Source organism: Neolamprologus brichardi, chromosome 5, assembly GCF_056152115.1.
Source record: "Neolamprologus brichardi isolate AB-2024 chromosome 5, ASM5615211v1, whole genome shotgun sequence".
NCBI classification, from domain to species: Eukaryota; Metazoa; Chordata; class Actinopteri; order Cichliformes; family Cichlidae; genus Neolamprologus; species Neolamprologus brichardi.
The window spans coordinates 1,981,987-2,049,736 of NC_142108.1; the positions used below are offsets into that span (position 1 = coordinate 1,981,987).

Below are 67,750 nucleotides of genomic sequence, written 5' to 3' on the forward strand. Positions count from 1 at the left end.
TCAGATTGTTTTTACATGTATTTAGAGAGCTCAGAAACCAGAGGTAGGAGTGATGAAAACTCACAAAAGCATCTGCTGTCAGAGCTGAAGACGTACAAGCTGTGTGTGTACTCATGACAGCGCAGACACTGCGGGCTCTGACAGGCTCGGCAAGCTGAGCCTCCAGACCATTTCGGGAGAGTGGAGCGTGAGATGTTAGCATGGATAGACAAACAAAGGCAGTGAACTGGAAAAGGAAATGGAGATGCTTTTCCACAAGGCAGCACAAGCAATCATGGGAGATTTGAGATCAGCTGTAGCTGGTCATGTGGTCGGTGGCGCTGTGAAAAGAACTGAGCGAGGCTGCGCACGCTGCAGAGCATACGAAAGTGCAGGTGTGCGTTTGTCTGCTGCGGCTCTCGTGATTGTCTGTGTGATCTGACAGCCTTCTCTCTTGCAGGGGTCCATCATTAGCAGTCCTCACATGCGGCGGAGAGCCCCCTCCAGCCGAGACTGCCCATCCCGTCACAGCGCCCAGTCCCTGCCCAACTCTTCCTCGTTGCTCGGATCGTTGTTCGGCACCAGGCGCGTGAAGTCGCCCAGCCCCACCCCTCAGCCCCAGCTGCACCCTACTCTCATCTCCCACACCCCGCACCCAGCCAACCTGCACCACACAGCCCGCGTGGAGACGGAAGGACCGGTGCCCATGCACCCGCACCACGCCCAGTTCTGCCACATGACCCAGAACCCACCCCCTTATCACCACCATCACCACTACCACCCGCCGGCCCACTTGCAGCACCCACCGCACCAGTACCACCCTCCCCCGTCTCACAGCCAGCAGCAGCCGTACCCGGCTCATCCTCACGGGCCCCATGGGCACGGGAGCCACCCACCGCACTCCTCCACCCACCCCACTCACGGCCCTCCCCACCACCACGGCGCGCCGCCACCATCCTCCCAGGGACCCAGCAGCACCAAGCCCAAGCACAGCGGCATCAGCACAGTGGTGTGAGGGGCAGGGCGTCCTCTCTGGACCCTGCAGCTGAACCTTTTCCTCCCGGGCTGACATGATGGTGGCACTGTGCATCGCCGGTCTGGGGCTACGAAGCCAGACGAGATCCCGTTGTGCCTCCTTCAGATTTTCTTCCTTTCTTTTAGAGCCGCTTCTGTCATTTTGTTTCAGGACATAAGACACGTCTACCCGCTTCAGGAGCAGCAGACAAGAGCATGCACAAAGACCACAACTACTGTTTGTTTCTCAGTAAACTACCGGAACTCGCTTACTAGTATTTTACACAAGAAGTACATGTTAATCTTCACACAGTAACTTTAAACGTTGTCAAGACGGTTTGGCTGAACAGACACGAAGACGACAGCTCAGCCGTGGCTGTGCAAGTATTTAATGTAGCAGTAGCTCACAGTGCACTGTGATATCTCTGTTAGCAGTGATAAATGTGCCAATTATTAAAGCATTTACTAATTTAGTCACACAGATTGCTTTATGTATATTGTGCATAGTATTTTGTAAAATAATAATATCAAATGTTATTATTATAGTTATTACTACAGAACAAACAGCATCGATGAAAACTCTCAGTATTATACTTGCACATAGATGGCGTAGTTTCACTGTTAAGAAACCAATCGAAGCTTTTCTTAGTTAGGCAGTCGGACGCGAGAGTACTGCTGTGAATGGTTGCCTTTGAGCTAGAAGTTAGATTGTTGAGGGCTGCTGCACTCCAGCCCGCCTACAGTCTCATCCACTGCACGTGTCTCCGGGCCGGAGCTCTCTCTCTCTCCTGCTCTGGAAAGCAAAGGAAGCCAGCGGCGCTCGCTGCTTGCCTGCCCTCCTTTTATTTTTTTAACTATTTTTTTAGAATCCAATGAACAATACGAATATATAAAGGCTGTCCTGCAGCCTGGTGGGACTCTGCAAGTCTGTCCTGCAGGGGGAGGAGGAGGATGCTGGATGTTTTTCATGTGGAAACTTAAAGGAGAAACTGTGCAGCAGGGAAACACGTCCCACTGTGGAAGCTCTCAGCTGGCTGAGCGTGCCCTCTTCGGTTTCCCCGTGCGTCTGCTGGGACGGCGAGCGTGCCGTAACTGACTGTTTTGTTTTGTCTTGAGGTTTTTTCCCTGGGATGGACGCCACAGAGCAAAAATCAATAATTATCATTCTGTGATGGTGACAGCGCCCTTGTGCTTGACTCGTTACAGAGAGCGGTTTTATATCAATCATCTTTCTGACATATTATGGGATGGCTGGTTGTACCTCCCGGTCATCCCGTGCACAGTATCTGTGGTGTGTGTGTGGAGCGGAGGCAGGGGGGGCTGCTGTCCTGGAGCATATTTTCTGTTTCTGAAAGCGGCAGATGCAGCGCTCATTCGACATCAGCTGATATCAATGGCAGGAGTTAGTCTGTATCTGCTTAAAGACTGTGAGATGCATTTTTTTAAACTAGTGCAATATGTATTTACTGTTTTTTGTTGTTGTTGTTTGTTTTTGTCGAAGAACAAGTTCAATCTGTTGGTCGTTCTGTTAGTTTCGCCCTTTACTTTCTCCCTCCGGCGTCCTCTGGCATTTCTTTCTCAGTGTTTCAGTGAAGTGCAAGTATCCACATGGATTTGGAGGAACTGGACCTTTCACACTGATGCAGAGTGTCACAGAAAAGAACTGCATGTAACCTTATATCTTGAGGCTATTTTCAAACTGTGTACTCCCAAACTATATCAGTGTTACAGTTGACAGTTGTTTAAAAAAAAAAAAGGTAGAATAGTTTTGACTTCTTCAAATACAGCTAACCGAAGTCAGCGATGTGTTCATGTCACTCCAGACGATAAGTAACCAAATCTGTATTTTAACCCGATCCACATGCAGTACAGTAGTTAAACTGGATCGTTAGTGTTCAACTGTAGTTAAAGCAGGACCTGATCAAAGCTGTAACGGGGAAAGCTCTGTGTATTCTGTCATTTGAAAATCAGAGTGATAATCGATTATTTAAAAAGGAAACTTTTATCTTCACATTTTCTCTCTGTCCGTCAGCGGCGCACACGTTACCGTTTTCACGTGGTGTCCAGTAGATCAGTATTCTTAAATATATATGCCCTCAATTAAAGCCACACTTTATACTTGCTTCATAATGTTTGATTGATTAATACGCTTAGAAATGCTCTTTGTATTCATTATAAGACAACTTTTGGGTTGCCAAGTTCTGGAAAGTGTCTTGTGGCCTAATGTTTACCCAGTTATACAGGAAATTACACATTTTTATGATATACTATAAATTTTTAAGGTTTCTCTCTAACAGTCTAGTAGTTTACACATTCACCCAACAAGCCAAACGTCCCCTCTTCAATCCAGAGAAGAGACACAGATCCCTTGGTGTTTGTGTAAGGACGGGCATCAAACGTGAGGCGCTAACTGCTTTGGCAAAGAGCAGCCAAAAGTAGCTTTTTTCCCCAGGAATCTGTAGTCTGCAGCTGACTGATTATTATAAATGGTATTTGTTACACTGTTTTTTTAGCTCTCTGCTTTTATTGCAGTAGCTTTGCATGCTTTTCACTGTTCAGAATAATCCATGTTTACATACTCAGTTTAGCGCTGTCTGAAACAAGCAGTTACAGCTCTGTTCTCCTTCTTTTTAAGCCATTTAGTTTCTGATTGGCTGCACAATGTTATCAGTATATAGATTTTCAAATGTAATTTTTTCAAAGCTGTCCCACAGGCTAAAGGTACTCTGTTGAGTTTCCAAACATTAGTAGGTTTAATAAGCAATTTTATATGATCCCACTCTGGTTTGGAAAGCATATATAAACAAGTAAAACCTCCCACGTGTGCAAGCAGAATTTAGAGTTTGTGCAAAGTCCAAAGGGCAGTTTCAAGTGATATTCGTTGATATACAAAGCAGGTTCCACACTTGGCACAGTTTCCCCTCTACATGTGCTAACTCTCACATAAAACAGTATAACCTGCCTCTTATTGAGGTGATACTCTAAGCAAATAAGATACAAAAACTATAAGAACTCCATCAATATTTCCTGGAAATGTTCAGTGAGGATATAGATTTGCCAAGACCTTACAACCTGGCAACCCAAAGCTTGTGCTTCTTAAAGTTTTATTACTGATTTTGTAAAGCATTTAGTAATGTTTAAAAAAAACCAATTAGATTCTTTATCTTTTTTTTATTTTAGAAAAAGTAAAATTTTATTTAAAGGTACGTATTTAAAATCCACGCTATTAGAATAAAAAAACTTCTGAAATGAACTGAAGCCATCAAATAATGTGGGGAAAAAAACAAATACTATGACTTTATCGACGTCATCTCTGTATTAACCCCAAAAAGCCTGAACCAAGAAATAACTGCCAGAAAATTCAAATGTTTTGAGAGTGTTTATTCAACCGTACTTTTCATTTTTTACAAAAAAGAAGTGAAATATCAATTTGCATATACGAGTTATAATTTATTGCTACAACTGGCATTTTTATGCAATTTATTGCTTAAATTTTTATTGTGCAGTTTATTCCGGTTTTTCAGGAAAAAATAAATCACACTGATAATGTAAAGGTCTAAAAAGCTCATGTATCAATTATGATATACTTGGCATTACAGGGTTAAGTTAAAATAAGGTCCAGCCGTACTTTCACGCAATGCACATTTGTTCCACAAGATGGTGCTGAAATAAATGTAACTTTATAACTTGTAAATCAGGTCAATCATTACGAAAACATTCCTATTTGCAATGGTAGCCTGCAAAAGGCAACACAATAAAAAACATAAAAAATGAAAAGAACGACACCTCCGTAAACATTTCAACTCACCACTGCCTCCTGGTGGTGAAACAATTTGCAATATGTCCTTACAAAAAGTACCTTTAAAATAGATTGTGTTGTGTCCGTGCACTGTAGGCTCCTGTAACGTTCACACCTTATAGTTGGCTGCAGTTTCTGTGCTACAGAATCAGGAAAGTGCCAATATTGCGTTGTTGAAATCAGTTTAACATGAAATCTACTGGGGGCTGTATTTAAAACCCAACGCTGTACCCGACCAATCACAAAGTTTGTCTTCAGACCAGGATTTGAACACCAACAGGCTATTAGAGAGTAATGGTACAGGCAGATACCAAAAAAGGACCCGAGTTACTTTTCTTACCCTACAACCTTCCAGTTCCTTCAGAGCACTGATCTATTGTGAAACCTGTCCAGATTCCATGTGAGGTGCTTTGCTGCATGCCATTGATGCCTACTGTTTCTTTCTTCTGCTCTCCTTCTTTGGTTTCGTTTGTTTTTGTTTTTTCAACCGTTGCTCTGTCAAGCGGCGTGCTTGACTACAACTTAACCTTCCAGCATAGCTACGACTTCCCTGACTTGTGCTTGTTTACATCTAGACGAGTTTTGGCCTGCTAGTGTGTTTTTTTGTTTGTGCATCATTCTCCTCCGGCATGCATTTCACCCATATTTCCACTGTAGAGTATAAAGACCTGGCAGCGTACTGCTGAGTGTAAATATGGAATCTAATGTGACTTGAAGTAAAAGTAAAGAGGGCTGGACATGGAGGAAATATTTTAATGGCAAGTTGGTAATAAAGAATGAGTTACATATGTAAATAGTCTGTAAATTATTGTTATTAATTATTCTTATTATTACTATTCAGTGTCTACAGTTACATTGAAGGTGCATTCCTGCTCCCTTGTGATCTTTACATAATCAAACTGCTTCTCTCTGCCTCCGACAGGACTGAATTATCATAGGATCTAGAGATGAACAGCCAATTGTTACACGGTTAACACCGTTTCTGTCGTCTTTCCTGAGATGCTTCTGTTTTCTCACACTCACAGCCAGACTTCTGAAGTCAAAGGGAAGAGAGGAGTGCTCTTATTTTATTATGCATTCTGTTTCTAAGTAGAAAAATACCCATTGATGTAAAACTAGTACTGTGACAATGTTGAGAACGCAAAATAAAATGATATACAGTCAAATCGGAGCAGTTGTCTGCCTGTTTGCATCCTGCTTGGTATTTCTTGGTGTCAGATGAATGACTGGGAAGATCAAGGAGCTACACTTTTGTAGGCTGAATTCAGATCCCTAAATGAGTGAATGCGTGAAAGCAGATGGAGAGGAGGAAGTAAATATGGCTGTGCTGTAGGCTCCTCTGTACCCTGACCTGAAGGCTGCATTCCTGCTTTGCTGTACAGCTTTATTGTCCTTTTTTTGTAATGCAAAAGTGTCTGCATTCCAGATCTGAACTGGCATAGTCTTCCAGATCAGTATCACCTGCAAACATTTCCCAGGTCAGGTCAGTCTTGCAGTCTTGCAGGTTACTGTTTTGACTGCAGGTCTTTCACTGCAGATCTGTGGTGTATACATTAGAACCAGAGTCAGGCAGATATGATCTAATAGCCTCAGCTGTGCAGATAGATGTGCCTTATGAGCTCTCTGTATATTTGCTTTACCACTCCCTTTAATGTCCGTACTCATTCTGTAATGAAATATGAATTCTCACCTGTTACTGTGTCTTAAGCTGGTTTGAACAACCGACAAAGAGCAGACGCTGGCAGGCTTAGATGTTTATTGAAGTGCAGCAAGATGGATACTGGTAAGAGTGAGAGTTTTCAAGTGTCTTACTCAGAACTCAGGAGGTATACTTGGTTAGCTAGTTGCTGAGAGGGGATGGGTGGAGAGCTGGCAAGCAGGTGGAGAGGAGGTTAGTCCTTTGAGGGTGACTGCGCTGGCATGCCAGAGCTGAGAAAAGTGGCTAATGGTGCTCACAGTCTTCAGGAATGTGTGACTTGCAGGCAGCATGTTTCTCTTGTTCACAGAGAAAGAGCGTTACACAGGCACAGGAGATTACAGACAACCACAGCCAGGACAATCACCACCCATCAACAAAATTATTAATTAATTACACCATTAGGAACAGGCGTGGGAAGAACTGTCCAGACAGGAAAACCTGAGACTTAATACCAGTCCAACAACTCCACCTCAGACTGAGAGCAAAAGGTTACCAAAAAAGGAGGAAAATATAAGAAACTAAAGCGCATCCAGACAAAACATGTCAAAGTGGCCACTTTGGACTCTATCAGGTGCCAACAATTGAAAATAAATACACCAGGCTTTTCTACTTCAAAGGGTTCTGTGCCGGGAATTGAGCAGGTTTTTCCTAACCTCAAACGTGGTGTGGTGGCTGAGGATCTGGGAACTCTATATGAGTCCAAAACATCTTAGGACAGCATCTCTGTGACCAGACTTCCTCAAGACTTCTTCCTTGGCACCTTTAGAGAACCAGCCTTGTTTTAGAGTTTTAGAACCAAACACTGTCATGGAAGCTGCAGTGACTCCAATGGGAAAGGAAATCTTAGCACAGTGGATCAGCAATCACCCGTGAATTTCTTCTGATTGCCACTGATCTTTGGGGTGCAAATTTAAGACCAGCACGTGGTGCTTTTCTGTAGCAGTGTGGTCTTTAAAGCGTTTAAAGATTTCTATTTTAGCCACTGCATCAGTGGAAAAGATGTACCAGAGCTCCAGAACCTCTGGCTGCTTTCATTCTTCTTAAAGGTGTCAGTATTACATTTCTGAGAGAAGTCATAGAATATTCTCAAGAGTGCTTTAAAGGCTTCTCTACCCAATGATGGTCCCACAGCTGTAGAAACTAGGGCTGTTTTTTAATATGTATATGTGATATATTCAGTCTTTATAGCCTGTTCTTCTTAAAAGTTGCCTAGTGTCCCTTATGTAGATTTTACTGAATTAAAATAGACTGCATAGTTGTGGAACCAGACTTTTTTTTTGGCTTTTGTATACTCAGCCTACAGCCAGTGTGACAGTACACAGTCTACTCTAGCAGGATAAAGTGCTTTGAAATATCTAGCACTGCCAGTGTTTACACTTTGGGGATCAACGTCTTGCTCAAGAGCAGGGTGGGCGGGGGTTAGAACTATTAACCCTGTTAGTTAACCACTGGCTCCTGAAACAGAGTGTGCAAGGACAGGACTATCTACAGTAACTGAGACTAGATTAGCTCAGAATTGGTCTTCTTAGAGTGTTTCCATTATTAGATTTAGTGCACACTGTGCATGTATTCATGCATTTATCTTGTATTGGTCATGAACTTTCATGCAAACCTGAAACTCCACATCCTCACTTTGACCTGACAACATCATCTAGATTTTATTTTCAGCTTTAAATTCAGCAGCACAGAAAACATTGTACAAGTACTCCAACAGGGCGAGTACTACCTTGTGACGAATAAAATGACCTTTATGTGTGAATTTAGTGGAACTCCCCCTTTAAAGTCCCTACATTTCATGAAACAATAGTGAGGATATGATATCCACTGTCCTCGGCTGCAGCTATACTGTCCTGCCCATGACTGATACATATGTGTTTCTATTTTCCTCCCCTTCACGTAGCTCCAACAATACAGAGGTCACCAGGGACGCTGAGATATTTCTATCAACCTTAACAAAATTCTCAGGAAGTCGAAGCCTCTGATGAAGGTCACAACTGCAGTACTCTTGTTCTTTTTTTCAGTCTCGCACAGCCAGCATGCCTTGGCTACTTGCCTAACTGTGGCAGGTGGTCTGAGTGACAGTTTGCCCTGTTTGTCTGTCTGGCCCTTGAGGCTGGATCTAAAAATAGATTCCAGCAATGAGGGCCACATCCGTAGTGTCAGCAGGACAACGTCATCATGCGGCCGGGAGGGACCAAGTACAGGGCTTCATTTCCTCTGCCAGCAAAGAACAGCATGTATTAGACAAGTACACATTCAATGATACAGAAGCAAACCAGCTCCAGGGTTTTATTTCTGTCAGTAGGGTGTGTGCATATTTTTCTTTTATTTCTTTTATTTATACAGCTTTTAAATATCTTAGTTGGTGGTGAAAATTATTCTACACACACGTGGATAAAGAAAAGAAAAAAGTTATTGTCCATCATTTAGGTCCAGTTTCCAGCACAAGTCAGAAGCAGAGCCCTCTCTACTCTAGGGCTGAGTGGTTTCTTTGCATAATACGTCATCTAGTGGAGTCCTGCAGGTATTGCTATGATATGTTCAAGTACCGTCGGAAATTTCGAAAAACCAATGGCGTAGTATTCATGGCGTACACGAAATTTAATTTCTTTAAAGGTCTTGTGCTTTCCAACTTTAAATTCGAGGGCTTATAGTCAGCGAGACGGAGGATCATGGAGTCACGTATGGGTTTGTTTTTGTTTTTTCCTGGGATTGCTCTACTTGAAAGCCACAAATACGAATCGCATATTTTTAGTAATAAAACATGAGTGAACATATGCATTATATACAGATAACATGGTAAATAAAATAAAATAAAATTCAACAAACACTTTTTAAAAGTCACCGCGGTCTTCTGTAAAGAACACGTGAAAAATAAAAATCAAAGTTGGTAAGAGAGTTATTTTTTACAAAGATATTGATTTCGATTTTTTTTTGTAAAGATAAACAAAACGAAACATAATTTTTTACAGGGGCGATTCTAGGATCAGAGCTTTGGGGGTGCTGAGCACCCAGAGAGCTGCCCAGCCAGGCAAGATAAACCTGTCTCTGTCAGTCCCTGCATCCTTAAATGTTGTCCCGAGTTCTCTCTGACTGTCACTTTGGTGCATTTAAACCCCTGTTCCTCCCTGTCCTCATCGTCTGTTGTCTTCATCTCCATTATCAGTCATCATAATTTTACCATCTCTGTGCAAGTTTGCAAATTTCTTTATTAAATCATAAGATTCTTAAATTCATCAAGTCTCTCTGTCCCTGGGTCCTCGTCACAAAACATGACATCACTGTTTTGTACATCTTAACACAATTTAATCCCACATTTGTGAAAGAAAAGCAAAACACGTTTTTTGAAAAGTCTGTAACAAAACCATCAAATCTGATCAAGGTTATTTAAATGCTGCTAAAGAACAATGGATAGAATAAAAAAAGTACATATGCTAACCTTAATTACTGGGGAGAATAATGAGTGATGCTCATAGTGAGTAAGAAGTAAACTGACTGCATTTTTTGGACAGAGATTCACTTTTAATGTGTATGTATAATATAATACAGAAACAAAACACTCCCAAAACAGAATAAATTATTACAAATAAATTATTACAAAATATTAAAAAAAGAATATAAAAATGGAGGCAACTTTGCCTTTGGTAGAATGTATACCATGCATGAAAAAATCTTTACTGCATATACTAATTTTGTGTTGTAAGATTTATGACTTTCATGCTTTCATAGTGGTCCTTGGGAGAGCTTGACATTTTATCAGGTGGTCCACACTGTAAAACGTTTGAGAAACACTGATAAGTGTATGTGTGCTTTTGGAAAACATTTAAAGCTGCTGTACAGAATCTTTGAAACAAGCTTAAAACATTTTTAGAATATAAACAGAGCACTCTGCTTCTCTTTACAACTCCTCACTCCACCAGGGCCGTTTGGCACTTTCTGATGCGCAAATGTGGTGCACACAGATAACTGGACGGTCCAAAAGTTGGCCTACCTATTACTGGCTGAGGTTTTAGTAGAGTTGTGGCTGAACCACATAAAAATATGTCATTAATTTTAATCTCCCCAATCAATTATAATGTTATGTTGGAATGTTGTTAAAGAGGGTCAAAAATGCTTAAACCCAGTTTGTTTTGCAGATTCTGTATAGCAGCTTTAATATAGGGAGGACACAACTTCCAGATTGTATGAGTAAAATCAGGTTTTTCCTCTTTGTCAGTTGAACAGTTTCTGTTGTGCCTGTCACTGTTCCCTGTCTGTTTTCTTACCTGGTTCTTCCTGACCATGTACTTTCTCCTCATGTTCCCCTCTTTCCTCTCTCCCTCTTTGGACTGACAATCATACACAAATAGATTGTCTTCAATTAGATGAAAAATTACATTAATATGAAATAAATTCTATTAAGATCACTAACAAAGAGTCCTCTCTCAGTGTACTTTCAACCAAAAGGCAAATAACCAAACCACATGAACATCTAATAAAAGATATAAATATTGAAACACTGATCCAACATTATTCTTGATTGACGGATCATTTGATTTTACACTTTTACCTGAATGTGGCTCCTTTTTTTGAAAAAACTTCCTTATATCCATTATAAACCTGGCTGTCTCTCTGTACACAAACAAACACACACACACACACACACACACACACACACACCAGGAGTTATAAGGTTAATGGGCATTCAGTCAGTTAGTATCCATTTCAAACAGGACAGTGGTAACCAACAGTAGGCTGCGGACAATTTAAAGTTTTAGATTTTAAACAGGCTGTATACATTTCAATGGGAGCAACAGGACGGTCAAATGTCGCTGAATTTACTACAGAGCAGGACGGATTGTAGAGTAGCAAACATTGTCGGAAAACACGTTTTCAACACTGCAGGTTACCTGGTGTAATGTTTTTCAGTTAAAAAGAAACATGGTCCGACTCCTACCTAACTATATAAAGAGTAACTGAAGGTTAAATGCAGCTAATATGTCCTGTTTTAAGCCAGATGCTCACACCTCCGCTCTGCTGCGTCTCAGCCACCATCGCTCTGGCAGCAAGAGCGCTAGAGCCAGAGCAGGGGAGAGGCGAGCTGGAACAAACCATTTTGGGAGGAGGAGAGGGGGTTTTCTATACCCTTGTTGTTAAAATGTTACGTCTCAAACAAGTACAGTACTGTATGCTTTTTATATTTTTTAGCAGTGTGTCACACAAACAGCAAATATTGTAAAAAAAAAAAAAAAAAAAAAAAAAAAAAAAAAAAGTAGGAAATCTTTGGGGGTGCTTTGATTCATTTTGGGGGTGCTGAAGCACCCCCAAAAATGGGCTAAAATCGCCCCTGATTTTTTAAACTACCAGTAAGCTCGGTATGTATGTGTTAGAGGACCGCTCACATTTGTAAGTCTATAGTTTACATGAGTCAGAGAACGCCTCTCGAACATATCTGTTACGTCATCAGCATGGGACAGAAACGGGTGAAAGGTACTTTGCTGCTTGGGTTCGGGAGCAGACCGACGGCTATATGAAGTAGAGATTGTTGCTAATAGAATGATGAACATGAACAGATTAATCGTCTCTCGAACCTTTCGAATCGGACAGCGGCTGCTTGGCTGTCACACGAGGCGTGCTGGGCAAGAAGAGCTGAGACTACAGCAGCGGAGGAGCATTAAAACTCACTGCAGACACCTGGCGTATGCGAAGGATCTGTTCCTCGGTCAAGTAAACAAGGTAAAGGAAAAGAGCTGCCAGAAAGCCTCACCAAAGTTAGTGACGGGCGGAGGAAGTCGTCTCAGAAAAGACTTTGTACTTTAGATGATAACTATATTCAAAGCTAACAATCACCAGCGTTCTAGCTTTGAAAGAAGTATCGTTTAAGAAACAAAGGGCTTTAGACGCAACACCAGAAAAATAAGACACATAAAATGCAGGGAAGCTTGAAAAAACCGAGGCTGAGGCACTGTCACACCTGTTTGGAGTAAATGGTGAAAGATACTTTAAATATCTACCCAAAGTAAAACCAGCTACCGTGAAGGAAGGTCGGTTTATCTCACACAGTGGAAACGTCTTCCTTTAGATTCCTCCATGTTGACATGAATCATCACACCGTTCCTGCAGCATGTTCACGCTTTCAGTTTCCCTCTGTAACACATGCCAAGGCCTCTCTGCAGGGTTTGTTTCTGGAGTCTGGAAAAGGCCATTAAAAGAGGGGAAATCATGGCGATAAAGGGATGCACATGGTTACCAACAACCCTTACAGTGCTGTGATTGCTTAAGGATCTCAGAGTGTGGACAGAAAAGATTCCCTACACAGCAACATCAATCTTTACTTTTGGCACAAGGCAGGTCAGCACAGGGGAATCATGCTCTTGATTCTCCAGTCACAACAGGGATTCACCACACCAGCTTTTACTTTTCAGTCACGTTTCTGCTGCCTGCAGTCTTATAGTTCTGTACCTGCCACTCACTGCGTGGTTTCTGCACCATTCTGAGTAAACCCTGGAGACTGATGGGCAGGTGAGCTGGTTCAGAATCATTTAAAACCAGCCCAGGGCACAGTCAGAATTACGGACATGACCTTTTTCTCCTTTCTCATAGTCAGTGTTGGGAAGGTTACTTTTAAAATGTATTCCATTACAGATTACAGAATACATGCCCCAAATGTATTCTGTAACGTATTCCGGCCAGTGTTGGGGAGTAACGGAATACATGCACCGCCGTTACGTATTTAAAATACAAAATATGAGTAACTGTATTCCGTTACAGTTACCGTTTAAAAAGGTGGTATTTAGAATACAGTTACTTTGTTGAAATAAATGGATTACACGGCGGTACATGTATTCCGTTACTCCCCAACACTGCTCATAGTTAATATGAACATCAGCTTTATCTGCAGGATTTCATGCTTCACACTGTCACCACATGATGGATTAGAAGCATATAACTATATAACACAAAAATATGACTTAGACGTTAACATAGATGCATAACCCTGTTACGATCTCTAAAAAGGCCTGTTTTGTTCTCCAGGCTGAGGTCTTCCCTTATCCAGAAATTGGAAATGATGAGGTGGAGGAGATAAAGCAGCTTGTTGCACCGGTAGAGAAGTTCTTCAGTGATGATGGTAAGGTGGGAACTGAGTACATGCACGTGATTAATGACTTTCAGATATGATTTATCAGAGGAATTACATGACTGACACTGGAATTGCTGGATTTTGTTTGTTTTTGTTTTGGGGTTTCTTTGCCAGTTGACTCAGCAAAAATTGACAGAGAGGCCACAATTCCCCTGGAGACTCTGCAGGGGTTGAAGGATCTCGGGCTGTTTGGAATCATGATTCCTGAAGAATACGGTGAGCTGATTTTAACAAAGCCCTTCTAAAAGCCAGTCTCGACTCTCGGGATCCATCTTAAAATATGAGTGAAAATTGATTTCAAAGCATTTTTGAGATGAACTTTAACTCCACCCGACTTTGCCCCAAAGTGAAGTTAGAAGTTAAGAGCAATGTTCTGGACGTTATGCTAATACTTTGATCTGTGATCTGTGTGTTGTTACTTATTTTTACATTCTCTTATTTAGGGTATTTTTTTAAGGACGACACCTCCCTCATATAATTTGTGTGACTATGTAGCTTTTATACACAACTCTTCTAAGGCTACTAGTTAGTTTCAACATTGCACTATACATAACAGATGGATGCAGCTCCTTCTTTCTGAAAAGCAAAGCCGGTGAAGCAGTGCCTAAAAACTTGCACTCTTTTCCTTGGCCAGCAGAGGGCAACTTCCTCCTGTGGTTGCAGAAAAGAAGTCTGATTGTGTGGACACCCCTAGTGGCATTTATTTCAACTCACTTTTATTTATTTATATATTTATACAGCACCAAATGACAAGAACAGTCACCTCAAGGTATTTTATATTGGCAGACCCTACAATAATACATACAGAGAAAAACCCAACAATCATGACTCCCTATGAGCAAGCACTTTGGCGACAGTGGGAAGGAAAAACTCCCTTTTAACAGGAAGAAACCTCCGGCAGAACCAGGCTCAGGGAGGGGCGGCCATCTGCTGTGATTGGTTGGGGAGAGAGAAGGAAGACAGGATAAAGACATGCTGTGGAAGAGAGACAGAGGTTAATAACAGATATGATTCAATGCAGAGAAGTCTATTAACACATAGTGAGTGAGAAAGGTGACTGAAGATGAAAAACTCAATGCATCAGCCTACGTCTATTGCAGCATAATTAATGAAGGAGTCAGGGTCACCTGGTCCAGCCCTAACTATATGCTTTAGCAAAGAGGAAGGTTTGAAGCCTAATCTTGAAAGTAGAGATAGTGTCTTTCTCCTGAATCCAAACTGGAAGCTGGTTCCACAGAAGAGGGTGATATGGTACTACAAGGTTATTAAGATAAGATGGGGCCTGATTATTTAAGACCTTGTATGTGAGGAGCAGGATTTTGAATTCAATTCTGGATTTAACAGGAAGCCAATGAAGGGAAGCCAAAACAGGAGAAATCTGCTCTCTCTTTCTAGTCCCTGTCAGTACTCTTGCTGCAGCATTTTGGATTAGCTGAAGGCTTTTCAGGGAGTTTTTAGGACTTCCTGATAATAATGAATTGCAGTAGTCCAGCCTGTAAGTAATAAATGCATGAACTAGTTTTTCAGCGTCACTCTGAGACAGGATATTTCTAATTTTAGAGATGTTGCACAAATGGAAGAAAGCAGTCTTACATATTTGTTTAATATGTGCGTTGAAGGACATATCCTGGTCAAAAATGACTCCAAGGTTCCTCACAGTGTTACTGGAGGCCAAGGTAATGCCATCCAGAGTAAGAATCTGGTTAGATACCATATTTCTAAGATTTTCAGGGCCGAGTACAATAACCTCAGTTTGATCTGAATTAAGAAGCAGAAAGTTAGCGGCCATCCAAGTCTTTATGTCTTTAAGACATTCCTGCAGTTTAACTAATTGGTGTGTGTTATCTGGCTTCATGGACAGATAGAGCTGGGTGTCATCTGCATAGCAGTGAAAATGTATGCGATGCCTTCTGATGATACTTCCTAATGGAAGCATGTATAATGTAAACAGAATTGGTCCTATCTCTGAATCCTGTGGAACTACATAATTAAACTTGGTGTGTAATTGGATATGATACAAACCACAACCACCAACAGTATCGAACGCTGCACTGAGGTCTAGCAGGACAAGCACAGAGATGAGACCACTGTCAGAGGCCATAAGAAGATCATTTGTAACCTTCACTAAAGCTGTTTCTGTGCTGTGATGAACTCTGAAACCTGACTGAAACTCTTCAAATAAACCATTCCTCTGCAGATGATCTGTTAGCTGTTTGACAACTACTCTTTCAAGGATTTTTGATATGAAAGGAAGGGCTCTGATTATCTTCATGCCCTGTTGCTATTTGATCTTAGCAAATCTCCTCATGATAGTATTTAATGTTAGTTCTAGTCTTATTGAACACAGCATAAAAAGAAGAAATGATGCTTTCCTTCCAGTCAAAATGGTTGGTATAATCCATGATACCCAGCCTAGCGGTTGATGGACAGGTCATTATGGAGTGCAGTTACCTTTGGTTTCTCAGTCAGACCCACATTTAGCTCATAACAGCTGGTTTCAGAAAACCAAGATGGCAACATTCAAAGTACTGAGCATGACGTCACAGTGGCTGGATCCATATTTTCTATATAATCTATGGTTTCAAGCTAGTGATTTACACTAATGTGCTGGAGCTGTCCTTCATTTCTTAACGTTCTGCTCAGAAAATGGGAAATACACAGAGAGATTTATTGAAATATGTAAACATAACAAACACAGTTTGTACAATTCCAATAATGTTGGAACTCCATATTCGTATGACCGTCTTTATTCTTGAACAGTCTGAACTATCTCAGGCAGCTTTGTTTAAGTATTCTTCAGGAATACCTCTCCAGGCTGTTTGGATGATATTCAAAGCTCTTGTTTGGATGTCGGCTGCCTTTTGTTCTGTGCTGTGTTGATGATCTCGATAATGTTGGGGTCTGGGCTCTGGGGAGGCCACACCGATAGTGTGCACTGCGTGTTTGTCTATCCAGGTATGGCTTTACTGCGCTGCTACTGTGTTTGGATTCATTACCATGGTAAAAAATGAGGCAGTTGTCAATCAGATGCTTTCCAGATGGTATTACATGTGGTCATAAGCCCAGCCTCGGGAGGTTGCAAGCTAGTGTACACTTAGTGCCAGCCAAGACTGGATAATGGAAGGGTTGCATCAGGAACTACATCTGGCATCATATCTGTGCCAAATCAAACATGTAGCTGCACCCACTGCAGGGATTTAACTTCCCAGAACATTTTTTTTAATGTATGTCAGTTTAAAACAAAGCATTCATCTTGTGGCACTGCTGATGACAACTGTATGGTATTAGAGAGAAGCCCAGCAATCCCCTGTAATCAAGCACTTTGCAACTGTGGGGAGGAAGAACTCTGTTTTAATTGGCATATTCAGGCTCAGTGATGGCAGCCATCTGCTATGGCAGGTCTGGTGTTGAGGATAAACAGAAGAAGATCACAGACTCTACAAACAGCTTTGTTTTACACATGGAGACATGAGTCCCAGAGCGCAGTTTAAAATACTGTTTGAATGGACTTTAAACATTTAACGTCATTACTTTATGAGTTACTTATTAGTATGTTATCTGCTGTTAATCAGCAGCGTTTCAAGTATCAGGTCAGTATATTTGGGTGTATTTTATGGCACAAGAGGTTCAATTAAGCTCTCACACTTGACATCTAAATGGTACTCTGTCTGAGTTCAGCACATAAATGCTTTAATGAACAGGTGGCATGCTGTTAGATTTAGATATGGTTCCTGCCTCAGTGCGGCTTCTACACGTACAGATTCAAGTCAAAGCTACATATCGACCGTAGTGGGGTTTCCCTGAAACATCACTACGATCCTGACTTCATCATGGCTGCACAGCTGTCTCTCTGACACATCCATGCTAGATGGAAATGCAGAAACTGCCCCACTGCGAGACACAGTGGGGCAGTTTCTGTTTTTATTGTTTATCATTTGTTTTTCAATCCCAGGGGGTCTTGGATTATCCCACACCATTTATGCACGACTGAATGAGATCATCGCCTTAGACGGCTCCATCGCCGTCACACTGGCTGCTCATCAAGCCATTGGACTGAAGGTAAAAATACAATACTCTTACGGAGTTGTGTCTGCAATGTGGACAATCTGGAGGATTTGCTAACACATTTGTGGGCTCTCAGGGGATCCTGATAGCAGGCAATGAAGCCCAGAAGAAAAAGTATCTGCCCAAGCTGTCCTCAGGGGAGCACATCGCAGCTTTCTGCCTGACAGAGCCCGGAAGGTAAAGAACACCATGCACATGTCATCCGTTCTCCTCTGTGGCTCCAACTCTGCTCATACAGCAGTGAAGCACAGCCACAAATAGCAGGTTATCTCTACACCCACTGGCCACTTCATTAGGTACACCTGTTGAACTACTTATTAGAACAAATATCTGATCGTCCAATCACAAGGCAGCAACTCAATATCCGTCATTTAGGCATATAAGCTCGTTCAAACCCAGCATCAGAGTGGGGAAGAAGGGTGGTTTTAGTGGCTTTGAATGTGGCCTGGTTCTTGTATCTCAGAAACTACTAGGATTGTCTCATACAGCCATCTGTAGGGTTTAGTCAGAAAAAGAGAAACTATCCAGTGAGTGACAGCTGTCTGCGGAGAGTCGCCAAACTGCTGTGAGCTAAAAGGAAGGCAACAGTAACTCAAACAAACACTCACTATGCAGAAGAACATAGCTCTACGAACCCTCTATGAACACACAACATTTTGAACCTTGAAGCAGATGTGGTACAGCAGCAGAAAACCAGTGCGTCCCTCCTGTGAGCTAAGAAACAGAAAGCTGAAGCTACATTTCACACAGGTTTAACAAAGCTGGACAGAACAAGACTGGTAAAACATCTGAGGTAGGCGATGTGGCCCCTCTAATTTTTGATAACCTGAGAACGAGGTGACGTAGGTACAGCTACTGAAAATCTCAGACAAGCAGTGATCCTGGTGATCTGGACCTCAAAATCAGATGTCAGCTTTCCTAAAAATCACATTTATTCTACATTTGCATCTACTAGGGGGCTGTGGGGTAGCCTGGCAACTGCCAGTAGTCTCCCAGTATGAAAACAGTCAGTGTGCGTCAGGCTCCATCCAGGTAACTGGCTGCAGTTTCCATTTTAAACCCAGCAACCTGAAAATAAGCGTCTCAGCTGATTGTATCTGCAGGTTCATTCTCAGTCACTGCTCAGCGTTAACGCCCACAGGGCGCCAAACGGTGGTTAAAGATGACAGTTACAGGATACAGGACACTGAATCCTGTAACCATGATTACAGCCTAAATCTTAATCAGGATATTATTTAATCAAGATAAAGACTGATGTCACAGATGTTGCATCACTATAGAAATACTATGTATTTATAGAGACCATTAGCTGTTTGGATTGGACTCCACAGAAACACCCACAGAACCCGTGTTCCCACTTTTCCTTCCTCTGGTTAGTACTTGGTGATAAAGGCTCATTGTGTTGTTTGCTTGAAGTGAACTAAACAGTGAGGTTGTTTTCAAATCACTGCGAGCCAAAGTCATCATTGAAAACCCAATTAGATGCATCAGCCAGCGTTAACATCTACGCCATGTGCCTGAGCGTGTAGCTGTCTTTGCTCCACTGACACTCAGCCCGTCCGTTACAGTGGCAGTGACGCAGCCTCCATTCAGACCCGTGCAACCCTGTCTGAAGATAGAAAACATTACCTGATCAACGGCTCCAAGGTGAGAGGAACCGTATCCACCAAGTTTTAATCCAGACTTCAACTCAGCCTCTGACTGAAGCTCCTGACTTGAATCATGTTGTCAGATCTGGATTTCAAACGGAGGCATGGCGGACATCATGACCGTGTTCGCCAGGACTGAGGTGGAAGTAGATGGTGTAAAGAAAGACAAGATATCTGCATTCATCGTGGAGAGGGCTTTTGGAGGGATCGCCAGCGGCAAGCCTGAGGACAAACTGGGCATCAGGGGATCCAACAGTAAGCCTTTCATCAACACTTAAAGGCAGTTTGATAGACGCCGAGCCATTTTCATGTCATTTATGTTTCAACGCTGTAACCTTTCAGCCTGTGAGCTGTCCTTCGATAATGTCCCAGTACCAGTAGAGAACGTGATCGGAGAAATTGGAGGTGGATTTAAGGTAAGCTCTAAAGCCAGCTTCATCTGTCTACACAACGGAGATTCTGTAATATTTGTAAACATGTGCTGCGTGTCGGACAGATCGCCATGAACATCCTGAACTCGGGGAGGTTCAGTATGGGCAGCTCCTGTGCTGGAATGATTAAAAAGCTGATCGGTGAGCACTCAGCTGTTGTTTTAACTGGGTAGCAGTTGTGAGTGTTTTAAGTTTATTAAGTCTGGCTTCTCTGTCTGGCCTTCTGTAGAGCTGACATCTGAGTATGCCGCTACCAGGAAGCAGTTTAACAAAAGCCTGAGTGAGTTTGGTATGATCCAGGTATGCTCTCCCCTCACTTGGAAGCTTGTGACACCTTCCTGTCTGATCAGAAGTGACTAAATATTGTGATTTCTATGCTTTCTGTAGGAGAAGTTTGCAATGATGGCCCTCAATGCCTTCGTGATGGAGAGCATGGCATACCTGACAGCAGGGATGATGGACAGACCGGGCGTTCCAGACTGTTCTCTGGAGGCAGCCATGGTCAAGGTACCACTTGCTGTCTTTGTTCAGGTGAAACTTTTATGAAACTACTCACGGTGTGTGTTCCTCATCTTCGGTACAGGTGTTCAGCTCGGAGGGAGGCTGGATTTGTGTGAGTGAGGCTCTTCAGGTGCTCGGAGGTCTGGGTTATACCAAGAACTATCCCTTTGAGCGCTTCGTCAGGGACTGCCGCATCCTGCCCATCTTTGAGGTACTCATAAGTGTTTAAACTCTGAGGGCTAGATATAGTCTTGGTTTGTGTTAGAGTGAAACCGTATGCATTTGTTTCCTTTTCAAAAAAACGAATCTTGCCTGCCCTTCAGCTTTTTGCCCAGCCATAGTTAGGATGAACTCTGTGCCCCCCTCACCTCTCCATGACACACATCAAAAAACTGTTAACAGTTCATTTGTTAAACCTTGTCTTCCAAACTGTAATGCTGCCGCTACACTGTATCAGATCCCAGTATTTTTCTGGTCTTTGGGAATTTGAATCTTCTGCTTAACCTTGTCAGGGTCGCTGGAGCCGATCCCAGCTGAGGCAGGGTACACCCTGGACAGGTCACCAGTCTGTTACAGGGCTAACAACATAGAGACAAACAAACATTCACACCTATTATCCTAACCCCACTAACTGCATGTCTTTGGACCGTGGGAGTACCTGAAGAGAACCCATACAAATATGGGAAGAACATGCAAACTCTACACAGAAAGGCCCCAGAACTGGAATTGAACTCAGGACGTCCTTGCTGTGAGGCAACAGTGCCAACCACCGTGCTGCCAAATTTAAAATCCTTGTGTGAAAGATACTGGACTGTTGAGATGGTTCATTATGTCAGCAACCACCAGGTGGCATATTTTACTGTTGAAACAAAGCTCTTAATAGATGAAATTGAAGTAAACAGTTAATTTTGAGGTGAAGCTCCAGACCCATCATTATCAAAGCCCCTCACTGTGTCAGTCAGTCACACTCACTGTTTCTGATAGAAAGTTTAAAATTTGAAAACACAATGTAGCAAAATTCCCTGCTTTCCTACAGCAGACAATCCCACACACTCATACACGCACACCTGCGGGGTACAGTGCGAGGGAAGTTCAACGCAGCCATCCGCTCTTCGTTAGTCAGAGATAACAGGTTTCACTTTGGTGGTTATTGACTGTGCAGCTGAGGTCGGCTTGGTTTGTGTGTTCTGTGATTAGAATCAAGTGTATAAACATTTTCTGCATCACCAAATCAGTACATGTAACTTTACAGCTGGGCTTCATTTGTGATGCGAGTATGGTACAGCCTGCATGAATAAAACACGCTCCCCCAGCAGACAATCAGCATTTCACTTAAGACATGCAGTAAATAAAAGAAATTGTTAAACCGTCACGTTTCCAGCTGATTTTGAAAGCGAAACATTGCCTGCTCACAATAGAGTTCTCTGTTCAACCATCAGAGAGCCACTTCCGTGACACAGAAAACTCTTAACTTAAGTCCAATTCCACTGTTTGCTCACAGGGTACCAATGAAATCCTGAGGATGTACATCGCTCTCACTGGAATGCAGTACGCTGGCAAAATCCTCACAGGGAAAATAAAGTAAGAATCTGAAGGTGTTGTTGAGGTTTGAAGGTTTTTGCTTTTAAGTCCTACATCGCCCCTTCTGTTAGTTGTGTTGTGTTCACACTTCCTAAGAAAACTATGGAGCTGTTTGCCTGTGCTTAGAGGCACGTGGTTGTTTGTGCCTTCAGGGAGATGAAGAAAGGAAATATAGGTCTTGCGTTAGGCATGGTCAGCAAGAAACTGAGGACCTCGCTTGGAGCTTCAGTAGACCTCGGGCTGACGGGGAAAGATGGAGTGGTGCATCCCAGCTTGGAAGTAAGAGAATTGTGGTGTTAGATGAGTGAAGTGTTTTTTGTCGAGGCTCTTCAATCTTCTGTTTCCGTTTGCAGGACAGTGCAAAGAAGCTGGAGCAGAACATCAGCCTGTTTGGGTCGACTGTGGAGAGCCTGCTCTACAGATATGGAAAGGTAGCGTTTGATTCTGGAAAAGCAGCTGTGGGGCTTTCCAGTTTCTATGAGCAAATTTCCCATTCATCATGTAAATGTAAAAGTTCATAATGAGCGGTGGTGTTTGTCTGTTACACAGCTGCTTCAAGTTGTGTTTTGCGACTGTGCTTTTGTAATCACAGCTTTACCCAAAGAAGCTATAAACCTTTTGGTAGCCGGATAGTTTCCCAGATTCTCAGTTCCTGTATCCTTTGACTGGTTTAGATCCAGCACGCACAATCTTTCCTCAGAGGACTTAAATGTTGCCAAGAGTTTGAATATCGAGGTTCAGGCTGCTTACATGGAAGAAAATAAGCAGTGAAAAGTTTAAAGGCTAACAGCACATGCAAATCATTTCTTCTTCTCTTTAATGATATTTTCAGGAAATTGAACAAAGCTATTAAAGAAGATGGTCTCATTGGAGGCAGGGTGGAGGAACTGATGCATTTAAGTAGAAAATTGTTGCTATGGCTCAAAGCCTTGACTAAATGAAAGGAGTGATTGAGTAACAAACCGTGCTCTAACAGCTCATGCTGTAATTGTACAGTAATGCTGAGTCAGTGTCATTACAGGACTGATTATCTGTAGTGTTACAATGCAGGGAAAACTCATTCCTTAACTGCCCATCAGCCCCAAGCTGCTATTTCACTCTGAAATCTAGATGGAAACTATGTCAGTTTATTCATTTCATTAGTTTTACTCACATGTTTTACCCATGGCAACAGGACAACAATAAAGCCCGATGCTAGTTAACCGTGTGCTTCTTCAGTTGCACAGTGACTTGACTAGGTTTTCGTCACTAAAATACGAAAGCTAAAGTTGAGGTAACTGTCCCTCACATGTCTCTCCTCCTCTCCCCTGATGATGTCAGACCATAGTGGACGAGCAGCTCGTCCTGAAGAGGGTGGCAGACGTGCTGATCCACATGTACGCTATGACAGCCGTCCTGTCCAGAGCGAGCCGCTCCATTAGCATCGGCCTCAGGAATCACGACCACGAGGTTTGTATGCTCTGTGCACACTCGCAGTTTAGAGGTCTCTCACACGCAGAATAAATATTCACATTGAACTTGTTTGTTTGCCACAACGAGAGCAGTTTTCCATCGATCTCATAGGATTTCTGTACACATCACTTCCTGTGTTTACGCTGTTTAAGGCTGACAGTAAACAGCTGCCTCACTTAGCCCACACTATAAGCATCGGTATGTTCACTGCAGAGCCCGCAGCAGCCCAGCTCACACCTACAGCGGCTGAGTTCATGTTTTCACGTGCGTGAGGAGTCGGTAAAGAATTAGAGTTTACACAACTGTAATTTCAGCTTGCGTCTTAGTGTTGGAGGAAAATGCAGCAGGTGAAATTTTGAGCCATGCCAACCACTTCTGGACAACATTTTAACACGAATGCTAGAGAACTGCTCATCCACATTTATCGTAAGAAACTAAAGACAAAAAGATTCAGATCAAATCGTGTTCACTTGTCCAGCTGTCTCTGTAGGACCCACTTTGAGTTTTCGACCGTCAGCATGAGGACACTTTGGTTACAAGTTGTTTCTTTTGGCAGTGGTTCCCTTGAACGGCTCATTGGAGGGGCCCAACCGGACAAACTTTCTCAACGTATGACGAATCACATTCAGCAAAGCACTTACTCAGGTCCCCAGTAACACACATGCCACGTACACATGAAGCGGACCGGATGTAGAGCTTCCTGATTTATTAGTAAGATGCAAGAAGAAAATCTCCCAAACATGCAGTGCGGTCACACTCTGCTGTTGGCCAAACACTCAAGACTTTCACATTAACAGCAGCATAAAGCAGGATATGTCTCAGCTCTTTGAGGTGAATTACAAATTTTAGTTTTAAGCCTTGAAGCAAGCCGACAAGCTGCGAGTTGAATCGTGACCATGAAAAGCTTTTATTTTGAACGAGGGAACTACTAATCACATTTTGCTTCACACAGCCAATCTTATCAAATTTAATCCTTTTTCATTATCGTATTGTGTAATTGTTTTGAACACAGTGTTTGTGTACATAAAAGTCTACCCTAGTTATTGATATGATATAGTGCTTTATTTGTGAGTTTGATGGTTGCCACCCAAACTGATGTTTGTGGCTAGACTATTTCTTTGACATCACACAGATGAGGTTTCTACAGGAGCTCATGTCATCATTCACACATTTCAGAGTCTAGCAGCTCGTGAGAAGTTTACTTTGGATGGTTCCAGCATTACGGCTCATGATCAAAGTCCCCACGGAGAATTTGAATGTGATTTTTATTCCTCACTATTAGGCTCTATTAAATCGTATAATCTTATCTGGTGTGGTTTGTTTTGGCTGTTTTCACTTACTGCAGGACAGCGGTTCCTTCTGCAAACAATTAAAACAGCTCCACGTCTCTGTTATTCTCTATTTGTGTGTTTTTCTTTTTTTTCTTTCGCTTGCTGACGTGTTTAATTAGGCTTTTGATCAGCTTGTGTTTAGACTTGTTAAATAAAACCCGCCGTCACTTTTATTACTTTCACTTTACTATTTGATCGAGGTAAAAGCTGTAGCACACTACCTTCATTTGAACTGCGGTTGTTCCCGGAGCAGATTTAGGTGAAGGGCAGGACGATGGAGTGTAAAGACGACTGAAAAAGAGTCCTGTTTGTAATGAGAAACAGCGACGCAAAACAAAACCTCAACACAAAGACTTTTAAGAAAGAAAGGCTTTAAAGAGGGCAGCGAATGCTTCATATTATCCTCTGTGTTTCAGATGGGCAGCGCTGTGCTGTCTCTGCACTGTAGTTAAAAGCCATAAATGTGAGGGTGCACGTAATACACCTTTGGTTTTCAGTAATTATGTGTACAATATTTGCAGATAGAGGTGCCAAATGTTTACAGTTCTGTCAAAACTGGATTCTTTGTTTACTGGTGTTGCTTTTTTTAGGTGCTGCTTGCAAACACATTCTGCAACGATGCCTTCTTTAAGAACAATTACTGGATGGTTCAGCTGCAAAAACGTAAGTACAACACAAAACGGTAATTGAGAACAGCACCGTGATCCGTGTGGGACTTTTTTTTCCTTCTTTCAGCAACATCTTAGTACAAAAGACTTGCATGTGTTGTGGAATTTCCCCACCAAACAGCACATACCAACACTGGAACCGCCCGCTGCTTTTTATTTTCACACCGTGCACTTTTTTTAATGACCTCGAAGTAATGCAGAGCTAACCAGCGCTTTGATCAAGTGCTGTGTTTACGTCTGATCGGAGTGCGTGGCGTGGTTTGTGATTCTTGTCTCAATTCGTTTCAGACTCTCCTGAGAACAACGATGCCAACATCAAGAAGATTGCCAAACAGGTCCTGGAGAACAGAGCCTACATCTGCTCTCACCCTCTCGAAAGAACTTACTGAGCTCTGCGCTGAGACCATAATACTGTTTCCTGTATTCTGATTGGACTATTCTGACCAGTCCCAATGATGCGTCTCCAATCTTGTATTAGTGGTTGTTTGTACATTCAGTAAAACATGAAGAGATTAATATTAGCTGTTTTATATTAATAATAACTTCAGTGGGTCAGACTTCTACTCTGATGACTTTACATGAAACTCAATCCTAAGTGCTTTTTCACTTTAATGCTGTAATGAATAATTTTGCAGGATAGCAGTTTTAATGAGCCTGTTTGGACACCAGGTTTTCCTGAATGGCTGACTTTTACTGTTTAATGCTACTTTTGAAACCTGAAGATGCTCCTCTCCCTGTCTGTCAGAGGCAGGGCAGTCCGCTTGTACAAAAATGAATGCTGCTCACAGAATCCACTGTAAGAGGCAACAGAAAAAAAAAAAGAATATATTACTTCAGAAATCTTTCATTTCTTATGCATTTGTCTTTTCAAACAGCACTTGAGCTCACTTGTAGTGGTACTTGCTGTACTGAGAGTTGTGTCTGGGAAAGGCGTTTCTTCCCAGGCTGCAGGCCATGCATGGGCCTGGAGTCAGAGGCACTTTCTCCCGTTCCTCTGCTTTGTCGTCAGCAGCGTTCATCACGGACAGTTGAGGAAAAGGCTGTGAAACAAAATGCAGCTCTTGGCTCAAAGATTTCCTCAGTTAGGTGCAAGAAGAGCCACGACGATAAAAGGAAAAACAAATATACAAGATGTAAACTAAACGTGTAGAATAAATGGCCTTTAAAGTTGCATTTTTGTTAACACTTTTGTGAACTGCTGTAGCTGGAAAGAAATGCATGGGAAACTGTTATCTTACATGAGACTGCACCAACTACGCATGCTCCGCAAGTGGTGGACTTCAAGTGGACATCAAAGCGGTCTGCGTCCGCAGTGGATTATAATCTAGGCTTAATGTGTTTTTGATTGATTGATTGATCATACTTTATTCATCCCGAGGGAAATTGGGTTAAGGCTGCCAGCCGTGCCAGCGCCATCACTATTTTGTCACTATGGCTAGTTTCTCCTTCCATAGCAACCTCCTAAACAAGAAGCGCTAGCTTCTGGACTTCACTGAGGTACCACCTTTGCTAATTTAAGGGAGTGAACCAGACCTCTAGTCCATAATTGTCTAATCTAGCAAGTTTGTGCTCCGAATTTGAAGAGTGAAATTATTCAATTTTATTTATACAGCGTGAAATCACAAAAGTTGCTTCAAGGTATTGCAAGGTAGACCCTACAATAATACATAAAGAGGAAAACCCAAACCCAACAATCCTATGAGCCCCTATGAGCAAGCACTTTGGCAACAGTGGGAAGGAAAAACTCTCTTTTAACAGGAAGAGACTATCGCTACGTTCACAGGCGAAAGCGCATCAAATCAGATTTTTTTTGACCCTCTGCGACCCATATCCGATCATGGTATGACAGTGTGAACAGCACAAATCCGATATTTTCAAATCCGATCTGGGTCACTTTCATATGTGGTGCTGAATCCGATACATATCCGATGTTTTAGAAAGCGACTGCTGTTTGAACGGTCATGTCGCATTAAATCCGTCTTTTACGTCACCGACACAAGACAGACGCCAATTATCAGCTCCGAAGAAGACATCGTGAACGCTTGCTGGCCATCCCGTGTAGATGTCAGTGAAACTGTTGGGAAAACAGCGTTGGAGAAACGTGAACATTTTATTTGTACTGTATAATCTGCAGATTCTGACAGAAATCTGCAACTATCCTTTGAAGCACCGCTCCTCTAAAACAGCAATAAGGATAATTATTAGGTTATTTACATTATTATGTAAATAACAAAATAACTTAAAGCAAAAATTGGGAAACGTAAAGTCCGAAGTCTTTATATTAAGAGCCATCAGTCAAACAATACTGTTTGCTCTGGGTCTAAACGGAGCGCGTTGTGTGTGACGTCTTCTTTTGCGCATGCGGCCGCTTTGAGCGTTCACACTAGGGCGCGTTTGCTGTCGCATTTTATTTGTAGTGTGAACGAGCAGACAAAAAAATCGGATTTGATCAAAAAATCGGAATTGAGCATTAAGACCTGCAGTGTGAACGTAGCCTAAGTGTCAATAGACACACAGTGAGTGAGAAAGGTGACTGAAGAAGAAATACTCAATGCATTGTGGGAATCCCCCAGCAAGATACACCTATAGGGTCACCTGATCCAGCCCAAACTATATGCTTTAGCAAAAAGGAAAGTTTTAAGCCTAAACTTAAAGTTAAAAAATACCTTAATTCCAAACTGGAAGCTGGTTCCACAGAAGAGGGGCCTGAAAACTGAAGGCTCTGCCTCCCATTCTACTTTTAAATACTCTAGGAATTATATTAAATATTAAAAGTAGTATTTTATTTTATTGAATATTAGATTCATTGAGTGTTCATGTATTACACCTGTACAGTTTTGTGTTGCTGACCAAGCATTAACTGATAATCTCACCCTCTTGTCTGGTATGGTGACTTCAGGGTCCCACAAAAAAAAAAAAAAATGCATCTTTGACACAGGTGACTTCAGTTTTATATACAGCCTATGCTATTTGAAACTGAACCATCTAAAATATGAAAGATTTATCCAATAGTAATAAAAAAAAATCTTGATTATCAAGCTGTTTGTCATGACAGTATTATTGTAACCCTTGAATAAACACAAATGCAGGTCTGTGAAATAAATAAAACACTTTATAGTCATGAATAAACACACCTAGCTGCTCGTTTGTTAAGTGCCTCTAGCTTCAGCTAATCCAGTCACATACAAGAGTTCTGACCTTAACTTTCCCTTAATGATCAGTTTTAGTTGTCTGCATGGTTATTCTGGAGGCTTTTCGTGTTGTTGAGCTGTACTCTTTTGTACTGAATTGCAATGAGTGGAAATGCTGTACCTTAAGCATCATGCCTGGTTTCCTCAGTGAATATTTCTTTGGCAGATCTTTCAGTATATCCTGAGTTCTCTCCAGGTTTCCTTTCATGTGACACTTGAATTGTTGGACGGGGCTGTTGTCTGCTGAGTTAATGTTGCTGCCGTCAGGAAGCAGCTGCTTCTTCCAGCGGCTGTACTGAGCTCTGGCTGCTTGGAGCTGCTCCTGCTGGAGACGATCTCCTGAGGATCAACAGCGCACACGCTTAACTCTGTGGATCAACAACTCCAAAGAGTTCATCCTGTAAACTTCATACAGCTGATAAACTTAACAGGCGTGGTGTGGTTTTAGCTTACAGCAGAGTTGGAAAAATATAACCTGGCACACATTAACGAGTAACTCTGTACACTGCTGAGATCAATTAAGCTTCTGCCCGACCAAATTTATTCTCCAGCTCAGTCTGGGAGTGTGTTACTCAGCAGCAAAGACTTCTACTGGCTTAAATATCTGCCATCTGGAGCTTCAATCAACATGGATCAATACTGGCCTTTAGTACAGTGAAAAAGCTTGCAGCGTAGACAGACATAGGAAAATCCACTCTTAGATATTCTGTGCTTTGCTAGATGTTGGCTTTGAGACTATAGGCTGTAACTGTCACATGATGTATGCTCCCATGTTTTTGTCTGCTTTTAAAAATGAAGCTGAGCCTAGTCTTCTCATGAAGTTGCAGACAAACAGTTCGTGAGTGGAGAAAAGTAAAAGTGCATCACAGCTCCACTGAAGACTTGACAGACTGAAAAAAACAACATTTCAACCCCATCAGAAGTACAACAAGAGGCCCAAACTGTGACATTATTACACGCACTTTTGTGAATTCAACTAAACTTCATATGGTCTTCTGACAATGTGTTTCTCTGTCTCACTTAATATTAAGGCATTTTTGGACATATGTATTTGAAGTAGGAGAGCTATCCCTGATCTGCACTTACATATCTAATTCACAGTGTCCCTGAACAAAACACATACATGAAATGTAAGCACACCGTAAGTCTCATTAAATGTTACCAAACATGTAACTCACTCGAGATCATAACTCATCTCATAGTGCTAAAATCTAAGAAATGTGTTTTTTGTTAGTTGGACAGATCACAGATCTGCCTTTGTGCCACAGGAAAATAGTTCCATGGTGGAGTTACATCTGAAAGGAAAACTGTCTATTGAAAATGCATTAAAGATGTTGCCCTCTGTTGTGAATGTTTAAAACCTTATTGGAGTGCTGTGTTGTGGTTTTTGTGAACTGCTTTCATTTGGCGTTTGTTTATTTCTGTCTGACAACCTGCTGGCATGCCGGGATACATCATCCACTGGAACCACTGTGTCTAATTTCCAACTAATATAAAAAAATAATATTTAATCATTATTATGTTCATGTAAATAGGTCACTTACTACATACTTTTTTCCTTAAACGAATTCTTGGGTGCTTTGATTTGATCAGAATCAGGAAAATCCATGTAGCACTACGTCAGCAGTACAGCTTTAAATGAAACCTTGTGGTTTCATGACATGCTTGTATACTGAGTTAGTGTCTGCATCACTTGTGAACTAAAGAATTGTGGGATTTTTCACCTTTCTGAAAGGTCAAAAAGGACCCTCTTACACAAATAAAACAGATAAACTACTCTCGGTCAGATACCAGTCAGGCACAACATTATGAGCACCTGCCTAGTATTCAATTCAATTCAATTCAATTTTATTTATATAGCGCCAAATCACAACAAAAGTCGCCTCAAGGCGCTTCACAGATACAGAGAAAAACCCAACAATCATATGACTCCCTATGAGCAGCACTTTGGCGACAGTGGGAAGGAAAAACTCCCTTTTAACAGGAAGAAACCTCCAGCAGAACCAGGCTCAGGGAGGGGCGGGGCCATCTGCTGCGACCGGCTGGGGTGAGAGAAGGAAGACAGGATAAAAGACATGCTGTGGAAGAGAGACAGAGGTTAATAACAGATATGATTCAATACAGAGAGGTCTGTTAATACATAGTGAGTGAGAAAGGTGACTGGAAAGGAAAAACTCAATGCATCATGGGAATCCCCCGGCAGCCTACATCTATTGCAGCATTACTAAGGGAGGATTCAGGGTCACCTGGTCCAGCCCTAACTATATGCTTGAGCAAAAAGGAAAGTTTGAAGCCTAATCTTAAAAGTAGAGATAGTGTCTGTCTCCCGAATCCAGACTGGAAGCTGGTTCCACAGAAGAGGGGCCTGAAAACTGTATTGTGTTGGTCCCCCCCTTTTGCTGACCCATCATCAAATCCATTACATACCTGAAGGTGTGCTGTGGTATCTGAGCCAAGATGTTCGCAAAGGATCTGGGGAAGGTTAAGTCAAGAGCTCAAACTCATTGTTGTGACTCAAAAACTATTCCTGAATCATTTTTTCTTTGTGGCAGGGTGGATTATGGTCTGCAGCAATGAGTGTAGGAAGGAGCGCTACCGCAGGTCATTCTTACAGCAGCTGTCAGACTCTATAACACAGTTTAACATCCTTTGCTCATCTTATCTCAACTTCTCAGCTCATAACAGCTGTTTGTTCACTGTACATTTTATACATATCCCTGTACAATTTTTCTATACATATTTCTGTACATTGTTACCTGTATATACGAGCTTCAGTTGCTTATGTATATAGGACCACTTTGTGTCTTCCTTTTATATTTTATATTCCCCTTGCTATAAGAGCTTTGTAACACCGAAATTTCACTTTCTATTCTGTTCTATTCTATTCTATTCTATTCTATTCTATTCTAACTAGTTAAAGTCAGGGTGATATTTCTCTGGACCAAGGGAGTCTGAATAGAATGTCCCAGACTAAGGCTGTTCGATATAACGAATGAGGATCCGAATATATCGGATGAGGATATAAAAACATCTATCGTTTAATTTTACACTATCATTTGTTTCGTGCTGTCACAAAATAATTTTATCGGTTTTCAGCGTTATTTTGTTATCGTTTTTATCGTTAACTCGGTTTTCCTGGGTCTTTTCACGTGTGTTATGAATAAATCTTTTTTTCGGTACTAGTTTTATTTTGTTGTATTTATCCGCGACACCTTAAAGGCCGGTCCGTGAAAATATTGTCGGGCATAAACTGGTCCGTGGCGCAAAAAAGGTTGGGGACCGCTGGGTTAAAACACTGGACTCCAAGTACACGACGCCCAGCTGGAAACACTTCACGCAAGTCGAGCTGCCCGAGATTCACAGAATTTACAGAAAATGTTAAATTTTGTGATTTATATCGTTATTGGGAAGATAGATGTCTTATATTGGGATATGAGATTTTGGTCATATCGCACAGCCCTATCCCAGACTAATACACAAGAACGGTCAAAGAAAAATAAAGATAATGTTTTGGAATGTCCAAATTAAAGGTGTGACCTTAATCAAAGAGACGTGTTGAGAAATAACAGGAATGATGAATGGACTAGTTCTTATATAGTGCTCTGCCTGTCTCATTCGCCCATTCTTTCTATGCTTAAGCCCTGTCTCTCTAAAGCTGGGGGGTCAGTATCATGTCCAAGGATATTTAGCACTCAGACTGAAGTACTTCCAGGGATTGAACCATCAACCGCTCAATTAATAGATGACCTGCTGCTACAGCTGTCCCAGTTATACTTGAAAAAAGGAACAAGTATAATTATCTCTACTTGGAAATTGTATATTTACACAATTGCTGAGGGGTTTGTGAGCTTTTTCTTGCAACTGTAACTACTTTAGTGCAGATCATGAATTTTGTCTGTTTCTCAATGAACTCCACAATACTAGTAAGATGAATGCAATAAAAATCCTCAGGTACAAACACTAAGTTCCAGATGATGCTGCAGTCATCGCATAAAACACAGATGTAACCACATCATTTCAATTATGACCATTCATTCATTTCTACCATCCTGCAGCAAAGCATTTCATAACAGTGCGAGCTAAAGGACTATTTGTGTTTTCATATAAAGATAAACTCTTTCATTTGAAATATCAGCAACTGTATATGGTCTTAGAGGGTTGGGGCAGCTTTTTACTTTTTTGAATGTTGTCTGTCTGATATGCCATGTGAGGCTGCATATTACATTTTTAGTAAGATTCAGTCATTAATCTACACACTTCAGATCTGTCCTTTTAATTGCTAAAATTTACATACATCTTAATATTGTCTACAATACTTTGCCTCACAGAGTTCAGGCTGTGCTGAAGAATAAAGGTGGTCATACAAAATACTGACTTCCAAGTGGACGAGAAATGTCAGTTTTTGCCTCATATAAAGTATTTCCATGTATATTTGAACATGTTTTGCTTCTCAAGCAGCTCAAGACTTTTGCACAGTACTGTGTAACAGATATAGTACTACAGAAAAGAGTAAGACATGTACATAAGTGCCACTTCTCTGAAGACACATCTGCAATAAAGACAGTGAGGCCAGCCACAAACACACCTCTGTTCATGCTTTTCATTTACAAACTTGACACGGCGCCTCTTTAGTAAATCCTGACAATGTTCAACCCTAAACGTTGGTTTTACACTTTAGTAAATCTGGATTTCCATTTGAGGAACCAGAGTCTAAACAAAAAGATTCACATAGACTTGCCACACACGAAAGTGTGTACAGTGAGGTTGTGCTTTCCAAGAGTTCAGGAACTCTGATGATGCACTGAATCTACAGTGATTGGTCAAATATGCTAGATTTTTTTCTCCTGTCATTTTTAAATACTACATCTGCCAACACATTAAGTTTGTTCGTGTATGATCTTAATGATGCAGAAAGATTTAATGATACTGGGACTGCAGGCAAAGTTCAGACATTCAGAGGAACCTTGTTGTGCTTTGGACTCTTCAGAGGGTAAATAAGCATTTGAAGGCACTTAAAGATCCTGCACTAAGTAATTTAAGTTCCTTAATTGTGTCCATACCAGCCAGGTAGATGGTCACGGGAGAGGGGCTGAAGAATCGGGGAGGTTTCCTGTAGAGCTCAAAGTCCTCTGAGTGTTGAGTCCAGGGCCATGTGTCGCGTGAAAGTGTGGGTTTCAGTGTGTTGGCATGTAGGATGTTCTCCCTCCACGGCTGTAAGCACACTGAATTATCAACTACAAAACACTATCATCACATAACTTTTGAAGATTAGGCAGATGTTTCAAAGAACTTACAAATGTTTTCTTACTGCCATTGGATAATAAATAATTGTGTGCTCACGACAACTGAAGCAACAGAAGGGCTAATATTATTAGTCATGTCATATTACATGCTATTCTATACCTAACCTAAACATACTGGCTCATGGTCACGGTCATCCTTGTCCCATGTGTATTCGTAGTAATACCAATAAACCTAGTATTTCTCTTCTGTTGCACAGTACTTGCAAATGAACTTTACCTTTCTGAGCTCTTCCACACGAGCTTCATCTGGGTGGTTAAGGTGCACTTTGGACTTGCTCGTGCTAATATTCCAAAATGTAGATGTAGAAGAAGATCTAGCATTGGTTTTCCATGCATTGTCTCCCGGGTCCACTGTTGCACTGTTATACCGTTGACTGTAGGTAAACCTGCGCCCAGGCACCTGAGGCAGTCAGAAAAATTACTTAGCTTCATTATGTTCATTATGTATAGACTATTCTACAAGCTAGAATGACACCGTGTGTCAGAAAAGGTTGAAAAATACATTTAAAGATACACAAAGTCATTCTTGAGGTTATTTAATAGAAAAAAAATGTTGTACTCATAAATATACATTGATTATGTTTGTGTGTAATTACATTTATTCCATTAAAAATACACAGGCGCAGGTGCCGGTTGGATCCCCGCCATCTGGAATACAGCAGCCGAGGTGCATAGCACCATTCCGCCTAATCACATTTTATGTATAAGGCTAATAATCGGCCACATGTGTAGCACACCTCATAAGTTATTTTTAAATGACTCTGTTAACGAGAGAGCAGTGGTGGAAGAAGAGAAAAACCCAATGTTAATGACAATATTTTATGTCTTTGTGATGTGATTGGAAAAGCTGGTCAAATCCATGAGATTGTACAGACAGAGGGCTTTCTTACAATGGCATTGTAAGAACACCTTACAATGGTACTTTCTTGGTACCATACTATACTCACACACACTCACACACACCTTGGCCATCTCTTTGCAGAGCAGTTCCCTAGCTCGCTCATTTGAGTTGAAGGTCTGGATGCTGTAGTTGTGTGCTGCTCCTCCTGCAGCCATGTCTATCCTTAACACTGCAGCCTCTGGCTTCTGCAACTGCTCTCTCTGCTCTTGCACCTTTTTAATATTTTCCTGGAATATAATGATACACATGACTGGATCTGTTAATAAAACGCTTCAAGTAAGTGTATACTACTATAGGATATCACAAACCTGAACAAAGTCTTTCGGCTGCTGGAAAGGCCTGTTCTGTTTCCATGTGATGTACTCTGTGTTATGTGTGCTGATGGGCCCATGTCTTTTCATCGTGATAGGCAGAGTGGGAATGCTCCCTTCAGTATTTGCCCGAACCTTTTGCTCCCTCTTCTCAGCATATAAACCAAATACACTGCTCAAGCTGAGAATCATGTCAGCTGAGGGGAACAGGTTGTACTCCACCACCTCTTTAAGCTGCTTCACTTGACAAAGCTGGCTTAACCTAAGAAAAAGGATAAATTACACAATTTATACATTTTATACCGAATTGTTTGTTTTATATTTGACATATTCATTTTGATCCAATACTCCTTTACTAGCCAACTAACCAAAGACTAGAGTCTTTTCAGATCAACTTGGTTAGCAAGAAGTGAATCTGACTCTGAAACTGAGCACACCACACAGTCACTGTACACATAAAATGTAAAACAAAACAAAACAACAACAAAAATGCCAAATATCCAGTATAAGGTGGAAGCAGTCAGTCAATGTGAACCTCTCAATAAGACATATGCAGATTTTTGCTAGCTGTCAGCTCATTGTTCTGGTTTAACAGCTTTGCTCTTTTTCTGTTTACTCCCATTAACTCTGATTTTCAGGTGCAGCGGTTGTCTTTACTGGCAACCCTTTACTTTATTAAATGTAGGCTCCAGATTGTAGAACAAAACAGTTGGGGACTACCTGATGAATAGAGAACAGCAGTTAACTTTAACTTAAGGGCTGGATATAAATAGAAGCTGGTGAAGACCAAATCATATTTAAAAAGGGACTGAGCTTTGGAGTTACACACACCAAGTAGCAATGTGGTTTCCAAAAAACACGTCAAATCGAAAGCTAAGGTTGTTCTGGCTCATCCTCCCACCACCATTATTCACTTAAAATAAATATGTCTAATTCAACTACCTTGACAAAGCCTGAAAGCAGGGTTGGGGGATCGTGCCTCTAACGTAGATCTGAGACTTTTTCATGATGGTCTCTAGTGACTGACTCAGATGGATAGGACTCAGGCTCATGTCTAGTGAGTCATAGATGCGTCTGAAGAAAACCAGGTTTGAATTATATAGCACTGTCACCTGCTCCTCCTCACTCCCACGTAGCCTGCAAAACATCACACAAACTTCAGCACCCTCAATGGAATCTCAACACTTTATCCAGCAGGCAGCACAGGTGAAAATTGTTAACACCGGCTGTTGGGACAAGACAGCATGGGTTGGCTTACTTCATAGGAACGGCTTCCCAGAGTCTCTTCACTGTTTTTTGTTTGAGCCCTTCAAGGACAAAGGTGTGGGTCTTCTTATCTATCACATGAAACCCTGAAACAAAATCCAGATCCTTGGTCTCACTGTGCTCGAAATTCATCCGGTAATTTGACAGGGCTATCTCTATGTTTTCCACTGAGCGTGAGCCCAGATGGAAAGCTGCCGCGTTGATTTGCAGTATCTCCGACCTCAGCTTGGTCATCGTAGAGGAGTTGCTGCGTCCAAAGATGTAGACGATGCGGCCAAACGGACCCTTACAGGAGTCCTTATCACAGCTGTCATTCTGAACACTGAATGGGTAAGTTATCTCGACTTTGACTTTGAGTTGAGAATTGGCAGCGTAATAATGGCCTTGTGGCATTGGCTTCTCTGACATCTTCCTCTTGTGTGGGCTTCGCTCTCTGTCCGGTAGCAAAGGGCTGCATTTAACTGGCAAGCACACCTTTAGACTTTTCTTCCCCAGCAGTAGCTCAGAGAGGTTTAGTTTTGCAATACCATGAGGATTAATGGCTGAAGACTTCTGCTGTAATACCGATCCACTGAACTGGATGTCATGCTCTGACGCGGTCCCAAGTGTCTGCGTTTTCAGCGCTTCCGATTTCTGGTCACGATCATGAACCTCTATCTCCAGAGGTGGACCGGATAGGAACTCGTACAGCTCTTTACGACTCATCAAACCAGTCAAGATTACATTCACATCTCTGAAGTAGATGTTGGTGTCCTGCTTGTGATACTTTGTCCTGTGTTCATTTAAATTATGGAACTTATACTGGCAATAAACGGGCATACATTTCTCCTGAAAAAGAAATCATCCAGAAAATGACTCAGAGCTGAAAGTTGAAACCACTGCCCACTATCAGAAAGGGCAGACTGAGTAAGAAATGAATTGAACACATAGAAAGGTGTCGAAACTAAAACGATGTGTACATCCCACCTGTAGGATGTGAAAAGGCACTGACGATGAAGGCAGTGAAGTGGCTGACAAAATTGTGATAACAAGTGGATTGAGTTCAGCCTTCAGTTGGTCTGACATCAGTGGTTCATCCAGAGAAATGTTGAAGATGATCTCAAAAACCCCAGAAGAACAGACTGGGATGTTCTCAGTCAGTGAGTTCTCACCTGACAGTCAGAAAATACGAGCTTACATAAGAAAATAGGAACAGTGCTTTGTTTTCAGCTGACCAGCACTGGTCCAGGCTGTGACTCACCTGCCAACAAACAAACAGGGCTGATTTCAAATGATGCAGTGCCACTATCTCTGATGGCCTCGAGGTCATGATAATCACTCGTGGTTTTTTCAAAACCTGTTTTAAGTTTGAAAAAAATGTATTCATCAAGAAGTATAAAAGTATGACGCACTGATATACATAAAATATTCATTGTTGTAATGCACATACCCGTTTCTGGTCCCACATCTGGACTGAGATCAACACAAAAATTGCTTCTTTGTCTTTTAGATGTGTGTGTCTTATTTTCACACAGGCTCCTCAGCTTGTTCACCATCGTCTCAATACAACCTGAGTAAAAATATAAGGTTCATAATTCCATAACACAATAGGAGGCTTTTTCCTGGCTCACACCGGGTTTCCGGGCTTTGGGTGGTGACTAATCACAGAGACTGTGTTTCCTTACTTAACAGACGTCTCTGTAGTGCCCTGTAATTTCTGGCCATTTGATTCTTGAGTCAATTGAAGCCCTTGTAAATCAAACTGGTTAAAGCATTTCTTTCCCTCTAAAGACAAGTGTGTCATGTTTGATACACGAGTTTTTGTGATTATAAATTGCCAATGGGTGTGGTTGGCTGCCAGTCTCTTTGTGCTAGAGACAGCAAATCTGTCCAGGCTGTACCCTGCCTCTCGATCTATGATAGCTGAGGTAGGCTCCAGCCCCCTGCGACCCCAATAAGGATAAGCGGAAGAAAATGAATGGATATAATTTTCTGGCGATTACTTCATGGTTCAGACAGAAAGCTGAAAACTCTTTTTATGCTGAATAGGTGTAATATTTTGATCCTTTTTAAGAAAATTGGAAATGGATGCTCACCGCACTCTGTGTCATCCTCAGACAGCTCCTGTGATAGTCTGAAGGCTCTGACTCTTTCGTAGCGGGCTTGGCTGCACAGTTTATCCTTAGTGTTCCAAATCTGAAGCCTGATCTTATGAGGTAGAAGACTGATGAGCACATCCCTGTTGAGTCCGATGTTAAACTTCTGGGCCCAGCCAACCCAAATCTGATCTCCCTCAAGCCACGTTCTTAGAATCTGTTCACATTTATTTTTGCATTAGACAAACTCAAAGTTGTATTCAACAGCAGCCTGAGCAGTCAACTATTCACCGTAACTCTACACCACGATACTCCCATCCACTTATGATGTTCATGACTTGTTCATTAATGTCACACACACACATACGCAAACAAAGAGGATCCTATTTACCTTGCACTCGTCTTCTCTGTATATTTTTGCTGCCGGCCCAAATACTAGTATGTCCACTTTAACCGTCTCAGTATCACCTGGCAACAATTTGTATTCAATATGATAGCAGCTCTGAGCTTTGTGGACCGACACATTCTTTGTTTTCATTGCTTTCTCAGAATCTTCAGGAGCACTGACTTCCCCTGCGAGAGGCCAAATGTGCAGGAATGAGATTTAGAATCAAAACACTATTACATTACAGCAGATATGTAGAGCCTGTCAAATTCAACCGTCTCACTCTGACCATCTAAACAGAGATAATAATAATTGTTTATATGTTCTGTGGACCATCTTACCCTGTGGAACGGCTAGAGCTATGTAAACTGTCCATGTGACGTAGTAGGCACTGTCATCTGTTTGCACTTTAATATCCTCATATGAATCGATGCTGGACAACAGTTCAGTTTCAAAGATGAGGACTTCTTCCTGTTCTTTCTCTGAAATGTTTTTGTCATCACAGGTTGGGTTACAAACACTCTTCTCTGACATGTTGCCTTTTGGGTCAGACTTTGCTGGAATAGTTTCCCTGGAAAACACTGAAAGAAAACAGCAAATGAAGCTACGCCAAAACCTTTTGGGATTTTCTTACCTGGATGATTGAGCATGCATCAAGATGAATGATGATACATTTTACATGGAAATGTGTAATTGTGAGGAAGCAGCTTATCACAATCCTAGCCCAATCCCTTGCTTGACCGCTATGCTGAGTGGATCAGGCAGTTTTCTTATGCAGGGGGGTTTGACGCCAAGGTCTGGCTCCACTTGTCTCTTTGAAAGAAAGAGTTGCTGCAAATCCAAACTGTTCTGTGTAATCAAGTTTATCTTGTGATGTAACATTTCTATCCTGATGAAAATGCCTCATCCACAGTGCACAGAGGCTCACTGATTGGTTTGATGAGGACAATATGATTCACAGATCTAAAGCAAGATGGAAGGGTTAGATAGAGCTCTCCACTACCCTCATCAGACAACCAAATGAGAGAATATCCTTTGTTAGACTGGTTTTCAGCCTTCAAGTAGCACAGAGGAAAAGCAGAGAATCAATATACAGGCCTGATGTGTTCATGGAAAGATGGCCCAACACTTTAATGATACACTGTCCTTTGTGTATCATTGCGTATCATGAATTTGTCCTTTGACACGTGTTTATGAAACAGGTATAAAACTAAAAATATTCTTACTTATTTATTCCCTGAAAAAAATGCCAAGCAAACAATCTAGAGCAAGATGCTTGACTACATCTTAATGACAGTAAGTTTTAAGTAACAGAAACAAAAGCTGACCAATACCTTGATCTCAATAATCTTTAATAAGCAGATTTGAAACACTAATACGAGTGTAACAATTTCCAAAAAAAATATGTTTTGGTTCGCACTGAAGTAGATGAATTAATGAATGAATGAAACTTCTTTCTTACAAGCTTGATCCCTTGATAACATGGAACATGAACAAAAAAAATAGACTCCTTAATTGTTACTGTTATGTACATATTTTCAGTTCACTAAATACCTAAATCATTTTTGAGAAAACTATTCACCTGACCAGTACACCCTGACACAGATATCAGTGTGGTATGTGCAGTTAGAATTGGGAGATGATATAACTGATGTTTTTCTTGCAGTTTGTGGTGTTGGTTTCAGAATTATCACAGCCCCACAAACAAATCAGAGATTACTGAGAGATATCCTTATTAAGCAAAGGCACAGTACGTAAGCAACTGAGTTGCATTGTCAAATGTCAAGATACACAAGGGATTAATTACTTATCTAATTGTTCTTGAAGGAAATCTAACTGGAGAGAGGTGGTCCAACCTGTACGTGTGCCATCGCCCTGCCATGTGGCTGTTTCAGCAGGACAATGGCCGCCACCCCCACCCAGAGTACCGTAGGTCTTTCTGGCTCAGGTTCGTCCCCAGAAACAGCCAGCATTTAGTCCCAATTATTCATGAAAGGCTCAAATTTGAGTACTAAAATGTGATTTCAGTTTTGCACGGCAATTTCCCCAAAATGTGTAACAGGCCTATAAATATTACAGATTAATTATCAGCATACTTTACCGCCTTCGCTCTGTGTCTTTCGTCTCAGATGAAGGTTAGCTTACAGCTTTCTGCAGCCTTTAGAGTCCATTAACTTCAGCGTCACTCACTGTAAACCCGTAACCATGACAAGAGTTTACATTATACTCAGTTTATATAAATTACACAACGAAACGACATAAAAAGTTCAACCTACGTGATTTTCAGGAGTGCAACGCATGGTGACAACGCAGCGGTTGTCCATGGCAACGGCTGTAGTGAAGGACGTCAGGTGTACCCCTGCCCTCGCGCGCCGTTCAGATAAGGAGGCAGCGTCTTTTCCTTCGCTTTCTTTCTTTCATTTTGTTTGTGTTTCTTTTCCACAGTTTAACGACAAGTCCAAAATATCCTAGGTTCAAAGTTTTAGGGGGGATCAGCGCCCAATAATAATATCATGCAGGCAGTGCCTTGTAATTGATATTTAGGGAATATGCTGTTTGCAATCGTAATCAACCCTTTTCACATTTACAAACCTCAATTCAACTGGATAAACATTACAATGATACCTTCAAAAGCAACTGAGTTAGTTGGATTGTGGTGTCTAAGAATATGTCTTAGTCTGAGTGGTCCCTTTATTATGCTCAGCATTATGTATCTCAGTTTCAGGAGTGGAGAACAACTTTGTAGTCCATCACATGAAAGTAGTGGCAGCCATCCTGTTCAGCCATGTTTCAGTGGTGGGAATCCTGTAAATTGCTGCCATTCATATTCATTTTCTGTACAGAATGTTCAGCATTTTAACTATGTTACTGGAAAACATGCAAAAAAAAACCCATGAAAAATGTTATAGCATAACATTCTGTGCTTGATGAGTATGTTTTTTTCTAATAGTTTATAAAGCTCTCTTTTCCATTAAATGATAAAATTGTGGATATTGCTAGATTTAGCTAATGCGCTCGGCCTTTCAAATTGAGTCTCACACACTTTGCCATTGCAGTATTTATTTTTATTATTATTATTATTATTATTTATTTTGTTACAAGCTTTTAGATTTGGGATTAGAAGAAGAGGCAGGTGTTTACCGAACCTCCCGTCCCTGGCTCTAACCTTTGATGCTGGGTGACTTGGTGGACGTTAAATATATTAATAGCTCACTTATTGGATCAACAGGCTTACATGTAAGTAGATGAGATTTTTCAGGGTACCAGCACTTAAAATAAAATGAAAATCAACAGGGAAAGTACAGAAGATAACTACAGAACAAAAATGTAACTCCACAGACCGAGCTCACGCATTACATCATGCACAAAGCAAGGTGCAAAAAGTACAAACCCCCCATAGAAGAGTGTGTTTTCCCTGCACACAGACCATGGAGTGGAATTTTCTTCAGCTTAAAATAAAAGACATTATGCTGCACGGGCAGTAAGTCTCTGGGGCGCCTTACATCTTAAAGTCTAACCCAAGTGAATGAGCAAAGTTTACACACCTGGTGCCAATTACAGTCAGACGCACGGCAGTTGGAGGCCGTTATAATACGCGGAGTGTTGGGGCTGCATTGCTGAGCGCTGTTTGGGACCCCTTGTTGTGGATTTTGGGGGCAGTGCTAAATTCAAATCTGCTCGGGCTCAACACACGCCTCGTTTCGAGCTGCGCCACTGTGCTCCAGGTTTTCGCGCAGAGCGAGAAACGAAACGCACACGGGATGCTGCGAGGAGAAACACAGCAACTCCAGTTCAGTTCGAGGAAATATGACTTTGCTCAGTAGAAATGATGGATGCGATAGACTCCGTTGATCCATACAGCCGACCAGCGCGCAGGACACAATGGATAGTCAGCACCCTGGCTTACCATTACGGACTGGACCGGGGAGTGGAGAACGAGATTATTGTTTTGGCCACCGGGTTGGATCAGTATCTGCAGGAGATTTTCCACCACATGGACTATCAAGGTGCAGGCAAAATCCCCGTGGAGGAGTTTAACATCCTGTGTGAAGTTTTGGGACTGGACAAAGACTCGGAGGACACAGAATGCGTCGACGTTTTGGACAATTTGCCCAGCGAGCTCACCTTCAGACAGTTCCACGCCAAACTGTGCGGGTACTTCAGCACTAAGGCTGGCTGCCAGTATGAGAACGGCCGGCTGCTGGTCGGGATGGACAGCGAGCACATAGAGACTCAGATCCGCTTGAGGAGCCCGCTGAAGCGCCGAGAGAAGCTGTTGTCTGTGGGAGCGAGCAGCGGCCCCTCTCCTCTCCCGGAGGGGCGGCACGCCTCCGGCTGCAGGCTCGGCTCCTGCACCCGAGAGTGCTACGAGGAGATCGTGGCCCTGGAGGAAGCGGAGGATCGAATAGCCAAACTGGAGGATGAGAATGCGAGTTTGAGGGAGTTGATCGAGGACATGCGAGCCGCACTTCAGAGCAGTGATGCCCGCTGTTTGGCTCTGCAGGTGAGAAGCGGGATTTTAAATACTCTGTCTGTCCATATAGTGTAATTTTTTAGGATGGAATATCTTTCACTTGGATCTTCCAAGCCCATAAAAATATGCAATATGCGTCCATAGGCCTTATGTAAAAGAACAGGAGTGCTGCTGGGGCCCAAGCTTTACTGAGGGGATGGGGACACCCAAAATAGCCGTCACCAACGTTAGGAAGTAGTTATTCGTGACTTTTAAATTGTTAATACATAATTTCTAACCACTAATTACTGACAAGAAAGCAGATCCCATTTTTCTGGTTTCTCCTGCAGGAAATATGAACATGTCTCCTGTGGTCTCACTCCCCAGAAAACCCCCCAAAAAGCCACAGACTCCTTAATTTGAACAATTTCATTCATTAGGAACAGTGACCAGTAAATGTCGACTGAGTCCTAAATTGTGAGTTTGTTTCCTGGCCGGTGTTGTGGATGGGTCCATTGTCAGGCTTTATGAATTAGCACCAGCTAAGACACATGTTGTTTCAGCTTTACAGGCTTGTTTGCACAGGGCTTATGAGGACTTGGCAGGGCTGGAGAAAGGGTTCATATTCAGATGGTCATAGGAGGGGTTCAATCTGGACCTCCTAACAGGTTCAAGCAGCTCCTCTGCAGTTGTAAGGATTCATAAGGATTTAATGAAAAGCAAAACTCTTAGACTTTTACGCATTAAACTAAAATGTTTGCTAGACGAAGTTAAAAAGCTAGTCAAGTTTAAAATAAATTCATTTTTCACAGCAACAGTTGTCACTGTTTTAATTGTAAAGACCCAACATTAGAGAGAGAACTGCAATGATCAGACGATCCATAACCAGAGGTTTAAACAACTGCTTAACAGGAAGAGACCTCCTTCAAAAGAATCAGTCAGGGATGGGGAACACTCTGCCACAGGGGAAAAGAGACCAACTTGGCAACCTATGGCTTATACAATTTCACATCTCATTTATTCATTAAGAAATTAATTCAAGCTTAGCAACCCTTTATAAAGGGTGAGAAACTCATAAACAGCTGTCAACAAATCACGATGAGATGTAATCCTGATACTAGTTTTCAAGAGAAACATTAGATTCCTGGTTTTTATTTTGATATGTGCCAGTTAAAATGTTTGTTTATTGGTACAGGGATTGGGGAGACTTGGAAGAACAATTTCCAAAACCCACATATTTTATATTGTGATAGCACATACAGCACAAGAGCAAGTTGTTTTTAGATATATGATTGCTGATTTGATATCTTAACTGACACCTTAACACCAAGAGATGTTTTTCATAGCCTCACAATCCAAAGGAGTTATTCATTTTCGTAATCTATTAAAACAACACTTCTTTATGGTTTCCTACAAATGCAAGACCTGCTTAGTCATGTTTTAGTAAGTTAAGGGAATATCTCAGTTATTTCACTTGTTTCGATTCAGGTCGGACTGTGGAAAAGCCACTCCAAACACAAAGCAGACGAAGGCTGTTTCGTCGCTCGCCAGAAGCAAGCCATGCAGAAAAAAATGGCCAACACCAACCTGAAAAGCTTACAGAACATAATCCACGAAATAGAGCTGCTGCGTAGCTCGCAAGATCGGCAGGTGGAGGAAGCCATGCGTTGTAATCAGAGACTGGAGCAGGAACTGTGGAGCTCTAAAGAGACTGTGGCTGCGTTGGAGGACTGCAACAGGGCACTGAAGAGGGAGCAGGTGGCCATGAGAAGGAAGGTGGAGGAGGCCCGGCAGGCGCTGCTCAGCGGACTGGGTAAAGTGAAGGAACTGGAGGCAAAGGCGAATCATGTGTCAGCACTGCAGAGACACATCCTTCAGCTGGAATCAGAGCTCCTCTACTACAGGTGAGAACTCTCAGCTTCACATTTAAGTCTGAGCAAACAGCAGAATTTTAATGTTTGGGTTGGAGTATAGAATCTTGTCAAGACTCGATCCTGCACCATGTTGACTGAACTGCTATTGTTTTTATATTAACTACTTATTGTAGTGATAGCAGTTGCTTGGAACAGTCAACTTACTTCCTGACGTACTGTTATTCCCAAACACTAGTTCTATTTTTTACCAGAACGCCGTCTTCAGTCTGTAACAAACATCTTAATGACATTTATTCCTTTATAAAACATTTGCCGCATCTTTAATTTCTCATATCCTGCATTTACATTTTCTTGGTGGCCTTTTTCTTTGTCATTGCTTCATTTCTTGGCAGTCATTAGAACAGGGGAAGCAAAAACACAAGGTCTGAGTTTGCTTCTACAATAGCTAACTGCATTCATGCATACTCCTCATTAGATTTACCTGCACAATGCAGTTTTTCTCATTGTGGTTCCATCACATACAAAACCTTCACAGATTCTTAATAGATGGAAAGAAAAAGACCTCAACCGTGTTTGTAGTCTGTGTCATTTATTTGGAAAAGTTTTCTTTAATGGCAGCCCACTGCCACTGTAAAAAAAACAAACAAAAAAAACGCACAATGTAATCAAGTTACATCTTGTAAAGTTACATCTTTTTGAAATGACATTAGTGATGAAGAAAATTAGTAGCATAGCTCACAAGCTGGCAAGCACATCCACCAGGAGATTGGAAAAGCAGTTTCACCATGGTTGGCGTCACCAATTGGCACAAGTTTATTAGATTTATTGTGGAGGGTAAACTGATGATTATCATACAAACATAAATATATTTCCAGAAAATCTGCCAAAACAAAAATGCATGTCATTTGTTGTTCTGAGCTGAATCGTCAAGATTTAACAGGTGGTCAAATTCTCTTGTTTTTTTTTTTTAACTAGAAATGACTCAGTGTATCTTTGTACCTTTACATAAAGATGTGGGTTGATACACTAGATGACACTACATGTTTATAGAGAGAGCGCGTAGACTAGACATAAGCCTCTCTGCTAGGTTCAACCAGCTGTTAAACCCCCAACATAGCAAGTGTCATGAGAAGCAAGGGCTTGTTTTGGCACGTTATTGCATTAGAAAGGCCTTTGTGGTGAGAATCAACCATAACGAATTATAATTCCTCCTACAGTAGGTTGAAATGACTCTATTTACCTCTGGCTTCATGCCCGGAAAGCTCTCCCATGCTATTTATAAAGGCTTGATGTGGCCTTACTATTCCAATTTTCAGTCTTGTTGTGTTTGAGTTTATTGAATGAGGCTTCGTGTGTGGCAGGTCAGTCTTGCCTGAGCTCCGCTACTGTTGGGAACTATTCATTTTGGTGGAAGTAAGGGTGTAATTGCACTTTTAAAGTACAAAGCCTTTGGTTTAATGTTTATCTCTGGGTCTGTTGTCCCCACTGCAACCATGTAATCAAGTCTGCAGGTCTGGCAGATGTCTCTAAATGCTTGTAATGTCTACATAATGCTGCTATTATAGCGTCATGGACAACCAGAGCTGTATGATTAAAGTCTTCACTCCTACCTGCATATATAGGTAAAAACACTTTTAGCAGCCATGGTGCCCTTCCTTTTTTAACCCTAAACACTGCTAATATATGCACACTGTGTTTCAAAGGCTTTTCACTGCCCCTCCATTGATGCCCTAATGGCAAATAATTCAATAACACAAAGGCGAGAGAGAGTTCCATTGAGTAAGACCCTGAACAGACTGACCGTTCTCATCAATCTTTGTTCACTTCTTTCACTCTGGTCCCACATGAGCAATAGCACATAGGCACCCCCAACCTATGGAACTTAGCAACCAAGCCCCTATTCTCACCAAAAGCCTCAAAGCTCGCTCGCTCACAATATATCCAAGGACACAGTAAGAAGAAACATGTGAGAACTTTCTGGTGCTCTTTTATGTCTTTCATCAAAATGATGTTTCTTTAAAATAAAATCACGATTCTTTCAATTTGCTGTCTGAAATATCACAGATGATATGTTTTGACAGGCAAAATAGGTCTTTGAAATGATTGACTATATCTTTATCCCCACGGCTTATTTCTAAAATGCTGTGACAAGTAATAAGATTAGCTGTGACGCTGCTGGATTTTCAGAGATTCTGCTACAGAGCCGTAGGAAAGGTACAGCAGAAGCAATTTAGAACCAGATAATCACACATCTTTATGATGATGAATCCTTATAGTGTTCACCTTAACTTGACAGGGCAACAACTGAATTTTTTTTACACTGCTTTGAGTTTGAAGAAAGCTGAGAAGATCAGTACTGTTTTCCAGCTTATAAAGATGAGGAGATTTGAGTTCCACTTCTCATAGTAAGATGGGTTTACAGTCTGATCAGCTGAAATGGAAGATCAGCCATATATTGTATAATAAGCAGGAAATTTACCTGAGAAAATGTAAAATACACATCCTTCTAAGCATTAATCCACCAATTTTTTAAAAACGTTTGACCAACTAAGACTACCAGCTTTCCACAGTCAAAGATAATAAGTAATACTAAATTGTTCCACCAATTCATCAATTCTCCATCCTTAATTGACTCTGCACATTCTTTTTACATACTAATTACACCTGTGTTTATTTACTTTGATCAGAATTTGCTGCCAGTCCTTTAGGCAGCGTCTGGAGGAAGTCCTAAATAGAGAAATGAGCTAAAATAAATACACTTTTTCAGTAGTTTAACTTTTTTTTTTTTTGTCGTGTCAGTTTTGTTTTTTGGGGGGTTTTGTTGTTGGGTTTTACAATGACTGTGATTGTTTTTTTCCTAGAAAATGGTAGAAATATACTAATAAATAGTCACTGGCCAGTTATAGATTTAAAACCAATAGGGCATGCTTGATGGCATCTCTTTCAAAACCACTACGTTTATAATGGACCTTATTATAAGTGTGGTAAAATCAAACCAGAAATAGCTGCTTGTTATTATCAGTGATGACAATTACCAAAGAAATCTATTTTCTTTCAGTTTTCTACCAAAAGCCATTAAAAAAAATTGCTGCTGACAAAAATACTTGTGATTATATTAAAGTTACTGTCTAGCTTAGTTAGCTTAGCAAAGGGTAACCAGTGTACACAGAGGGAAATATCTAAAAAAAAAATATTATTTTGTTTTAATATTATAATATAGATACTATTTTAATACAATAAACATATATTAGTACAATAAACATCAACAATGTCACAAGCTTACCGCTAGCTGTTTAATGCTAACAATCTGTGGGAAACACAGCAACATATTAGCCAATACGCTACATTTTGTTTTGCATGCTATGCTGAGCTTAGTTATCTCTGGGGTACTTTATGCAGTGAATGGTCATGAGAGCGAATACCAGTCTTTCTAATATTATCCATGGTAACGAAGCCAATACGCATTTCAGAAAAAGTAGCCTTTTCCTTTATTAGGCTTTCTTATAACTTTTCCTTCATGTGTTCTTTTTTAGCATTCAGTGATCTACAAGTTTCTTTCCTAGAAAAATCCCTTCTTAACTTTCCATCAGTATCCCAGCAGAGGTCCAATGTGCTCATTGTTACGTGGGTGTTGTTGCATAACATGTCTTCCATTACTTTGGATTGAATGCAAGAACAGAGCAGAGGCTGATATTCAAGTGGGAACCACACCCTCAGGAGGACTTGATCAAGCACATCTCTGGAGAAGTCTTGGTGCAGCTGCAATGATAGAAATTTGTTACTTTTGGTTCAGTTTGTGCTCTTTAGTTCCAGGAGTCAAAGCGAGCTTAAATCAGTCACTGCAGTGTGTAGAGCTCTGTGGGCCAGACATACTAGACAATGGGAAGCACAGCGAGAGGAACAAAATGAGATGAGGGGGGGAGGAAAGCTTACCATCTGGAGGAAGAAGCAAACACTCAGCTGTTTGTTCATGAAATCACGGACATCTTTTGCAAGGGACGAAAGCGAGAGGGACAGATGTGTTCATTAGTTTCAAGTCCCAGAGAAAAGACATGAAGCAGAGAGTGCAAATAAGTCATTAAAAGTGAACTTTGGCTGCTTTTTATTCAAAACTTCTTGACTTTTAATATTCCTGTAGATCCAGGTGTCTCACTTTATAAAGTCCAGGGATTTCTAGCGAGCATACCAAGCACATGCGTACTACATGTGCAAGTTTAAAACTCACTCACTTTCATTTGCTGGCTTCTTCTAACCTCAGGCCATCTGAAGCCAGGCCCCAAGGGAGGCATAATCTCCTGGCCCTTTCATGCTCTCTGTATGGTGCCTGAGAGCAGAAAGAGGAGGAGGGTCTAGCATACCATTTATCTGCCTCAGCTCTAGAGCTGCAACATTGTGGGGAGCAGGTGCTGCCATGGCTTTCCTACCCTTTAAGTAATGTGGAAAACACACTTGGGGATGTCTGGGACCCGTGGCATTCTGCTGCTGCTATCTCGCTGTAGTTCTTGAGCAGCCTTCAAAGCCCCACGCTGCCAAGTGGACTCATTTTCACGCTGAAGTGCTGCCCTGTTCTCTCTGGTTTGGAGGTATGCTGACATCAGCAGAAAAACATGGCACACAAAATATCTTATAGGCGTGCGCCACCCACCCTCACTGGACTTCTCTCCCTTTAAAACTTCCCTCTGCTTTTAATACCGTCGTTTGTTTGACTTTAGAGGTTTCTTTGCACTTTGCTTGCTAAGGAAAGTTTAACCACCCTCTGTAAATGTTACAGCCATTAGTTTTTGGATTAAGTTCTCAGCTAGAGCAAAACAATAATCTGAACCCTAGAAGTGCTTTATTTGTATCCCAGAAACCAGCACATCGTTGGGCAGCCCAAGAGGACTTGATTAATAACCGTCAGCTATGTAAACAAAGCCCCCTCGCCTGTCCCTGTCAAGCTGCAGGGCATCGACAACTGGCAAACTTCAAGTGCAAGCTCAGGTTTACAGTGTGCCCTCAGTTTTAACCTGCAGGGAAAGCGGACTGTCATTGACTGATGACACCTGAAAAAGGGAAACTGCTCTCGTGGGAGTGGAGGCAGGTCGACGGTGATGGGGGAGGGGAGGTTGTGTTGATGAAAAGTTCACTTCAGCGCCATGCTGTAATAAACACAGGGAGGACTCTGGGTGTCCTGGCTCTAACAACAAACAGCTGGACTACCTCCCACCAGCCGAAAGAATGGCTTTCAGCTTTTGCTGCAGGATGCTATTAATTAGAAAAGTCATGACATAGCACAGTAAAACTCTTCATATGTACATTTAGGTGTGTGTGTGTGTGTGTGTGTGTGTGTGTGTGTGTGTGTGTGTGTGTGTGTGTGTGTGTGTCTTTAAGGATCAATGATAATCAGGGTATATTATATTCCAACAAAATTCATACAGCTAGAGCATTTTTCACTGTCAATATCAAATCAATGATACATGTAGCTCTATAAATGCATTTGTTGCTCCTGGCACATACATGTACTTTATTGAATTTCCCACATTAACATTATGAGCTCGTTCCAGGTCTAAATATCATTTTGGCTAGAGATCAACCAGAAAGTGCTTTTTTATACATGAGTCTGGTAAAAGAGAGCGAGAAGGAGATGTGAAATTGATCAGCCTCTCTATCGGTCCCACTTGTAGAGTACTTCCTCCAAAATGATAAAGTCTGTTTTAAGTTTCCAGCAGATGTACATGACTAAATTCTGCCTTGATTCTCCAGCTGATTTATACCATACCCACGACCTCAGTTTGTTTCTGTTTTCTCCTTTTTTTCTTATGAAGTGACAAAAAAGCTATTCTTAAAGGGGATTTTTGTCCTTCTAGAGCAGCTTTGTGTGATTGATAGTTCAAATTAATCCTTATTGTGTTTTACTGGGCCTTGGTACAGACCCTCAATTCATCCTCTGTCTGCAACACACCACTTTCCTCTCCATTTAAGCCAACTTTCATTTGACTCGCTGCCTCTTATAAACCTACATTTTGAACAGCAAGTGGGAGAGGTGTCTTGGTCTGACGTGAATGTAGGTGCCATGCACTGTCAGTTTGCACATTTGCTTCCTGCTGTTGGGTACCGGTGCAGTAGTAAATGGTCAGCCTTTTCACTGCCAAGAACATACTGTAGATTAGTTTAGTTATAGTAAACAACAGTAATGCTTTTTGAAATTGTTACTGACCATCACTGCAAATGACTGCCAGCCCAATAATATTTCTTAAGATGAAATAAATATATGAGGTGAAATTATTTTTTCAAACACTGGAATTTCCCCACACACATCTTGAACACGTTACCACTTATTGTTTTTTATTTTACTAGGAAAATTTTTACTTGCAAAATACATCAGTATTTGGTATGACCACCTTTATTCATCAACACAGCCTGAACTCTATTAGCAAGCTTTCTTCTAATTTCTGTAGTCTTCAAGAATAGTTCTCCAGACTTCTTGAAGGACACTCAAAGCTCTGTTTTGGCGTTTGACTGTTCTCAAACTGCTGCACTTTTGATGTCTGGCTCTGGGGAGGTCGATCCATCACCATGATGTTCCGTAGTGTTCCTATCCAGATAGGCTGATGCAGCATTGGTAGTGTGTTGGGGATCACTATCAGAGGGTATTTTAAGGTGGACCAAAATCTGATGGTCTGCTTCTGCATTGATGATTCTATCAATTTTGATAAGGTTCCTAACACCTCTGGCTCAACTGCAGCTCCAAATCATGACAGTCAAGCTTTATAGATGCCTGTAGACACTCTCTCCTGATCTCCTTCAGACATACTGATGACGATGATTTGAACCAAAAATTCATTCATTCATTACGCTATAAAATTGGTTCCAGCTGATTTTCAGTCCAGTCCTAGTGCAGTTTTGTATACCTCAGCTCTTCTCTTTGTTTCCTAACTGTCACTGAGACCACAGTGAGGCTTCAGTGAACAGTAGATGGATCAACCAAAGGGCCAAATGTGTCTCTCGGTTCCTGTATCAGGTGTTTGTTGCTACTTCTTATAGACAAGACTTTTGGATATTGTTCATCTACTGTAGATAGTTTTTGTTTTTTAGTGCTGATGCTTCTTCTTGGCCTTCTACTGTTATCCACACTGGATTCTTATAAGGACGGTGCACACCATATTGAGAGATTCCAAATTTTCAACTAATAGCTCTTTGAGAATCACCTTGTTGGTCCAAACCATGTTATTTCTGTCTAACTGTGTTGTCTTTGGCATGTTTTATTGATCCAACTAAAGAAATGGAAACAAATGATGTGTTTTGTGACAGGCCATTAACAGTTTTCTTTTATGAGTAGATACAACACTGATTCATCCTTTGACTTTGTTACCTTTTTATGTTTTATTGATGGACAGATCAGTGTTAAGTGGCTTAACAAAACAGAAGTAAAAAAACAAAACACTGTACCTCACCATTTTCACGGCAATTGCGCCAAATCACAACAAAAGTCACCTCAAGGTATCCATGAAGCGCCTTGAGGCGACTTTTGTTGTGATTTGGCGCTATATAAATAAAATTGAATTGAATTGAATTGATTGAAATGAGTGAAAAACGGTGTCAAAAGAAAAAACTCTGAAACAGCTTCAGAAAGTCTGGAGAAGTACTGCTTAAGAAAAAAATCCCAATAAAGTCTGAAGAAATAAAAAAATGCCTCAAAACCTTCACACAGTGCTGTATAATAAAATCTGCAGCATCTTTTTTTTCCTTCTCTGCCTCTCAACAAAACACATTAATAGTTATTTTTCATTTTGGCAGGTCAGACACATCCATGCTGGCAGATTGACAGGAATAATTGCTGATCAAATTTTGACTATGTCTGCTGCATCCCACAGACTAACCACTATCCGGGATGTCTGCCTGGACTCCTTTCAGGTGTCTCTACTCATCCAGTTGGAATTCCCACATTCAGCACTGCCACCACCAAACACTGTCAAAACATGTGATGGGAAGCTTTCTTTAAAAGCCTGAAAAGGCACACGCAGATGCAGATGCAAACTAAGTGAAGTAAACAAAAGTTGGGGGAACAGACAAGAGGGACAGACGAACAGTCAGGACACAGCAGACAACCTCAATGTTGGGAAACAAGGCAGTAACCAGAGTTGAAAAATGAAGCTAATGTGGTAGTACTATAGTATATATCTTTTTTAAGTAACTCAATTCAGATAGAGTAGGGTGTCTCCTTTTATTGACAAATGTCCTCACAAGCAGTTGCAGCTAGCTGCCTGTTAAGCCTTACCTCCACTAGTATCAGCCTGTTACTATGTTACTTAGTTACTTAAATAGGAGATATTGACGTCGGTGCATCTTATATGAGTAGTTTGTGGATGCAGCCTGCTAGCTGACTATATTAACATCAAAGTCCTGATCCTGCGGCTGTGGCCTACTGTTAGCCTCCCTTTAACCGTTGCCAATTAAAGTGCAATCGGTCACACGAAGCCTGTATTTGAAAAAGCCTTCCACCGTTTTGCTTAAGAGTCCGAGTGTCTCCACAGCAACCAGTTGAATTTTGTGTGTGTTCTTGTCTGTGCTGGTGTGACTACAGCTGCTCCTTCTTTCTTCCAACGTGGCGCCCTCTATAACTTAAACACGACTCTCTGATTGATTGCCTGAAATCTTGCTAAAGTTAACAAGTGACTTCAGTGGTTTCTCTCCAGTGTTGCACAAAGCTAGAGTAATCCACAGATGCAGAGCATAATGTCATCTTACAGCAGGGTTTGCCTTGTGCCAACAGGATATAAGCATGAGTTCTCTGTGACTCTTAAAAAAAATTAATTGTTTTTTCAGAGAGTTAGGCTGCTGAAACTCTTTCCGAGATTTTCTCTCTGCTTTTTTTTTCTTGGGCAAGACATCATCATCTGGAAACACTTATTCTGTGATTTATGAAGGCCCCCTATCGGATTTCCCCCAACACAAAAGAGCAGACAGCAGAAGAAGCCTAGAAAATTCAAACCATTACAGAACGATTGATCCGCCCAAACTCAGCCTCAGTCTTTTTTTTTCAGGAGGGAATGTTTGAATGTGATCATGACGTGAGGAAATACGTGAAATATACACTAAAGGTCTTACACATCTTCTCCTCTGCAGATCAAAAGACACGTTGCACTTAAAAGTCTTGCATGCTTTACCTCACATCTTGCAAACTCCTGCTAACTCCTGCACACTTAGAGTGGCTCTCTACCACTGACCCACTTTACTGTAAAAATGCCTTAAAGATACAATGTCTGGCTTCAATTACCCCACCCAGATTTGGCGTACAGCATCACAGGCCTCCATAAAATTATCATGGCGGTTGTAGATGTGGCGTAATACACACTCCCTTGTGTTACATGATATGTTCTCTTTGATGTTGGCAATTGGTTTGGACGGAACTTTTCTCATCTGTGCAAATGTGACGAGCGGTTTTAGCCCCTTTGGCCACTGTCAGCTTACATGCAGCAGCACATGTGACTATATTTGCAAAAAAAAAAAATGCTGAACTCGCAGCGCTTTCTTTCAGGTCAGAAGTGTCGAAACTACAACTCCCAGGCAGCACCAGTGCAGAGCTGCAGCTGAGTGTCGGCAGCAGGCCAGGACAGAGATGCTGCCTGGATACCCAGCACGACCGCTGTTCCCCGACAGGATGTGCTGTAACGACTCCAGACAAGAGTAAGACAATATTGAATATTAAAGTACAGAATGTTTTTTCTGATACTAGCCACTCATGTATGAGCTTCAATGCAAGTCTAAGCAAAAATAAATACTGAGCTTGCAGGTAAGGTAATTACCTTACCTGCAAGCTCAGGGGTAAGTATTAATACTTACCCCATTTTGAAGTGGTCATATTCATTAAATATGCTTATACACGCCTATGTTGTTTTGAGGCAACAAACTACACCACATTTTAATTCACTTGTACTTGTAGCACCAACAGTGTTGGGGAGTAACGGAATACATGTACCGCCGTTACGTATTTAAAATACAAAATATGAGTAACTGTATTCCGTTACAGTTACCGTTTAAAAAGGTGGTATTTAGAATACAGTTACTTTGTTGAAATAAATGGATTACACGGCGGTACTTCCCTGTTTCATATTGTGGCGGGTCAGGACTGTTTGGGTTTTGTTTGACAGCTACGTTCTGTTGTTCCAGGCAGCAGCGTTATGGTTGCCATGGTTACAGGGTGACTCTCTCTCTCTCTGCGTGTTTCCTGGGTGAGAGAGGCCTTTTTGTTGTTGTTGTGCTAAGCTAATAGGCAGAATGCTACAGGTATAGCTCTAAAGAATGTAGCATCATAGGCAGTGTAGTCTGTGCTGCAGGGAGAATGGACTGCCATACACGTTATGTGTCTGTGAGCGAGGGAGGGAGAAAAAGGAAAAGTACAAGGAAAAGGAAAAAACGGGAGCTGGAAGCATGTAAATATAATAATAACCACTGCAGCCAAGAAGAGTGCCTGACGAGCCCAGTTGTAAGTAAGCTATTAAGACTCGACTGTACACCGTGTTCGTGTTTTCCTCCAAAAACAATAAGTTCCGTTGGAGCAGCCTTTCAACGCCTCTCTCTGTCTCTCGCTGGCAGAGTTGACCCAGACAACAAAGTAAAGCTAGTTTTCGGCTACGAGCCGACACAGAACCCACCGTATTAGCCAGAGGTCCCTTTACTACGGTTCGGAGCCGCGGACCTTCAGTAACAGTAATAAATCACAGCAATAGTACATTCATGTAGTTGTAAACAGCATGATAATATATTAAGTAATCCAAAGTATTCAGAATACGTTACTCTCATTGAGTAACGTAACGGAATACGTTACAGAATACATTTTGGGGCATGTATTCTGTAATCTGTAATGGAATACATTTTAAAAGTAACCTTTCCAACACTGAGCACCAACTATATATTTATACTGGAAGCTTAACTCTACAATATTAGAGAGAGAACCCTCACAGTCTACTGCTGGCAAGTACTTGCTAAGAGTGGGGAGAAAGAACTCTCTTTTAACCAGAAAGGGGGGGGGGGGCACTGTACAATTAATTTTTGTTAATGAAGACCTCTGGCTAATACCCTTTGCAATGATGGCAATAACAGTTGGTGATGATGATGATAACAATTATGTACTGTATGTATTGTCCAGTGGAGGAGCAGCTGTTTCGGTCAGTGGAGGGCCAGGCAGCCTCTGACGAAGAAGATGACAAGTGGACTGGAGATCAACAGAGACAAGTGGATGAGGTGAAGAGGATCTTAGCCAGGCTATCCTGCTGTGGGGAAAGGTATTGCATGTTCATGTTATCATATAATATATCATATATCTGATTGCAGGAATAAGTTAGATTATGGAAGTCTTAATCTATTACCTCAGTAAACATTGCTAGTCACTACTTTCTATTCATCATGAATGAATGATTTTCTGTTTGGTTCTATTTAAATTAAACAGACAGTTAAAACATAGTTATATAGTAATTGACAGTAAATGCTCCTCTGGAGTTTTCAGGAAAATCCAACCTTATTCAATCATGGCAATGCTAAAAAAAAATGGTCCACAATCCAAAAGGTGATGTCACAGTGTCTATGTCCGTCTCTTGTATACAGTTTGTGGGTCAGTCTGACTGACTTTCTTCTATTATATGTTCCTTAATAAGGTGCGAGGACAAGGCATTCAAAAAGTTAATGTCTAATTTCGGGAGCTCGAGAAGCGAAGAGAGCTGCAGTGCTGTGTTGGAGCTCCTTGAGAGAGTGACCAGGTTGCATAAGCAGCTGGAGCTGAAGGAGAGCCAGGCTGAGATAAACATGGACCAGGTACAAGCCAACTCTGTCATTCTGTGGTGCCACCTGCCCTCTGTTGGATCTATTTCTATGAAAGGTTCTGTTATTGATATTGTTCTGCTTGCCTTCAATCCCAAGCCTTTTTGTGGCTCTGCACGGTGTGAAACTCGATTAGAGATGACTGCTAAATGTTCTTCTGAAAGTGGAGGTCTTCATAGGCTAAACCACAGCTAATGCTACAATCCTTCAACTTCCACCTAACCAAACCACCAGGCCGCCCCACACACAGACACGCCTCCCTCTTTCTGGGTGTGTTTGCAGCTGTTTGCCACTGGAGCCGACCACAGAAACACTCCCCTCTTTGTTGCTCCATGACACTTAAAAAAATATAATGAATTTAAAGCCCTCTCGTCACAGTCGAGTGGTATTTTCACAACACAGGAAGACAGGCAGACGGGGAACCGTGATGTAATGTGTTCCCAGAACATCTCAGCACTCGGAGAGGAAAAGTTCAAACCAAACAAAGTCCTGACAGCGAGGCTTTGTTTATGAGCAGGATGTGTGGGGTGAGACCTTTGTCCTTCAATACACCATGACGTAAAGGTGCACTGCAGGGACTAACATTTCTTACAGAAACCTACAAAAATGGGTTGAATGTATTTAAATGTATTTAAAGTTGTAGGATAAAGACATGCTGTGGAAGAGAGCCAGAGATTAATAACAAGTATGATCCAATGCAGAGAAGTGTATTAGCACATAGTGAGTGAGAAAGGTGGCTGAAGAAGAAATGCTAAAGCCTAATCTTGAAAGTAGAGATGGTGTCTGTCTCCTGAATCCAAACTGAAAGCTGGTTCCATAGAAAACTGCATGCTCTGCCTCCCATTCTACTTTTAAATACTGTAAAGTGCTGTAATGGGGTGAAATGGTACTATAAGGTCATTATTGGACCTGATTATTCAAGACCTTGTATGTGAGGAGCAAGATTTTTAATTCAATTTAACAGGAAGCCAATGAAGGGAAGCCAAAACAGGAGAAATCTGCTCTCTCTTTCTAGTCCCTGTCAGGACTCTTGCTGCAGCATTTTGGATTAACTGAAGGCTTTTCAGTGAGTTTTATGGACATCCTGATAATAATGAATTACAGTCGTCCAGCCTGGAAGTAATTAATGCATGAACTAGTTTTCAGCGTCACTCTGAGACAGGATATTTCTAATTTTAGAGATGACAAGAATGCACTGAGACCAAACCTCCAATCAATTAGACTCAGTTGGAGTCCAAGTATCACTGTTAATTGTCAAGCAAATTGTACATTGCTATGAACTGTAAAGGTTTTATTGTAAGGTGACACAGAGATTGGGTGGTTTGGCAGCAGTTACCTGACGAATGTTGTGCCAACTATTAAGCATGGTGGTGGTATTCGTTGTCTTGCCATTGAAAATGCTTTAGATGTTCTTCTAAGATGAACTCACAATGTGATTCTTGATTCTGATGCCAGGAGTAACTGGTTTTTGTGCCATGTCTTCCAGATGAAGGACTCTCTGATGCAGGAGCTGCAGCAGAAGGCTGAGGAGACTGAGCTGCTTCAGATGGAGCTGCAGATGCTGGAGACAGAGAGGGTCCGTCTGTCTCTGGTGGAGGAGAAGCTCGTGGACATCCTGCAGCTTCTCCAGCAGCTCAGAGACCTGGTTAGTCACAAGGTTTTGGTTTTTTAATTGATGAGATAAATTTAGAAAGGACGTTTTGACTTTGTAAGGATATTCAAATATTTTTAAATCATTTTAAGGCAGGAAAATCTTGCAAACAAGCATTCAATCCATCATGTGAAGTAAATTTCAAAGTAATGAAAATCATTTGCAGGGTTGATAGTTGAGAGACATCCACTGATGGCGCACTGGAATTACTTTTTTCTGGTCAGATATCAAATAGGAAAACAAACAGAAAGCATTTTCCTTGCTACAGGCAAATTCTCCACATGGACATTAACTTGGGAATGTTTTCAAAATAAAAGGCAGCTTTGTGCTGTTGAGGTTTTTATACATTCTTTTGTGTTTGCACTAGCCCTTGTCAAACACATGTGAAAGCTTTGCAGTTACAAGATGCAGTTTTCTCATGAAAGTGGCTTTTAAGCACCCGATTGTCATCTGGCTCTCTGCTGATTTCAGAACGTCTCACGGAGGTCTCTCGGGAAAATCTTGCTCAGCACTCTGGAGTCTTGCAGCGACCCGCAGCACGGTTAGTAGACCTCACAAACCCAATGAAATCAATACAACTCTTGTGAAATGAAACCATGAAAATTTACAGTTACTTGTGGGAGGGAGTTAAATGGAAATAAACTGAATGTCTGTCATGTGACTTCCTCAGAAATATCACATCTGTTCTGTTTTTAACACAGGCAAGGCCCATATTCTGGAGGTGCTCAATGCCCTCTATCATGAACTTACTGCTTGTGAGATTCTGTCTTCTGGTAGACCTTTGGAAAAGACACACAGTCAGCAGTCTCTTGATGCCCTCATCATCTCCTGCTAAACAAGACTGCCTCCTGCTGGCCTCGGAAAATGCAAGCGTCTTTTTGGAGGACACTGAAAGCTCAATAGTTTTGATATATGAAGCTGATTGATGTGTATAGTGTATTATATTATGGCGATTATAAGCCTCTTGCCCTGCATCTATAAAGGGATGTTAATCTAGAATTATTGTAGCAAAGAGCTTTATTACATATAACTGAAATACATGCTCACAGATTTCTTTAAAAGCTTTTATTGCACATAAACTTTCAGGATGCAAAAAAAAAATGTTTCATTTGAACTTTTTCACAAAAGATACGTAAATGTGAAAATTCAGAAGTGAGTTTAACTTTAACAGGACATAGTGCTCAACCTCTGACATAACCATTCCACATCTGCTTTTTAAGATGAAATAAGCTGAAAAGATGATAGGCTACACAAACTGTAGAGAAATATGCAATCTACAGTGTATTTTACCATCTCAGGAGACCACACATGCTTTTATTTTGCAGCCCTTAGGATGCCTCCGCGTTGGGAGATAATGTGGGATCATTAACCACTCTGTATCTAACTGTGTTGACATGGTCATCTGTGACTATTAAGCAATAAATAAAAATTTGGATAGAAAATGTATTTCTGCTCAACTTACTCAAGTTCCCCTTACTCACTTTTTGAACACAACACAGTCTTCATCAGCATTAATAACCACCTGACAAATTGTACAGAGCTAATGGCACTGGTTGCTGCTGACAACACATACTTATCCTGCCACATCTTAAAGCATGAGCGCACTATTTAATCTGGAATTCACCATCTTTGCCTCTTCTACTGAAATCATTTTAAATATTTCTTGTAACATCAACTATTAGTAGCCTACATGCAACCATAGACTATATAACAAAAACAAGCTATCAACAACTTATTTTGGCAAACTTTATTTTCTAAGAAGTAAATAATACTCACTATACCACTTTTGATTAAAAGGGAATAAGATTTTTCATTCAGGCTCATATTTATTGTGCTCTCAAGTAACAGTGATGAGTGATGCACAAGTTAACTGTTGAGTATGAGAACAAAATCTGGTGAATAAAATGCACTCTGCTAATTTTTTTTACATTTCACTATTTAAAGGATTTTGTAGCCAACTCTGAAACTAACCAACAACCTGGTCAGTGAGATAATTTTTAATGCAGTTTAAAAAAATAACTGGAAGGTCAACAGAAATGAACTGTATTTGAATGAAACAACTAGAGGTGGGCGGATCGATCCAAATATGGATAGTATGGATAACAACTCTAGCATTGGTATCAGATCGATACTAGCACGATTGGATCAATACTTTGCTTTTTAAGTTCAGTATGTAGCCCGCTGAACTGTGTTAATTATTTCTCTGGAAAAAATACTCCTCAAACATGCACTATGAAAAATGTCCAAACATTTTTGGGTGCTTTAGAGACAGAACATTTAAACATTTACAGAACATGTTCAATTCAATTTTTCAATTCAATTTTATTTATATAGCGCCAAATCACAACAAATGTCGCCTCAAGGCGCTTCATAGATACAGAGAAAAGCCCAACAATCATATGACCCCCTATGAGCAAGCACTTTGGCGACAGTGGGAAGGAAAAACTCCCTTTTAACAGGAAGAAACCTCCGGCAGAACCAGGCTCAGGGAAGGGCGGCCATCTGCTGCGACCGGTTGGGGTGAGAGAAGGAAGACAGGATAAAAGACATGCTGTGGAAGAGAGACAGAGGTTAATAACAGATATGATTCAATGCAGAGAGGTCTGTTAATACATAGTGAGTGAGAAAGGTGACTGGAAAGGAAAAACTCAATGCATCATGGGAATCCCCCCGCAGCCTACATCTATTGCAGCATAACTAAGGGAGGATTCAGGGTCACCTGGTCCAGCCCTAACTATATGCTTTAGCAAAAAGGAAAGTTTTAAGCCTAATCTTAAAAGTAGAGATAGTGTCTGTCTCCCGAATCCAAACTGGAAGCTGGTTCCACAGAAGAGGGGCCTGAAAACTGAAGGCTCTCCCTCCCATTCTACTTTTAAATACTCTGGGAACAACAAGTAGGGCTGCAGAGTGGGAGCGAAGTGCTCTAATAGGGTAATATGGTACTACAAGGTCATTAAGATGAGATGGGGCCTGATTATTTAAGACCTTGTATGTGAGGAGCAAGATTTTTAATTCAATTCTGGATTTAACAGGAAGCCAATGAAGGGAAGCCAAAACAGGAGAAATATGCTCTCTCTTTCTAGTCCCTGTCAGTACTCTTGCTGCAGCATTTTGGATTAACTGAAGGCTTTTCAGTGAGTTTTTTGGACATCCTGATAATAATGAATTGCAGTAGTCCAGCCTGGAAGTAATAAATGCATGAACTAGTTTTTCAGCATCACTCTGAGACAGGATATTTCTAATTTTAGAGATGTTGCGCAAATGGAAGAACGCAGTCTTACATATTTGTTTAATATGTGCGTTGAAGGACATATCCTGGTCAAAAATGACTCCAAGGTTCCTCACAGTGTTACTGGAGGCCAAGGTAATGCCATCCAGAGTAAGAATCTGGTTAGATACCATATTTCTAAGCTTTTCAGCGCCGAGTACAATGACCTCAGTTTTATCTGAGTTAAGAAGCAGAAAGTTAGTGGCCATCCAAGTCTTTATGTCTTTAAGACATTCCTGCAGTTTAACTAATTGGTGTGTGTTATCTGGCTTTATGGACAGATAGAGCTGGGTGTCATCTGCATAGCAGTGAAAATGTATGCTATGTCTTCTAATGATGCTGCCTAGGGGAAGCATGTATAATGTAAACAGAATTGGTCCTAGCACTGAACCCTGTGGAACTCCATAATTAACCTCAGTGTGTGAAGAGGACTCTCCATTTACATGCACAAATTGGAGTCTATTAGATAGATATGATACAAACCACTGCAGTGCAATACCTGTAATACCTACAGCATGTTCTAATCGCTCTAACAGGATATTATGGTCGACAGTATCGAATGCTGCACTAAGGTCAAGAAGGACAAGCACAGAGATGAGTCCACTGTCAGAGGCCATAAGAAGATCATTTGTAACCTTCACTAAAGCTGTTTCTGTGCTGTGATGAACTCTGAAACCTGACTGAAACTCTTCAAATAAACCATTCCTCTGCAGATGATCTGTTAGCTGTTTGACAACTACTCTTTCAAGGATTTTTGATATGAAAGGAAGGTTGGAGATTGGCCTATAATTAGCTAAGACTGCTGGGTCTAGAGATGGCTTTTTGAGTAAAGGTTTAACTGCAGCCACCTTGAAGGCCTGTGGTACATAGCCGATTATTAGAGATAGGTTGATCATATATAAGATCGAAGAATTAATCAATGGCAGGACTTCTTTGAGCAGTTTTGTAGGAATGGGGTCTAAAAGACACGTTGATGGTTTGGTGGAAGTAATTATTGAAGTTAACTCAGAAAGATCGATTGGAGAAAAAGAGTCTAACTTAACATCAATGGAACTAAGAGTAGCTGTAGATAATATTACATCTGTGGGATGATTATTGGTAATTTTTTCTCTAATGATAAAAATTTTATTTGTGAAGAAGTTCATGAAGTCATCACTAGTTAACGTTAAAGGGATGGTTGGCTCAAAAGAGCTCTGACTTTTTGTCAGCCTGGCTACAGTGCTGAAGAGAAACCTGGGGTTGTTCTTATTTTCTTCAGTCAGTGATGAGTAGTAAGCTGTTCTGGCTTTGCGGAGGGCTTTCTTATAAAGCAACAAACTATTTCTCCAGGCTAAATGATGATCCTCTAAATTTGTGACACGCCATTTCCTCTCCAGATTACGAGTCATCTGCTTTAGGGTACGTGTTTGAGAATTATACCACGGGGTCAGGTACTTCTGATTAGAGACCTTAGTTTTCACCGGAGCTACAGTATCCAGAGTCGTACGTAGTGAGGAGGTGAAATTATTAACAAGATAATCGACCTCTGTTGGGGTAACGTTCAGATAGCTGCTCTGCTCTGTGTTGGTACAGGGCATTGACGATGATAACAGTGGCTGGATTATATTCTTAAACTTAGTTACAGCGCTTTCAGAAAGACATCTACTTTGATAAAGTCTACTCTCCACTGCTGCGTAATCAATTATTGTAAATGTAAATGTTATCAAGAAATGATCAGACAGGAGAGGGTTTTCAGGAAACACTGTTAAATGTTCAGTTTCTATGCCATATGTTAAAACAAGATCTAGAGTGTGATTAAAGTGGTGGGTGGGTTCTTTTACATTTTGAGAGAAACCAATTGAGTCTAACAACAGATTAAATGCCATGTTGAGGCTGTCATTTTTAGCATCAACATGGATGTTAAAATCACCCACAATAATTATTTTATCTGAGCTCAGAACTAAATTAGATATAAAGTCTGAGAAATCAGACAGAAACTCTGTGTAAGGCCCAGGTGGACGATAGATGATAACAAGTAAGACTGGTTTCTGAGTTTCACAGCTGGGGTGGACAATGTTAAGCATCAGGCTTTCAAATGAATTAAAAGTCTGTCTTGGTCTTTCATTAATTAATAGACTGGTGTGAAAAATTGCTGCCAAACCGCCCCCTCGACCTGTGCTTCGAGATTTGTGGTAGTTAGAATGACTCGGGGGTGTTGATTCATTTAAACTAACATAATCATCCTGCTGCAACCAGGTTTCTGTAAGGCAGAGTAAATCAATTTGTTGATCAATTATTAAGTCATGTACTAACAGAGACTTGGAGGAGAGAGACCTAATATTTAATAATCCACATTTCACTGTTTTGCTCTTTGGTTCAGGTGTGGATACTGTATTGTTCTTTCTTTGTAAATGTTTAAGTTGTTTGTTGCTGGTTTTTAGTTTGTTTTTTGTCTTTTTGGAAGCAGACACAGTCTCTATGGAGATGGGTTTTTGGGGGGGTAGCAGGAGGAGAGAAGCTGCAGAGAGGCGTGTAAGACTGCAACTCTGCTTCCTGGTCCCAACTCTGGATAGTCATGTTTTGAGGGGTTTAATAAATTTGTCGATATTTCTAGAAATGAGAGCTGCTCCATCCAAAGTGGGATGGATGCCATCTCTCCTAACAAGACCAGGTTTCCTCCAGAAGGTTTGCCAATTATCTATGAAGCCCACATCGTTTCTGGGACACCACTCAGACAGCCAGCAATTTAAGGAGAACATGCGGCTAAACATGTCACTCCTGGTCTGATTGGGGAGGGGACCAGAGAAAACTACAGAGTCCGACATTGTTTTGGCAAAGTTACACACCGATTCAATATTGATTTTAGTGACCTCCGATTGGCGTAACCAGGTGTCATTACTGCCGACGTGAATTATGATTTTACTGAATTTACGTTTACCCTTAGCCAGCAGTTTTAAATTTCCTTCAATGTCGCCTGCTCTGGCCCCTGGAAGACAATTGACTATGTTACATTTGAGGTCTCCAAAAACCCAGTTTCAAAACACATGAAAAGCTGTTGAAATTTCCAGGCAAGTATATACATGTTAAATGACAAGATATAGTGTTCAAATAGCATCAATTAACAACTTCAGGTTTTTTATTTCTATATGACAATTTTTGGTAATTAAACAATAAGAACAAGTAGTCTGATGTCCTGTAATCATTACATTGTAATCACAGTCCCTTCTGTGCATCCTCCGACATGCCAAAAAGGGAGGCTGTAAAAAGAACAAAACCAACAAATATGAGTAAAGTAACAAAATAACTCACCTTATAAACACAAGGATTTAGGATCCTTTAGCATCTGCTGTTATTTTCAATCAATTCATCCAAAAAAAATAAAATAAATACATAAATAAATAATAGATGTGCTTACAGTCTGAGGAGATTGTCCCCAACACCACAGATCGCACTCACAACACTGTCCAGTGATGCTGCATCTCCCTGCAAACGATCATCTCCTCCTCTCTCAGGCACCTCACAGCCATCACCTTCTCGAAGACCTTTCTCTTTGTCTGGAGGTCTGCAGCAGCTACAGTTTATCAACATCAGAAGGGAAAACATAATAGCATATTATCATTCAAGAACAGAACATCCAACTGCTGCTCAGATACTGGGAATTTGTTTAAACAGGATACATTTGAAATATTTATAAATGAAGATCTTACATTCACTTGTGCTCTGCCAGGGCCAAATGTCGGTCTGGATGAGGGCATCACTGGACACAATTTGCTTTGTTGGTTCAGCAAGCTTGGTTCTTCTCATCTAAGATGACCTTGTGAATTCTTTGTCGCCTCTTGTTGCTATCTGTAAATAATCATAAAAAAGGCACACCTTCACATAATGTATATATTTAGATTAGAATCCACACTCTTCAATTTGTTTGCTAGAACATGCATCACATCCAGCTAAAACAAACCTGGATAAGATTTTATTCTGTGTACAAACTGCAAAAGTATCAAACGGCCCATTTCAAAGAAACAGGGACATACCACTTTGTCTTTGTTTGTACCGATTTTGTTTGCACTCTGATGATGGCGACAAGTTCCTCTATTCGTGCCTGCAACGCTCCAAGGCTGCCATCGGTTTGACCAGTTTCTAAGTGAGAGGAATATTAATAAGAATACAGGATGAGTATAATACATAAAACTGATCACTCACATTCAGCAATCAGTCTTTAAAGCAGAATTTCCAGAGCTAGACTTTCCCTTTAAGGGGGACGGTACTTTTCACACAAATGTCATAAGTGTATTGTTTCATTTAAGTGGCTGAGACATAACTCCATGTGCCTTTCCAAGAATACTGTAGAAAAGCTGTACTATGTGTGCTATATAGGGTTTGAAATTATCACCAACCAAATGCAGGAAATCTAAACTACTATAACGCACACAAAGTTAACAACGCAGTGTATGCTGTACAGTGTAGCGAGCAATGCTCAGACCTCTACATTGGAGAGACCAAACAGCCACTTCATAAGCACATGGCACAACATAGAAGAGCCAAATCCAGGGGCCAAGACTCGGCTGTCCATCTGCATCTAAAGGACAAAGGTCACTCTTTTGAGGATGCCAACGTTCACATTTTGGACAGAGAGGACAGATGGTCTTAAAGAGGAGTGAAAGAAGCCATTTATGTCCACTGTGAATGACCATCTTTGAACAGAGGCGGTGGCTTACGATACCAACTGTCTGCCGTCTATAATCCAGTTTTGAGATCATTCCCAGACGCTTTAAAGCCCACTCACATCCTGGGCCATCTGACTTCAATAAATAACATAATACGGTGGGGCTAGGTTTCACAATGGGTTCACCCGAAACCTTGGCTGATTGGGACCTACAACCGTTTTCACATCTTGGCTCATGTGATAGAGGATGAATAGGGGGTCCATGTACCTCTTGCGGGGACACTCCCATAGAGCTTAAAATCTGGGACTCGCCACCATTTGACCTTAGAACTGAAGAAGCTTTTCAGATGAGAAAAGATGAGATGAACATCTTCAAGGAAACTTCAAGTCCAGAGGCTTTTCTTTCCAAGCTCCTTAGACTTCGATGACCTGGATGACTGAGAACCTTCACAGACAGACTACCAAGTGTGATGCAGAGAGAAAGAAAATAATACCACAAAAGAACATAATAACTCTCTTTGTTCATTAAGCCTAATGTTACTCTACAGTTCTGTTGTACATCAGTGAGGTGTATGGACTGAACTACAGTGGAGTCTGTTCAATTCAATTCAATTCAATTCAATTCAATTCAATTCAATTCAATTCAATTCAATTCAGTTTTATTTATATAGCGCCAAATCACAACAAAAGTCGCCTCAAGGCGCTTCATAGATACAGAGAAAAACCCAACAATCATATGACCCCCTATGAGCAAGCACTTTGGCGACAGTGGGAAGGAAAAGCTCCCTTTTAACAGGAAGAAACCTCCAACAGAACCAGGCTCAGGGAGGGGCGGGGCCATCTGCTGTGATTGGTTGGGGTGAGAGAAGGAAGACGGGATAAAAGACATGCTGTGGAAGAGAGACAGAGATTAATAACAGATATGATTCAATGCAGAGAAGTCTACTAACACATACTGAGTGAGAAAGGTGACTGGAAAGGAAAAACTCAATGCATCATGGGAATCCCCCGGCAGCCTACGTCTATTGCAGCATAACTATCTGCTCTGCTCTGGATCTATGACATCACGGATGTGGTCATCTCAAGTCCAAAGCTTTAGTAGACACAGAATCTCCACCCTCCTTACAAATCTCCTGCTCTGAGCTATTCAGAAATAAGTTGGCTTAAAGGGAGTGTGGTCTTAAATAATAAAATAAATAATCATAAATACAAAATCTGTAGGTCTAACTATATGCTTTAGCAAAAAGGAAAGTTTGAAGCCTAATCTTGAAAGTAGAGATAGTGTCTGTCTCCTGAATCCAAACTGGAAGCTGGTTCCACAGAAGAGGGGCCTGAAAACTGAAGG

At 41.2% G+C, this 67,750-nt stretch overlaps 4 protein-coding genes across 9 annotated transcripts in view; 3 read left to right on the forward strand and 1 right to left on the reverse strand.

The window, feature by feature from the left end:
• The window catches only part of iqsec1b (IQ motif and Sec7 domain ArfGEF 1b), a 247,316-nt gene extending 241,353 nt beyond the window's left edge, over window positions 1-5,963 (forward strand). For all 4 annotated transcript variants that reach the window (XM_087840477.1, XM_087840479.1, XM_087840478.1 and 1 more), the window contains one exon: window positions 440-5,963. In XM_087840477.1, the coding sequence (XP_087696603.1) occupies window positions 440-994 (555 nt within the window). In that variant the 3' untranslated portion in view covers window positions 995-5,963. The remainder of the gene's footprint in view (window positions 1-439) is intronic.
• Window positions 5,964-11,938: 5,975 nt separating this feature from the next.
• On the forward strand, window positions 11,939-26,460 carry acad9 (acyl-CoA dehydrogenase family, member 9). The gene is made up of 18 exons (XM_087840483.1): window positions 11,939-12,206; window positions 13,506-13,599; window positions 13,726-13,827; window positions 17,564-17,670; window positions 17,753-17,853; window positions 19,245-19,323; window positions 19,409-19,580; window positions 19,668-19,741; window positions 19,822-19,897; window positions 19,986-20,056; window positions 20,144-20,263; window positions 20,340-20,468; window positions 21,759-21,838; window positions 21,991-22,117; window positions 22,192-22,269; window positions 23,159-23,287; window positions 25,212-25,284; window positions 25,578-26,460. Exons 1-18 carry the CDS (start codon window positions 12,027-12,029, stop codon window positions 25,676-25,678), a joined length of 1,893 nt encoding a protein of 630 aa, XP_087696609.1. The 5' UTR covers window positions 11,939-12,026; the 3' UTR covers window positions 25,679-26,460.
• Window positions 25,917-41,061, reverse strand: cfap92 (cilia and flagella associated protein 92 (putative)). Of its 3 annotated transcripts, none has more exons than XM_087840482.1 (17): window positions 40,998-41,061; window positions 40,823-40,910; window positions 39,063-39,302; window positions 38,728-38,909; window positions 38,337-38,553; window positions 37,691-37,810; window positions 37,502-37,597; window positions 37,228-37,412; window positions 36,254-37,089; window positions 35,938-36,132; window positions 34,993-35,257; window positions 34,747-34,911; window positions 34,001-34,183; window positions 33,541-33,691; window positions 28,602-28,819; window positions 26,178-26,329; window positions 25,917-26,083 (listed from the first exon to the last, which is right to left on the reverse strand). In XM_087840482.1, exons 3-17 carry the CDS (start codon window positions 39,253-39,255, stop codon window positions 25,993-25,995), a joined length of 3,249 nt encoding a protein of 1,082 aa, XP_087696608.1. In that variant the 5' UTR covers window positions 39,256-39,302; window positions 40,823-40,910; window positions 40,998-41,061; the 3' UTR covers window positions 25,917-25,992. The 3 variants fall into 3 exon arrangements, with proteins under 3 accessions (XP_087696608.1, XP_087696607.1, XP_006800259.2); XM_087840481.1 differs by having other exon boundaries at window positions 40,818-40,910; XM_006800196.3 differs by lacking the exon at window positions 40,823-40,910 and having other exon boundaries at window positions 40,998-41,017.
• A 1,326-nt stretch (window positions 41,062-42,387) lies between these two features.
• efcc1 (EF-hand and coiled-coil domain containing 1) lies at window positions 42,388-59,927 on the forward strand. Its single transcript, XM_006800195.3, has 8 exons — window positions 42,388-43,225; window positions 44,663-45,078; window positions 54,566-54,714; window positions 56,177-56,312; window positions 56,682-56,838; window positions 58,331-58,489; window positions 58,967-59,036; window positions 59,197-59,927. Exons 1-8 carry the CDS (start codon window positions 42,548-42,550, stop codon window positions 59,328-59,330), a joined length of 1,899 nt encoding a protein of 632 aa, XP_006800258.2. The 5' UTR covers window positions 42,388-42,547; the 3' UTR covers window positions 59,331-59,927.
• Window positions 59,928-67,750: the final 7,823 nt, after the last annotated feature.

Coding starts and splice junctions, on each gene's coding strand:
- acad9 (XM_087840483.1), top strand. CDS start 12,027: ATGATGAACATGAACAGATTAATCGTCTCTCGAACCTTTCGAATCGGA. Junction 13,828..17,563: donor CATGATTCCTGAAGAATACG/GTGAGCTGATTT, acceptor TTTCAATCCCAG/GGGGTCTTGGATTATCCCAC. Junction 19,324..19,408: donor ACCTGATCAACGGCTCCAAG/GTGAGAGGAACC, acceptor TCATGTTGTCAG/ATCTGGATTTCAAACGGAGG.
- cfap92 (XM_087840481.1), bottom strand. Junction 38,910..39,062: donor AGCTCTAGCCGTTCCACAGG/GTAAGATGGTCC, acceptor GGCCTCTCGCAG/GGGAAGTCAGTGCTCCTGAA. Junction 37,090..37,227: donor TGCCTTTTCACATCCTACAG/GTGGGATGTACA, acceptor TTTCTTTTTCAG/GAGAAATGTATGCCCGTTTA.
- efcc1 (XM_006800195.3), top strand. CDS start 42,548: ATGATGGATGCGATAGACTCCGTTGATCCATACAGCCGACCAGCGCGC. Junction 45,079..54,565: donor TCAGAGCTCCTCTACTACAG/GTGAGAACTCTC, acceptor GCTTTCTTTCAG/GTCAGAAGTGTCGAAACTAC. Junction 56,313..56,681: donor CTATCCTGCTGTGGGGAAAG/GTATTGCATGTT, acceptor TTCCTTAATAAG/GTGCGAGGACAAGGCATTCA.